The sequence below is a fragment of the Pelophylax lessonae genome, assembly GCF_965119305.1.
Source record: "Pelophylax lessonae genome assembly, contig: HAP1_SCAFFOLD_558, whole genome shotgun sequence".
In the NCBI taxonomy this organism is placed as follows: domain Eukaryota; kingdom Metazoa; phylum Chordata; class Amphibia; order Anura; family Ranidae; genus Pelophylax; species Pelophylax lessonae.
This window is the reverse complement of record NW_028119787.1, coordinates 1-67,500: the sequence shown is the minus strand read 5'-3', so window position 1 is coordinate 67,500 and position 67,500 is coordinate 1. Positions and strand designations below refer to the sequence as shown.

Below are 67,500 nucleotides of genomic sequence, written 5' to 3'. Positions count from 1 at the left end.
TGAGAGAGAGAGAAATATATATTTAGGGAAACAATTGAAACACACCTTTTGGGATTTGAGAAGTGAGATTGTGACGATTGACCAGATATGTAAGCCAACAATCTGACTCATCACTCATGAACATCCCTAAATTTGGCGTGGCAATTATATCAGGCGTTCTTATGTGCATTTTGGCTGGCGTTTTCCCAGGCGTTTTGACATGCATTTTTTGGGCAGGCATTGTTATATGAAATCACCTACAAAAGCCCCAAAAACAGACCACAAACACGTACATGTGAACGTAGCCCGTTTGGGGGCGTTTGAGGGGGATTTGTCCAGCTCAAGGATCAGCTCCCAAAACAGGCAAAAAATCCAATCCTATTCAGTTCAATGGCCCCTGTTCCCATGTGAGCATTTTGACGGCATGAGGAAAACACCCAACGCTCACTGAGAAATAGCACAATGATTAGGGAGTCTGCCTTCCTGCTGTAGGTTTGTAAGTTCGAATCCGGAAGGTGCCCTCTGTATGGGCAACACTTGGATATCTCCAATCCTCCAAATGTTGACATCATTAATTTTGTTCATGTTTGAAAAAGGCATGTGTATCAGCAAACTTTTAATCCAAAGACATGAACAAAATACAAAAGATGCCCCATAAAGTCAATATGTAGCAATATTGTGAGCTAAAGCTCTATTTGTTTGTTGGGCATACTTTGCTAATTAGCCAAGTATAAGGGATATATATATATATACCTTCAGTTAAATGTGTAGTAAAATGGTAACACTTGGCCATACCCATATGGAAGAAAAGGTAGTATTTGCAATATATTTCTAAAAACATTCTTTGGAAACACATAAAATATTGTCAAAATTGTGACATTTCCTTGATATGTGTGAAATGCTAATAATCTTTCTTTGAAATATGTTTTACATCTATTTTTTTTCTATCTGACGACCAATTCCCCAATGTAATATTTTGTGGGTTTTTTCAGAGAATGTGGAGGTTCTATATAAACACTGTAGATTTGACTGCTATGATTTCGGAGTTAGCAGGAAAGGTGTATGGAATGTGATGGTGTTTACTAAAGGATCCCTTGTTGGAAGTGTGCATGTTTTTCCAATTCCGCCGGTTTTTGCCATTTTCTATGGGCGAGACAGCGGATTTGCAAGCGGTATTCAAAAAAAAATTGACCCAAAATCGCGCTGGCGAAATTTTTTGAGCCAATTTGACGTTGCGCATGCGCACATTCGCGAGTTCGCAGCTCGCGGCTGGAGGAGCTGTTTAACCTTTCCACACTTTCGCAGATATCTCTCTTTCTAAGTCAGTTTTTGAGATTTTTTAAACGCAAGTCATCTCCAAATTGACTTCCACACCTTCCACAGTGATTTGGGATTTTTGGGGGTACAGGGGAAAATTTGGCTAAACTTTAGTCGAGCTTTTAGCTGGCGTGGTTTTAAGTCGCGCTCTGACCATATTGCATCTTAATGAATCTCACACTAGGCGCTATTTTCCGCCCGCCGTTCTTTGAATGCCAATTTCAGACTTAAATAATCGCCGCTTCGCAAAATCACGCCGAAACGCCAATTCGCCGTACTATGAATCAGGCCCATAGTCTAAGATTCTCTACCAGATAACTTTGCTTGAATCCATGAGACCTTCCCATAGACTACACTGTACTTAAACAAGGCAAACCGGTCTAGAACTAGCTCCAAATTTTGAATGGTTACTCAAAGGGAAACAAAAGTCCATTGTACTTGCCTCCCATCCATCGACACAATGTCTGGAAAGAGTCCAACTCTATTCCAGGTCGATTTGCCCGTTATCTGCACCAACAATCCTTACAAAAGGTGACAGAAAATCGAGGAAGCTTCAAACATGAAGTGGATGGCAGCACAATGTTATAAGATTGCTCCAAAAACTTTTATTAACCACTTGACCTCCAGAAGATCCCCTCCCCGCCATTCATGATGAGGCCATTCTTTGCTTTTTGGCACTGCAATACTTAAACCACTTCAGCCTCGGAAGGTTTTACCCCCTTAATGACCTGGCAATTTGTTTGCGATTCGGCACTGCATTATTTTAACTAACAATTGCACAGTCGTGCCATGCTGTACCCAAATACAATTGATGTCCATTTTTTCCCACAAATAGAGCTTACTTTTGGTCGGATTTGAAAACCTCAGTTTTTAGATTTTGCCCTATAAACAGAAAAAGAGTGACAATTAAAAAAAACAATGTTTTTCACATTCTGCTTTATATCATTCCCATAAAAAATTAAAAATCAAAATTTTTTTCACTTGTTATACGGCGTTGTACCCAAAAAAAAAATGTATGTCCTTTTTTTTCCACAAATATAGCTTTCTTTTGGTAGTATTTGATCACCTCTGCGGTTTTTAGATTTTGAGCTATGCACATAAAAAGAGCGACAATTCTGAAAAAAACAACATATTTTTTTTACTTTCTGCTATATAACATTCCCAGTAAAAAAAAATGTAAAAAAATCTAATTTTTTTTCAGTTTTGGCCAATTTGTATTCTGCTACATATTTCTACACAAATTTGACACTAAGGGCCTAATTCACTAAGCGTTTGGAGTAGAGCTGCAAAATTCTCCAAAACTAACTCCAACCTAAACTCATTAGCATTTTAATTAGGTGAAGCTGCTGGAGTTAAACCTTCAACTAGGTGCTTTAGTGAATTTGGGTTTGGAGTTAACCAAATTCTGTTTGCGTTTTTCATAAAAGGAAATTTGTCTATTCTGAATCACCAATACACAGCAATGTCATCTAATATGGTTTATTTTATTTTTTAGGTATAGTTATGTATCTTATGTGTTTTAACCTTTAGATTTACTAATAGCAGACTACAAAGCTGTCTAATTATCAATCTTCATTCTTTATTCATCTGAAACTTTCAGGCATGTCTGATTGTGTTCAGCACTTTGGTGTAGTGGTCAATGCTCATAGACAAAGATTGCTAGGTCATGAGTTCAAGGCCCAACCATGATAACACCCTGTGTGCTCACAGTTGTGTGTTATTATTTTTTGCCACATAGTAATACATTGGCTACATCACCTAAAATTGCATGTCAATGGCCATGTATGTTCAAGAAACAGACATGCATATGTGCAGGGTGCAATTATGCATTTGCCAAGTTTCAGTATTTATTTACAACTGTCTAAAATTTAAGGACGTGATGCCATACTTGGGATTTGAACTCATGCTCTCAGTGTTTATAGATAGGAACACTAACCACTAAACCATTGAGCTGAGCATGATTACCCATGGAAATATTTGGTCCCATGTTTCAATAGTGAACCACTTCCTTACAGGGCAGTTACACCCCTTCCTGCCCAGGCCAATTTTCAGCTTTTTATGCTGTTGCATTTTGAATGACAATTGCGCGGTCATGCAACCCTGTACCTAACACAAATGTATGACATTATTTTCACACAAATAGTGCTTTCTTTTGGTGGTAACCTGCAAGGTTTTTTTTTTATTGGCTAAAAGAAGACCTAGATGTTTGACCCCTAAAAAAATGTGTTTTTGTTTATGTAATAAAATTTGGCAAATCAATATGTTTTTTGTTGCACTGACGAGCATTGATGAGGCTGCACTGGCAGGCACTGAAGAGACACTAATATGCAGCACTGATGGACACTGATAGGTGGCACTGATATGCAGCATTGATGGGCATTGATAGGTGGCACTGATGGGCAATGATTGGCACTGGTGGGCAGCACTGATAGATGGTAATGATAGGCAGCACTGATGAGGAGGGCAATAACAGGCTCCCTGAGCACTGATTGGCATCAGTGGTGGCATAGTTGGGCATCCCTGGTGGCCATGGGTCAGCAATCCCCGGTGGCTCTAGTGGCATCCCCAAGGGTCTGCACTGGTAACGAATGCTCTGATTACAAGCACAGAACCCCCACCCTTACTTTGCATATGAATGCCATTTCTTTACAGCTGAAAGTGGCCCTCACCATGATTAGCCAGTTGATTGTGAATACTTTGGAGGCAATCAGACCCCTGAAGGACTGGACAAGCTACCATTAAATACAGGAGGATCTGAGGACTGAGAGGGACTGAGGCTGGAAAAACAGGGAGGGATTCAACCAGACCAACGACACAAAGATCAAAGAGCCTATATGACCTGCTGGCGCACTGTGGTTCCAAGGGCTGAAGGGTGCAGTTCCAGTGGCCACCAGCAGATGTTTCCTAGCAGCCTGCATTTCCCAATACGTTTGGGCGGTACCAGACGTGACATTACCACGCCCCCTGAGACACCGGCCTTTGTTTGTGAACGTGGGAAACCACAGTTTTACTGCATTCCACTGTACATGCTCCGCCTGTCTATTTTGGATGTCTTGTAAGTGTACTTACATTAAAGTTTTTAATATTATCATGCGGTATTAGGCTATGTGCCTTTTGTTTTTTTTGTTTTTTATTTAAAATTTTGCAGTTTAACAAAATAAAATATATAACAGGCATCGACAAGGATCGTACAATGAAATAACCAACATTGAATGGAGAGGCCGTGGGGGGATCCTGCCCTCGGCAGGGGGAGGGAAGGAAGGGGGGAGGGGAGAGGTGCAGCCAGAACTCAAGTCGAGTCTAGGAATGGCAGAGGTAGGATGGGTGAGGGGGTCACGTACAGTAAATGTAAAACCATCAAGGGGGGGGTTGTCCAAAGTTTTAGATAGATGCGTAAGAAAAACGTTCCACTTGGCTTGAAAGGTTTCGTTTGCAGAGGGGGACGTAGAGTCAGTGTTAAGGCGGTCGATGGAAAGGAGTGTGGTTAGCTCTGGCTGTAACATGGAGATGAGGGGAGGGGTGGTTGCAATCCAATTTTTCAAGATCATGAGTCTGGCAACTAGTAAAGTGGTTAGTATCCATAAACGAGGAGGCACGGCCGATGTGCTCGACCATTTCTGAAGACGTTTATCCCAGTAGCCGAATAGCAGAAGAAGGGGGTCTTTCGGTGCAGTTAACTTGGTGACGGATTCGATGTAGGCAAGGACCTTGTCCTAAAATGACGAAATAGGTGGACATTCCCAGAACTTGTAAAAAAGGGACGGGCATTCTGTAGAGCAGAGAGGACATTTGTGGGCATCCGGGATTGTCTTGTCAGATAGAAACGGGATATGCGCTTCTATGAAAGATTTTGAGCTGTGTTTCCTTCCAGACAGAGTTGGGGGTAAGTCCGAGGGTGGTCCAGAGACCGCTGACGATCTTGGGCAGAGTGTCTTCTCCAGGGAAGTCCTTGAGCCAGTTCCTAGCGGAGGACGTAAACAAAGCTGGTGGGCACGATTGCAAGAGAGGTTTATATATGTCCGAGATGGTATACTTGCCAGATTCTAGAAGAGTATCTATGAGTGAAAGTCGGAACCTCTGATCAGGTTTGGTAGAGGTGGTGCGAACAAAGTGGCGACATTGCGCCAAGTAGAAAGAGTCCGAAGCAGGCAAATCATATGTCCCGGAGATGTCCGGGATAGGGAGCAAGAGTCCTGTTTGGGTGTTGCAAAGGTGAGCAAAGGTGACCAGTCCTTTTTGTTCCCAACTATTATATACCATATGTTCCATACCAGGGGGGAAGGCCGGGTTGCCCAAGATCGGCACATATTTGGAGAAGTACAATGGTAGTTTCAAAAGCTTCCGCACCTCCCTCCACGCAATAACCGTGTCCTTTAGGAGCAGGTTATGACGCAGGTTGGGTGGAAGTTGGGCCCATCTGACATGGAGAAGGGCAGATAGTGCAAAAGGGTCGGACATCTGGGATTCCAACTCATAATTAGAGAATTGAGACGTTCGAGATATCCAGTCCAAAGCAACCCTCAATAAACAGGACAGATTGTACAGTCGCAGATCAGCAAAGTTAATACCAGCGTCTCGCCTGGGGAGGCACAGTTTTTTGGAGGAAATGCGAGGTCTCTTCCCTCTCCATAGAAAATGGGAGAAAGCTCTGGAGAGCTCCTGAACGTCTTTGTGTTTGATCAGTAACGGCAAGGTTTGCAAGAAGTACAATATGCGTGCAAAACTAACCATTTTTATCAGGTGGCATCTCCCCAAGAGAGACAGCGGCAGATCCCTCCAGTTTTCCAATTCCCCCTTAATTTTGGCAAATAGCGGGGGGTAATTAAGGGTGTAGATAGAGGCGGGGGTTCTTCCGATTTTTATACCGAGATAAGTGATAGATTGCGGTGCAATTTTAAAGGGGGAACCAAGTTCCCAAGCGCGCTGCGTGCCCTACCCCAGGGGGAGAAGCTCACTCTTGGAATAGTTTATTTTGAGGCCCGAGCATTTTCGAAAAGCATCAAAGGTAGAGACAATCGTGGGTATGTCGGCAGCGGGTCGAGAGGTGAAGAGGAGGACGTCATCTGCGAACAGGGAGATCCGCAGTTCCTGGTCTCCCAGACTAATAACGTGCAGGGGTGCTTTAGTGGAAAAGTAACGCGACAAGGGTTCCATCGCCAAATTGAATAGTAACGGGGATAGGGGGCACCCTTGACGCGTTCCTTTGTACAGTCTGAAATCATCCGTCATAGAACCTCCTACACATAGTCTGTCAGTCGGGGAGGCATACATGGAGGTAATCAGGTGAACAAACGGGCCTTGAAATCCCATGGCGTCCAGGACCCTGCGCAACCAGATGAAGTTTACGTTGTCGAATGCCTTTTCGGCATCCAACGTCACTATGGCCAGGTCCTTGTTGGGGTGAATGCGGGCTTGTTCAAGTACCAGTAGCACCTTCCGGATGTTTGCTGTGGCCGAACGTCCTTTGGTGAAACGGGATTGGGCCGGGTTTATCAGATGTGGCATGATAAGCGCCAAGCGTGAGGCAATAATTTTCGATAAAATTTTTACGTCAAGGTTGAGTAAAGATATAGGGCGATATGAACCCGGTTCTAGAGGATCTTTCCCTTTCTTTGCAAGCAATTTGATGATGGCTAGGGATGATCGAACTTTTGAAAAGTTTGGTTCGACCAGAACACCCGAACTTCACGAAAGTTCGGTTCGGATTTCAGAACCCCATTGAAATCAATGGGACCCGAACTTCTGTAATCAAAAAACACCATTTTTAAGCCCTAAAACCCAATAAATGCCCCTAAAAAGTGCCTAGGGTTCTGGGTCATGCCCCAGGGACTATTAATCACACAAAAAAAAGTTCTTAAAAATTGTCGTTTTTGATAGATAGCCAATTATTGAAAAAATTAAAAAAAAAAAAAAAAAAAGAGATTTCTTTGGATTTAGTGTCTGGGGGGTCTAAAAGTTGTACCTGTGAAGTTTCAGCTCTGTAGCATGTCCAGAACCAGAATTACAGCATACCAAACCTTCAAAAATGACTTTTTTGCTTAACCGCACCTTTCTTTTGCTCCTAATCAACGGCTCAGCCAATGTGTATGATGGGGACATAATGCAGTGCACTGGGAACAAGATTAGAGGTTTTTTTGGAAAAAGGTGCTGTCTCTTTAAATGTGCATATAATTAACGGGTGTATTTCCACAATGGGGCTTTTATTACCAAATGTTTCAAGAAGTCCAAAGATGTATGTAATTGCACTTTATTTCATGTAAAATGGTGTTTGGTGCACTTTAACTTGAAATCTCACAAGAAACAGACATATATGCATGGATACATTGAGGGTTAGGGGTAGGGGCCACAATGTAGTGCAGAGTGAACAAGATTAGAGATGTTTTGGATGAATAGTGTTGTCTCTTGACTTTGAATAGAAGTAAAGGATGCTTAAAAATTGGGCATTTGGTGGTGCGGACGATGCCTTGACACCATATCCCTATGAAAGTGCTGGTAATGAAAGCAATAATTGCCTTTGTAAGGAAAAAAATTACAATGATATGCATCTGTGTGACAGGTGCGCAAAAATTGTTGTTTGGGTGTTGGCGGAGCCATACCACTGTAAGCCCAAAGAGCTGGTGTTGAAGAAGGCGTAAAAATTATGAAGGTGTGCACCTGTGGAACAGGTGCGCAAACATGGTAGTTTTGGTGTTGGCGGAGCCTCCCCACCATAATCCCAAAGAGCTGGCTTTGAAGGAGGCCCAAAAATTGTAAAGGTGTGCACCTGTGGAACAGGTTCGCAAACATGGTAGTTTTTGTTTAGCATAGCCTCCCCACCTTAACCCCAAAGAGCTGGTGTTGAAGGAGGCCCAAAAATTGTAAAGGTGTGCACCTGTGGAACAGGTGCGCAAACATTGTCGTTTTTGTTTTAGCATAGCCTCCCCACCTTAACCCCAAAGAGCTGGTGTTGAAGGAGGCCCAAAAATTGTAAAGGTGTGCACCTGTGGAACAGGTTCGCAAACATGGTAGTTTTTGTTTAGCATAGCCTCCCCACCTTAACCCCAAAGAGCTGGTGTTGAAGGAGGCCCAAAAATTGTAAAGGTGTGCACCTGTGGAACAGGTTCGCAAACATGGTAGTTTTTGTTTAGCATAGCCTCCCCACCTTAACCCCAAAGAGCTGGTGTTGAAGGAGGCCCAAAAATTGTAAAGGTGTGCACCTGTGGAACAGGTTCGCAAACATGGTAGTTTTTGTTTAGCATAGCCTCCCCACCTTAACCCCAAAGAGCTGGTGTTGAAGGAGGCCCAAAAATTGTAAAGGTGTGCACCTGTGGAACAGGTTCGCAAACATGGTAGTTTTTGTTTAGCATAGCCTCCCCACCTTAACCCCAAAGAGCTGGTGTTGAAGGAGGCCCAAAAATTGTAAAGGTGTGCACCTGTGGAACAGGTGCGCAAACATTGTCGTTTTTGTGTTAGCATAGCCTCCCCACCTTAACCCCAAAGAGCTGGTGTTGAAGGAGGCCCAAAAATTGTAAAGGTGTGCACCTGTGGAACAGGTTCGCAAACATGGTAGTTTTTGTTTAGCATAGCCTCCCCACCTTAACCCCAAAGAGCTGGTGTTGAAGGAGGCCCAAAAATTGTAAAGGTGTGCACCTGTGGAACAGGTGCGCAAACATTGTCGTTTTTGTTTAGCATAGCCTCCCCACCTTAACCCCAAAGAGCTGGTGTTGAAGGAGGCCCAAAAATTGTAAAGGTGTGCACCTGTGGAACAGGTGCGCAAACATTGTCGTTTTTGTTTTAGCATAGCCTCCCCACCTTAACCCCAAAGAGCTGGTGTTGAAGGAGGCCCAAAAATTGTAAAGGTGTGCACCTGTGGAACAGGTGCGCAAACATTGTCGTTTTTGTTTTAGCATAGCCTCTTCACCTTAACCCCAAAGAGCTGGTGTTGAAGGAGGCCCAAAAATTGTAAAGGTGTGCACCTGTGGAACAGGTGCGCAAACATTGTCGTTTTTGTCATAACCAAAATGAGGTTCTGTGAACGTAAAGAGAATGAGAGGAGGGTTTGAGGGTGGCACCATGGTCCAGGCTTAAACTGAGGCTCAACTGCCACATCACAACGATAGCCTAGTCTACAAGGTCTGCATCAGGTGCATCAAAGCTTGATATCCACGACTGATTCATCTTAATGAATGTCAAACGGTCGACTGAGTCGGTGGAGAGTCTAGTTCGATGGTCTGTGACGAATCCTCCTGCTGCGCTGAATGCCCGTTCCGATAGGACACTGGAAGCAGGGCAGGCCAACAACTCCATGGCATACTGGGCCAGTTCTGGCCAGTGGTCTAATCTTAAGACCCAGTATGCCAGTGGATCGGATTCGTCACATGAAAAGCCCTCTGTGTCACTTTGTGCCCTCACGTAATCGTCCACCATGTGATGCAGACGCTGTCGATGCGATGTGGCAGCTGAGAGGCCTGGGCGGTGAGGACTAAAAAAAGACCGAAAGGCATCCGTCAACCGCACGCCTTCTCCAACGCTCCTCTCGTGACCACCAGTAGAATCCATGGTAGGTTGTCCCCGCCCCTGCACCCTACGGGAGTCGGGGAACATGTTCACCAGATTCCTCTTGAGACTGTCCTCAAGGGATTTGATCCTGTGGACTCTATGGGTGGATGGGAAAAGCTCCGAGACTTTACACTTGTACCGGGGGTCAAGTAGGGTGGCCAACCAATAGTGGTTAGTCTCTTTAATGGCCTTGATTCTGGGGTCCTTTCGCAGGCTCTGGAGCATGATGTTTCCCATGCGTCGCAAATTAGCGAAGGCCTGAGAAGCTGACTCCTCGGGGTCACTCATAACGACATTATCTTCAACGGGCTCCTCCTCCTCCCAGCCACGTACTACTCCAAAGTGTCCCGAGGGAGTCAAACTAGGCCTTGCAGATTGCCGCATGTCTTCCTCCTCCTCCTCCTCAAACCCTGCAAAAGTTCCCGCAGAATCGTCCTCCTCCTCCTCTTCCACCCCTGGATCCTGCTCGGGCCTCTGGGAGCTAGGCATAATGGGGTCAGGATTCTCAGGATAAAGGGGGCCTTGAGAGGCAAGGAAGTCCTCCTCTTCCTCCTGCTGCTCTGCCTCCAGTGCCCTGTCCATAATGCCAGGCAGAGTGTGCTCCAACAAAAACAGTACCGGTAGGGTGTCACTGATGCATGCGCTGTCCCGGCTGACCATCCTTGTGGCCTCCTCAAATGGCGAGAGGACAGCACATGCATCCTTAATCAAAAGCCACTGCCGTGGTGAAAAGAAGCCCAGGCGCGCAGAGCCAGTGCTGGTGCCGTACTCGCATAGGTATTCATTGAGGGCCCTCTGCTGCGTGTACAGGCGCTGCAGCATAGCCAAGGTGGAGTTCCAGCGGGTGGGCATGTCACAGATGAGGCGGTGTACCGGCAGGTGAAACTCGCGCTGCACTTCGGCCAAACGTGCAGTGGCACTGTACGACCGCCTGAAGTGACTGCACACCCTTCTTGCCATCCTTAGCACATCCTGCATTCCCGGGTACGAGTTCAAAAACCGCTGTACCACGAGATTCAGGACATGCGCCAGGCATGGCACATGGGTTAACTTTCCCTGACGAAGGGCGGCCAGGAGGTTTGACCCATTATCAGTAACCACCATCCCTGGCTGCAGCTGGCGTGGTGTCAACCACCTCTGGGCCTGTGCCTGCAGAGCCCCAAGAATCTGAGGGGCAGTGTGCTGCCTGTCCCCTAGACACACAAGCTGCAGCACTGCGTGACACCTTTTGGCCTGAGACATAGAATAGCCCTTTGAACGTTTACGTGGTATCTCATCATATTCAAAGGACCATTCTGCAGAGGAGGGCATGGAGGAGGTAGAGGAGGAGGAGCAGGAGGGGGTAGAAGTGATCGATCTACCCGGATCAGCGACACCACCAGCTGTTTGCAGACGTGGGGGCAACACTGGCTGCAGCACCGAGCCCTGGCTACAATCCCTTCCACTGGCAAGCAGTGTCACCCAGTGAGCAGTGACAGAAATGTACCGTCCCTGCCCATGTTTGCTTGACCAAGTGTCAGCCGTCAAGTGTATCTTACGGCTGACTGACTTGGCCAGGGATGACACTACATTGCCTTCCACATGTTGGTATAGGGATGGCAGGGCCTTACGGGAAAAGTAATGCCGACTTGGCACCTGCCACTGTGGAACTGCACATTTTGCGAAGTCACGGAAGGGAGCAGACTCTACCAGGTTAAATGGTAATAGTTGCAGAGCCAGTAGTTTAGCCAAACTACTGTTTAGACGCTGGGCATGTGGGTGGCGGGGAGTATACATTTTTTTTCGTTCCAGCATGTGTGGAATCGAAATTTGGCGTCTAGATGATACAGCTGGTGGTGTGCTGGAGGTAGATGCGACACTGCCTGCTATATCATCATCCCTGCCAGTGGAGGCTGCCAACAGGTGACGAGTGACTATAGCAGGGCCAGGAACAGACTGATGTGCAGGTGGAGCAGGTGGAGCAGATGGAGCATGAGGAGGAGCGCGAGGAGAACTAGGAGGCCGACTGACCAATCTTTGGCCCTTTTGTGGGTTCTTTAAATGCTCCTGCCAACGGGCCGAGTGGTGGGTTGTCAAATGCCTGTTTAGGCAGCTTGTACCCAGGTGGTTGACATTTTTGCCACGTTTTATACCCTTCTTACAAATCTTGCAGATCGCAACTGTTTTATCTGCATGGGATGTCTCAAAAAAGGCCCAGCAAGATGAGGTGTGTATAGTGGCCCGGGAGACAACAGGTGCGGCCTTAGATGGAGTAGGCCGTCTGCTCTCCCCTCTTGCTTGCTCTGCCTCCTCCTCAACCTCAGACCCAACATCTGACTCCATCAAAGACTGAGCATCAGGCCTGGCCTGGGAGACAACAGGTGCGGCCTTAGATGGAGCGGGCCGTCTGCTCTCCCCTCTTGTTTGCTCTGCCTCCTCCTCAACCTCAGACCCAACATCTGATTCTATCAAAGACTGAGCATCAGGCCTGGCCTGGGAGACAACAGGTGCGGCCTTAGATGGAGCGGGCCGTCTGCTCTCCCCTCTTGTTTGCTCTGCCTCCTCCTCAAACTCAGACCCAACATCAGACTCCATAAAGGACTGAGCATCAGGCTGGAGTAGATGGCCGACACTGTGGTCAAACAGCTCAGCTGACTCCTCTGCCATGTCTGAAATTGGGTCTAAGGGAGGACATGAGGTGGACATGGACTCATCTGTATTTGTTCTGACAACTGCAGAAGACTGACCACTTTTCTCTGCCTGGGTCACTGTAGTTGCAGATGATGCCGATGATGAGGGTTTGTTCATATAGTCCACCACCTCCTGTACATACTGTGGACGTATAGCTTGGCCACTGCCGGAGAACAATCCAAATGGTGGCCTGGCTGAGGACTGACCACCACGTCCACCCCTGCCTCTAGACACCCTAGAAGCTGTGCCCCTTTCCGCAGCAGGGCCACGTATGCCTTTTCTTGGTCTACCAGGCATATTTGTCACTGATGCGTTGGCAACTGTGTGCGGTGAAAAACGCACACTGCTATGCGACCCACAGTTGTCGCTGGATACAGCACAGCAGTTGCGGTTCACGCACAGTAGCAAAGCCTTTTGCACAGTGGACCTAACGCTTTGAACAACAGGCGTTAGGTTGTCACTGATGCGTTGGCAACTGTGTGCGGTGAAAAACGCACACTGCTATGCGACCCACAGTTGTCGCTGGATACAGCACAGCAGTTCCGTGTCACGCACAGTTGCAAAGGCTTTTGTACAGTGCACCTAACGCTTTGAACAACAGGCGTTAAGTTGTCACTGATGCGTTGGCAACTGTGTGCGGTGAAAAACGCACACTGCTATGCGACCCACAGTTGTCGCTGGATACAGCACAGCAGTTGCGGTTCACGCACAGTAGCAAAGCCTTTTGCACAGTGGACCTAACGCTTTGAACAACAGGCGTTAGGTTGTCACTGATGCGTTGGCAACTGTGTGCGGTGAAAAACGCACACTGCTATGCGACCCACAGTTGTCGCTGGATACAGCACAGCAGTTGCGGTTCACGCACAGTAGCAAAGCCTTTTGCACAGTGGACCTAACGCTTTGAACAACAGGCGTTAGGTTGTCACTGATGCGTTGGCAACTGTGTGCGGTGAAAAACGCACACTGCTATGCGACCCACAGTTGTCGCTGGATACAGCACAGCAGTTCCGTGTCACGCACAGTTGCAAAGGCTTTTGTACAGTGCACCTAACGCTTTGAACAACAGGCGTTAAGTTGTCACTGTATTTTGCTGCCTAGCAAGCACGTATACCTGCTGTGATACAGCAGCACTGTGCCACGTGCTCACTAAACAGAACCCTCACACTTTCCCTACAGAAACTAAATTTTCAAATCTAACTAATGTAGTACAAAGTTCCCTAACTACACTAGATATCCCTTTCCACTAAATAGAAAGCTCCATACAGCAGAAGACTGACACTGTCCCTTAAGTTTTTTTTTTTTTTTTTAACTCTAAGAACCAGCACAATCGCTGTATCTAACTACACTGGCTGTAAGCTAAATACAATTCTGCTATATGGAGCTTTAGAACCACTCGATATGTAGGAAATGTAGTGTAGCAAGCAGGAGTCAGACAGAACTGCTTCAACTCTCTTCAACAGGCTCTGGATAACTGTGCTAGGGGTTAGGCGGGGCCATCTTATATAGTGTGGGGCGTATTCACTCCTGATTGGCCTCTGGTCCCCGTAGTCACTCCAATCACGTTCCTAGGAGACTCCTGCCCCCTCATTGGCTTTTGCAGACGTTTCTGGGCCAATCACGGGCTTTTAAAGCCCAGTTCCTGTCCCAGTGCATTTTGGGCGGTTCTGGTGGCCGAATACCGAACTTTTGCCGCAAAAAGTTCGGTATTCGGCCGAATATCGAACATCCAATGTTCGGGTCGAACCGATGGTCGACCCGAACCGTTCGATCATCCCTAATGATGGCCTGATTACCCGTCGGCAAGTAGGGCCCACCGTCCCAGATATGGGAGTAGACCGCTACAAGTGTAGGAACCAGACTGGCCGTGATAGATTTGTAAAATTCCCCTGTGAGACCATCTGGTCCAGGTGATTTGTTGGCCACCAGGTGCTTTATTGTTTGCGCGACTTCTTCCGCCGATATCGGTGCGTTTAACATGTTCAACTGTGCAGGATCGATAAGAGGAAGTCCCGTGTCCGACAAAAACATGTTACCCGCCGCTTCCTCTACATCCTCCCGACCATATAATGTGGAGTAAAAGTCTCTCATGATGTGCTGCACGCCTTGGGGAGAGGAGTCGACCGCGCCTGAAGGATCTCGCAGATATCCAATATTTGTGGGAGATGGCCGGCCCTTGCACATCCTCGCCAACAGTTTGCCCGCCTTATTGCCGAACCTGCGCAAGGACGCGGCCAGGTAAGCCGTACGAATACGTTCCACTCTGTCTGCCCACTCATCAAAATTTTTCTTGGCTAGGAGCCAGGTTTCCGTGGCCGCTGGGGTATTTGTGAGAAGCAAATTCCTCTGCGCCGCACATAAACGTTCGCTCGCTGATTTATAACCGCCGTTGGCGTGCCTTTTGTATGTCGCCGCATACGAGATTATGCTGCCTCTTAGGAAGGCCTTGCCCGCTTCCCAGAACAAATGGGGGGAGGATGAATGCGCCGCGTTAGATTCCGAGTAACCCTGCCATTTGCGTTCAAGGTACGACTGGAAGTCAGCATTTTTGGCTAGGAAGGAGGGGAACCGCCAGATAATGGGGGCTGTCGGGGAGCCAGTGAGATCAAGGGTCAGGGATAGAGGAGAGTGGTCAGAAATTGCCATGTCCTGAATGACTGCGTCCTGTAACAGAGGGAGGAGAGAGTCTGAGCAGAAGAAATAGTCAATTCTTGTGAAAGTCTTGTGAGGGTGGGAATAGAAAGTAAATTTGCGGTCAGTCGGATGTAAATGTCGCCATGTGTCAGTCAATGAGAGAGAGTCTATGAGCGTGGCTAGGGGAGTGGGGGTGCCGATCGTACGAGGGCATGACGCCGGGGGGGACAGGGACTTGTCTAGATCCACGTCCATAACAGCGTTGAAGTCGCCCACTAGCAGACGCGGAACATGCGGTAGGGTCAGGGCTCGCGTTGATAGCGACGAATAGAAGGATTGGTCGAAGATGTTAGGGGCATACACGTTAGAGATGACAAATTCCTTGCTATTGATACGGATGTGAGCCGAAACATAACGGCCCTCCGCATCTGTATCTACCGAGAGGATCTCCACTGGGAGACGTTTGTGGAATAGGATGAGGACACCGGCCTTGCGCCCTATCGCTGCCGAACCTATCACCTTACCCCCCCAAAGCTTTTCCATACGTGCCATGTCTTCTGCTGGAAGGTGTGATTCCTGGATAAGAGCGATATCAGCCTGGAGGCGTTTGAGGTGCCGTAGGACTTTCATCCTCTTAGCAGGGGATCTGAGACCTTTAACATTCCAGGATATCAGCGTCATAACTTATAAATAATGGAAAATAATACGCCAAGTATATTCGGCAACCCAAGGGAGTTCGGCCTCCGGGGGGAGTAGGCCAGGAAGACAGGGAATAGGAAAACTGGGTGGAAGAAGAACCATAAATCAAATAAACATAACAATATAGTCGCATTGACTTCACTTTTTTCCGCATGCGTATGCGATGGAGCACAGCTCCCCAAGTGTGACTTCAGAGACGTCACGGGGCGAATGAGACCCTGATAAAAGTCGTGTCTGCAGAGACCTGGGTCGTGACCAAGGACTGAGCATGGTGCAGCCATGGCATAAGATGCAGTTCAGAGAGAGGAGTACATAAAACATCAGAACAAGAGAAAACAGTATTAGCTATGTAATAATCACTTTAACGATCTCCATTAGTGGAGGACAAGCTTATGGTATCCGCCGTACAGGCGGCAGGTGTCATCCGGGAGCATATCACGGAGGAAACCATTCCTATGCCCCACTAAGTAGAAGGAGGCACTGAAAGGACATGAGGTGAATCAGCGAGGGGGTCCAGAGCTAACCACATCCGCGTAGCGTTGCCTTTTCGGGGATTCCTTCCTGGGGCTGTGTTGGAGGTCCGGTCTGGGAAAGGAGGACGTTTTGGGTGCAGTAGAATGGCCCGAGTCGCCATGGTTTAGAGAGCTGACAAATTTCTCTGCTTCTGAGGGGTCCTAAAAGGACAGCTGGTTGCCGTTCGGGGCACGAAGGCGTAGCGTCGCCGGATAGGCCAGGGTAAACTTCAGACGTTCGTGGTGCAGTTGTGAGCAAACGGTCTGAAAAGCTTTTCGTCTTTTTGCGACGTCGACTGAATAGTCTGCAAAAATAAGCACTTTCATACCTTCTATTTGGAAGTGGGGAGTTTGGCGGAACTTCTGCAAGATGGCGGATTTGTCCCCGTAGTTAAGATACTTCGCAATGATGGGGCGAGGGGTCTTTCGTTCTTCTGAATAGAGCCCCATTCTGTGAGCCCGTTCCACTACGCAAATCCCTTGCAGGCCCAGGGCAGCTGGTATTTTGCGCACGCACAGTTCAGGGATAGCTGGAGGTGCAACGGTTTTCCGGGATCCCTATGAACCGGAGGTTACTCCGCCTGGATCTATTCTCTAAATCCTCAAGTTTGTCCATAATTACCCCGTTGAGCTTGTCCTGAGATTGTTCAGTGCCCTGCATTTGATAAAGTTCATCCTCCACACTGGAAATCCTACTTTCTGCCTTCATTTAAGCGGTGTGAGTGAGACTCCAGTTCCTTCCTGATGCAGGCCATGCCTGCAGCCACAGCCTGTTCCACCGAAGCTGTGATGGTGGGAGTAAGCAGGGCAACCACCGCTTTGGCAATCCGGTCTGTATAGGGGTCTGGTGCCGAAGGGTGTGTAGCAGAAGGTGGCTGGGGGTCCTCCTCAGGCAGCCTGGAAGTATCCATGGCCGCTGGTTCGGGGCGCCTTTCCGGAGTAGGCCGCGACCGCGGCCTCGATTTGCGCCGTACCCGGCGGAGGCCGCGCCGCCGGTTTTTCTAAGAACCGCTCCATGGCGGAGCAAAGGATGGATCTGCGCCGGGTCCGGGGAGGTTCGGAGGGCAGACAAGTGGCCGAGGCAGCAGGATGGAGGTGTCGGGCGGGCTTTTCCATGCCGTTTTTTAGGGTCACACCGCGGGAGCCGTGGAGTGCTCAGCTACTCCATGCGGCGCCGTAACCGGAAGTTGTGTGCCTTTTCATTTCCCTTTCACATCCGTGAACTGCCATCCCTGGAGTTGGATATGAGAAGCCATTGCTGATACATGTATTGTATCTACACCTTCCATTATATCTTTATGATCCACTGGTGCCCGATAGGAGGATTGAACAGTGCGGTTATACCATACTTATATCCTAAGCGCACGTGGCCTATCCATTTATTTGGGGGCCCCTTATCTTTGGTAAGCAGCCAATTTACATACCTTCCACGGTGCATCTCTGGCTCACATTTCCTTGGGAAAAAGGTCTCCTATCTACCACCATCTATGCTGGGACTTGTTGTCCATTACTGTGTTGCACGTTTTAATACCTGATGAACTTTATTCCTTTCATTTTTTTCATCATTTTTTCTTGATATGGACATATTATTGAAATGAATTTCCATATATATGACCACTTTGTAATGAATTAACCACTTTACCACTGGAGGATTTTGCTGTCTTCCGTCCAGACCACTTTTTGTGCTTCGGCACTGTGCGACTTTAACTGACAATTGTGCGGTCATGCAATGTGGTACCCAAACGAAATTTACGTCCTTTTTTTCCCACAAACAGAGCTTTCTTTTGGTGGTATTTGATCACCTCTGCGCTTTTTATTTTTTGCGATATTAATAAAAAAAGAGCGAAAATTTTGCAAAAAAATGACATTTTCAACTTTGTCTTTTAAAAAATATCCAATATACTCAATTTATGTCATTTTTTTTGCGCAAAAGTTATAGCGTCTACAAACTATGGTGTAAATACTGAAATTTTACGCAGCTTTAATTTCTGACTGCCTATCTCAATTCATGAAGTGCTAAAATGGCAGGGCAGTACAAGACCCTCCCAAATTACCACTTTTTGGAAAGTAGACATCCTAAGGAATGTTCTGAGAGGCATGTTGAGATCATTGAATATTTAATTTTTTTTGTCACAGGTGTTTGAAAAATGACTAAAAAAAAAAATTTTTTTTTTTTTTTAACACAAAGTTGTCACTAAAAGATACATTTCTCACACATGCCATGGGTATATGTGTAATTACACTCCAAAATATATTCTGCTGCTTCTCCTGAGTACAGGGATACCACATATGTGAGACTTTTTGGGAGCCTAGCTGTGTACGGGACCCCGAAAATCAATCTCCATCTTTAGGTTTTCTAATGGCGTAAATTTTTGATTTTACTCCTCACTACCCATCACAGTTTCAGAGGCCCTGAAATTTCAAGATAGCACAAAACCCCCCAAATGACCCCATTTTGCAAAGTAGACACCCCAAGCTATTTGCTGAGAGGCATGGTGAGTCCATGGAATATTTTATATTTTGCCACAAGTTTTGGGAAAATTACAATTTATTTTATTTTTTTTTAACACAAAGTTGTCACTAAAAGATAAATTTCTCACACATGACATGGGTATATGTGGAATGACACCCCAAAATACATTCTGCCGCTTCTCCTGAGTATGGGGATACCCCATGTGTGAGACTTTTTGGGAGCCTATCTGTTTACGGGACCCCGAAAATGAATCTCCATCTTTAGGTTTTCTAATTGCGTAAATTGTTGATTTCACTCCTGACTACCCATCACAGTTTCGGAGGCCCTGAAATTTCAAGATAGCACAAACCCCCCCCCAAATGACCCCATTTTGCAAAGTAGACACCCCAAGCTATTTGCTGAGAGGCATGGTGAGTCCATGCAATATTTTATATTTTGCCACAAGTTCCGGGAAATATATTATTATTTTTTTTTTTTGTTTTTTTACACAAAGTTGTCACTAAATGATATATTGCTCACACATGCCATGGATATATGTGAAATGACACCCCAAAATACATTCTGCTGCTTCTCCTGAGTACAGGGATACCACATGTGTGAGACTTTTTTGCAGTCTAGCCGAGTACAGGTCCTCGAAAGTCAACCCCCACTTTCAGGCTTTCCAAGGGCGTAAATTGTTGATTTCACTCCTGACTACCTATCACAGTTTCGGAGGCCATGAAATGCCAAGACAGCACAACCCCCCCCCCCCCCCCCAAATGACCCCTTTTCGGAAAGTAGACACCCTAAGCTATTTGCAGAGAGGCATGTTGAGTGTTTTGCAGATCTCACTTTTTGTCACATCGTTTTGGAAATTGAAAAAAGAGGAAAAAAAATGCATTTTCCTGTTTTTTCTTCATTTTCCAAAAAAAATGAGAGATGCAAAATACTCACCATGCCTCTCAGCAAATAGATTGGAGTGTCTACTTTGCAAAATGGGGTCATTTGGGGGGGTTTTGTGCCATCTTGGCATTTCATGGCCTTCAAAAGTGTGATAGGTAGTAAGGAGTGAGATCAACAATTTACGCCCTTAGAAAGCCTGAAGGTGGGGAGTGGTTTTCCGGGTCCTGTACACGGCTAGACTGCAAAAAAGTCTCACACATGGGGTATCCTTGTACTCAGGAGAAGCAGCAGAATGTATTTTGGGGTGTCATTTCACATATACCCATGGCATGTGTGAGCATTATATCATTTAATGACAACTTTGTGTAAAAAAAAAAAAAATAATAATAATTTTCCTGAAACTTGTGGCAAAATATAAAATATTCCATGGACTCATCATGCCTCTCATCTAATAGCTTGGAGTGTCTACTTTGCAAAATGGGGTCATTTGGGGGGGTTTTGTGCCATTTTGGCATTTCATGGCCTTCAAAAGTGTGATAGGTAGTAAGGAGTGAGATCAACAATTTACGCCCTTAGGGGAAATATGGCAATAATACATTAAGATGTGATAGCATGAGAAATTGTATGATTTAATAGTACTTATACAAAGGAAGGGGGAGGGAGGGGGAGAGTTACAAAGGAATCAACTGTTCTTCGCTGGCCGCTACACATATTGAGTGAAAGAGAATTACTCACTAGAAAGGAGAGGAGAACTGGGAGGGATCCTAGAGGTAGTGGGTGATTAGAATCAATATAAATTGAAGAAGTATGGAGGGGGGGGTGTGGGGGAACAGCGGAGAGTCACGCCGGGGTAGTCCCCTATTTAGGAAATCCACACAAAGTGCACTCTATAGCACAGTGTGAGATAAGGATAGGCTTACTATCCAAATTGGAGAGGAGAGGAGCCGGAACTTCAGAGAACCGGAATCTTCTCGTCTCCAATTGGGGAGGGGTTGTTTTTTTTTTTTTTTTTTGGGGGGGTTTGTTTGGCTGTTTATAAACTGAACAGAGATGGAGGATCTAAAAATGATGTTGCATAATGTCAGGGGACTAAATGTTCCAGAAAAAAGACGGGTATTATTAAATGACTTAAAAAAACGAAGAATTAGTATTGCATTTATACAAGAGACGCATTTCAGGACAGATAAAATACCTTATCTTAAAAATAGTTTCTTCCCATATACATACCATTCCACGAATATGCAAGCAAAATCGAGAGGGGTATCTATATTGATAGCAAAAAGCGTCCCATGGATTCTGCAAGACAGTAAACAGGACCCAGAGGGAAGGTTCCTATTTGTGAAGGGATTAATAGGAGAATCACGGGTAACACTAGCAACATTATACGCGCCTAATAATGGGCAGGATAGGTTTATATCAAAAACTCTGGCTAATCTCGAGAGTTTCTCAGAGGGTCAGCTGATTTTGGGAGGGGATTTTAATGCCCCTCTGATACCTGCAGTAGATACCTCATCCGGGACCACAGCAGTTTCTTCCGGAATGAATAGACGTATATTGAAAACATTGTACAAATCTCAGCTGATAGATGTATGGCGCCTACAACACCCCTCTGAGAAAGGATACACGTTCTTTTCAGCGCCACATAAGAATTATTCTAGAATTGATTACTTCGCGATACCTCACGCTCAGCTTCAGGCAGTGAAAAAAACGGATATTGATAATATCACATGGTCAGACCATGCATCTATAACAATGGTGTATGGCCTTACAGGGAATTCACTAAGGAATAAGCAATGCTGGAGGCTGAACGAGAGCTTATTGCAAAGAGAAGAAGTGTTAAAAGAGGTTGCACAAGAATTAAAAACCTTTTTTGAGATTAATGATCAAGCGGACTGCCGGATGGGCACCCTTTGGGAAGCACATAAGGCAGTAATAAGAGGGATTTTTATTAAGAACGGGGCACGTCTCAAAAAAGAGAGAAATGAACAAATGACACAGTTGTTAGATAAACTTAAAGAGCTAGAGACAAAACATAAACAGTTAGCGTCAGATAGAATACTGATGGAGTTAACAGCGATTAGGAAGCAGATCACGGACCTGCTACAATATAAGGCCAAAGCAGATTTACAAAGATGCCGCAAATTAAATTATGAGACAGGAAATAAATGTGGAAAATTATTGGCTAGGACTGTCAGGGAACAGAGATTGAGGTCATACATACCGCATATAGTAACAACCGAGGGGAATAAAAGGACCTTACCAACACAAATAACGGAGGTATTCGAGAAATATTATGCCTCATTGTATAACTTAAAAGGAGAGCCTCCCATACAAAGAGAAATTGAAAAATATTTAAACCAGTCACAATTACCTAAGTTATCAGAGGAAGAAAGGGACTCCCTAGAAGCAGAAATAACCATAGAAGAGGTACAGCAAGCAATGAACTTAATGAAGCCAGGGAAAGCGCCAGGGCCAGATGGCCTAACGGCACAATATTATCAGTCACTGTTTCATATTCTGGGCCCATACCTGGTAAAGTTATTTAACGCAACAGAACTAGACGGGACGTTAACTAGAGATACACTGACGGCACATATTTCATTAATCTTAAAAGAAGGTAAGGATCCAGCGGCTTGTAGCAGCTATAGGCCAATATCTCTATTAAATGTGGACTTGAAGATATTCACAAAGGTACTGGCAGATAGGATGGCAAGAATATTACCAAAATGAATACACCTAGACCAGGTAGGCTTTATGACATCAAGAGAAGCAAAAGATAATACAACAAGAATACTCAACTTGATACAAATAGTAAAGGAAGAGAAGACCCCGTGCGTAGTGTTGAGCGCGGACGCAGAGAAGGCCTTTGACCGGGTGGGGTGGCCTTTCTTGTTTTCCGTGCTCAAATATATTGGGTTGGGTAACTTAATGATAGACAGAATAACTAGAGTCTACACAAATCCAATTGCTAGGGTGAAAGCCAATGGGATACTATCAAAGACATTCCCAATAAAAAATGGCACAAGGCAAGGGTGCCCGTTATCACCCCTCTTGTTTGCCCTTACATTAGAGCCTTTCCTCTGTAAAGTCAGAGGGAATTCAGATATAGAAGGAATAAGAGTAAAGGGGAAACAATACAAGATAGCTGCTTACGCGAATGACATGTTATTTTCTTTAACTAACCGGAGTATCTCATTGCCGAATTTGATACAAGAACTTAAGGTATATGGGGCCTTATCAAATTTAAAAATCAACTTTGGGAAATCAGAGGCAATGGGGGTAGAGATGCCCACGGCCCAGGTGCAATTATTAAAAAATAGCTTCGGATTCAAGTGGAATGAGACGGCAGTGAGATACTTGGGAACATATATACCGGCGAAAATAGAACGGGTGTATGACCTCAATTTCTTGCCTATGATAGCAACAACTAAGAGTTTTTTAGAAAAATGGCATGGGGGAATGCAGTCGTGGTTTGGTAAATGTAATTTATTGAAGATGATAATATTGCCAAAATTTGTATATCTGTTTCGAGTGCTACCGGTGAAGATACCAGGTAGATTCTTCAAGGTAATACACTCATTATTTGTAAAATATATCTGGTCACATAAAAAGTCACGAATAGCACGGAAGATTTTGACTCTACCCAAAAAAAAGGGGGGCCTAGCCTTGCCAGATGTACGAGCATATTACCAGGCGGCTCACATAAGTAGGATTTTGGATTGGTGGCACCACTCAGAGACTAAACTCTGGGTGATGCTGGAACAAGCACAAGCAGAGGTAGACTTGAAAAGAGCGATATGGTGCTATCAGGACCTGCCGAAAAGACTAAAACAGCATTTAATAATTGGAAATACTTTACGGATCTGTATGAGACCAAATGTATTCCATAAATTGACGACAGATAGATCCCCCTTGTTTCCAATATTAGGTAATCCCCGTTTCCCTCCAGGACTAGATCATAGACAATTTACAATGTTAAGGGAAAGGGAGCAGGAACAGGCGTCATCTTTTTTAACACAAAAAAAATGGCCTTCGATGATCAGATTGACTGAAAGGGAAGGGCCATATAAGGTGCCATTTTGGCAAGCTGCTCAACTACATCATTATCTAGTCTCCATATCGGGCCCAGAGGATTATCACAGATCACTAACGAGATTCGAGCAAGCCTGCGTAAAGCCAGGAAATCTCTCACGCACTTTATCAATTGCATATGGCTTACTGACAAATCCGGAGGAACAACCTGAATTACCATGGGTAAGGAGGTGGGAGGAGGACTTGAATTGTAATTTTACAGGGGAGCAGATTCGGAGGATATTGAGGTTTGCCCTAGGGTCATCTAGATGTACCAGAGTACAAGAGATGAGCTATAAGCTGGTAACAAGATGGTATGTTACGCCTGAGAAATTACATAGATGGTTCCCAAATGAATCTAATCTTTGTTGGAGATGTGGAAAGGAAAGGGGCACTCTGTACCATATCTTCTGGACCTGCTCTAAAATAAAAACCTTTTGGATAGGGGTGAAGGATATAGTCCAGAAATTTGTAGAACCCGTCCTTCTTTCTATTAAACTTATCAGAGATACCAGCAAACAAATATGAAAGATCTATAATTCCCCATTTGATAAATGCGGCAAAGGCATGCATTCCAGGGGCCTGGAAAAAAACTCAACCTCCCTTAGTGTCCGAGTGGATACGAAGGATAGAAGATAACAGGAGATTGGAGGAACTGATTGCCGCGGCACAAACTAGACAGGAGAAACATAGGAAAACCTGGGAATTGTGGAACCATTTTATATGTTCTGAAGAAGGGAAACCATATTTTACAAAATAAAATGAGAAGAAAAGTGAGATAGCGAAAGAGAGAGCGTATTTCCCCATCTCTGCTCATGAGAATAATAAATTTTTTTTTTTTTTCTGTGTTGGGTGAAAGGGTGGGTGGGGAGGGAGGGATGGGAGGAAGGGGGGAAACATATAATTTGGGAAAACAGCAGATAGAGATGTTATATATCATAATATATTATGAAGAAGATGTATATGATGTTGGAAATATTATGTATAACCTTGTGAATTCCTAAATAAAAAAGAGATAAATTGGAAAAAAAAAAACAATTTACGCCCTTAGAAAGCCAGAAGGTGCGGATTGATTTTCGGGGTCCTGTACCCGGCTAGACTGACAAAAAGTCTCACACATGTGGTATCCCTGTACTCAGGAGAAGCAGCAGAATGTATTTTGGGGTGTCATTTCACATATACCCATGGCATGCGTGAGTAATAGATTATTTAGTGACAACTCTGTGTAAAAAAAAAAAAAAACAAATTGTCATTTTCCTGAAACTTAGGGCAAAATATAAAATACTCCATGGACTCAATATGCCTCTCAGCAAATAGCTTTGGGTGTCTACTTTCCAAAAAGGGGTCATTTGGGGGGTGTTTGAACAGTCCTGGCATTTTATGCTCAATTTTAGCAACACATCACCCACTCTTCTAACTACTTGAAAACCAAGCCTTTTCTGTGAGTTTTTGTTTACATGAAAAAATATTTTTTTTTCACAAGAAAATTACTTTGAACCCCCAAACATTATATATTTTTTTTAAAGCAGAGGCCCTACAGAACAAAATGGTGGATGTTGCAATTTTTTTTGTTACACGGTATTTGCGCACACATTTTCCAAACGCAATTTTTGCGTAAAAAAACACTTTTTTTATATTTAATGCAGAAATACACTATATATTTCCAAATTGTTTGGTAAAATTTAAAAGATGATCTTATGCCGAGTTCATAGACACCTAACATGACATACTTTAAAAATTGCGCACGCCCGTGCCGCGGCAACAAACTACGTACGGTTTTAAAAGCCTTTAAAAGTCTTTACAGGTTACCACTTTGGACTTACAGAGGAGGTCTACCGCAAGAATTACTGCCCTCGACCTGGCATTCACGGCGATACCTCACATGCATGCTGAAATTGCGGTTTACATATGACACTAGACCAACGCTTGTGCGCGCATTTGCGCGCAAGCACGGGGGGACAGGGGGGCTTGATTTTTTTTTTTTTATTTGCTTTCTTATGTTATTTTGACACCTTTTCTTTCATTTTTTTTTTCTTTAATCATTTTTATTGTTATCACGGTGAATTTAAATTTCCCCTATGATAGCAATCTGTAGTGACAGGTATTCTTTTTAAAAAAAATTGGGGTCTTTTAGACTCTAGATCTTTCCTCTGACCTTAACGCATCTGACCATACCAAAATTGGTGTGATAAAATACTTTCCCAATTTCCCAATGGCGCTGTTTATTTCTGGCGAAACAGAAGTCATGAAATGCTCGTAGCCTCCGGCATCTTAGGCCATAGAGATGATTGGAGCCATTCTCATCTCCAATCAGCTCTATGGTTAGATAATTGAACCACCGGCTGCACTCTCGGGTTAACCGGTGGGACAGGAGAGCCCGAGAAAAACCACGGAAGGCTGCGGAAGGCGGCGGTGGGGGGGGAGTCCCCTCCCACTGCATGTAAAAGCAGTCTAGCGGCCAATTACCTGCTAGGATTGCTTTTACATGTAAGCCAACCGCTTGCTGTAAAAAACGATACCAAGATGATGCCTAAATCTGCAGGCATCATCCTGGTATAACCACTCAAAGTCCAGCAATGTACCAGTACATTGCTGGTCTTTGTTTGGCATATAGGTTTTTTTTTTTTTTCATGCACCCTGTGGGCTGAACGAAAAAAAAGAGAACCTATCAGAAATCAGCACAGGAATAATGCGTAGTATTACTCATCATTAACCGCCCAAACAACCACCCACTGAATTTAATGATGGGTATACACGACACTATCCACGTATACCAAAATAGGATTTTAACTGCAGTGCTGAAATCAGAAAATCACCACAGCTGCTATCAGCAAAGGTATCCATATATGCTGAGCGCAAACACTGTTTGTGTCAGAATATATAAAATCAATGCGTGGTAGCCGACGAGTACCTGCAAGAGAAACAGGTCACAAAAGAATGAATAACATACAAAGGACATTAAAAGTACATAGGAAGTGCAGAAGAACATAAAAAATGACTGAGACGACAACTATTTTTTGCTTTTATGTTTTTTTTTTTTTTCTTCAAACGTCGAGTTCCAGGTTCCAGGTTCGGGTCTCTCAAAATGACGATAGCCATCGAACATCTTTTGAGACCCTGTGTAAATGTGCCCTAAACTGTGCCATGCTGTACCCTACACTAAAAATCTAGTAGTGTGTGGTAGCGACGGAAACAGTCACCGTGGCAAAGACCAGGTTGGTCAGGACAGTCGGGACAATAATTCCGGGTGTCACGCCTAAATCAGCGCTTGCTGCAGACACGGCATCTTTTTTGGGGGTATCGTTGGGTATGGGTACTCGGGAGGAATTTCGGAAAATGCCTCTCATGCAGCCGGCTCACTGCATCTGGTTGGTGAATTGGGGCAGGAGCACCAGCTGGATACAGAAGGGCTCTGATTATCTCTTCTTGGAATTGAAAGAAGGATAATGTTCCGGCAGACGCTTTGTATAACACAAAAGCGTTTTAAACAGCCAACTGAAATAGGTACACACCCCCATACACACACCCCCCACATACACACACCCACCATACACACACACACCCCCATACACACACACACACACCCCATACACACACCCCCCCATACACACCCCCCCATACACACCCCCCCCCATACACACACACCCCATACACACACACACCCCCATACACACACCCCCCCCATACACACACACACACCCCATACACACACACCCTCATACACACACCCCCCATACACACACACACCCATACACACACCCCCCACATACACACACCCCCCATACACACACCCCCATACACACACACACCCCATACACACCCCCCCATACACACACCCCCATACACACCCCCCCCATACACACACACCCCATACACACACACACCCCCATACACACCCCCCCCCCCATACACACACACACACCCCATACACACACACCCTCATACACACCCCCCCCATACACACACACACCCCATACACACCCCCCCATACACACACACACACCCCATACACACACACCCTCATACACACCCCCCCCCCCCATACACACACACACCCCATACACACCCCCCCATACACACACTCCTTACACACACACCCTCATACACACACACCCCATACACCCCCCCCATACACACCCCCCCCATACACACACACACCCCCATACACACCCCCCCCATACACACACACACACCCCATACACACACACCCTCATACACACACCCCCCATACACACACACACCCCATACACACCCCCCCATACACACACTCCTTACACACACACCCTCATACACACACACCCCATACACCCCCCCATACACACCCCCCCATACACACACACACACCCATACACACACACACCCCATACACACACACCCCCATACACACCCCCCCATACACACACCCCCCATACACCCCCCCCATACACCCCCCCCCATACACACACCCCCATACACACACACCCCATACACACACACACCCCATACACACACACACCCCATACACACACACCCTCATACACACACCCCCCATACACACACACACCCCATACACCCCCCCCATACACACCCCCCCTACACACACACCCCATACACACACACACACCCCATACACACACACACTCATACACACACCCCCCATACACACACACACACACACACACCCTATACACCCCCCCCATACACACACCCCATACACACACACACACAAACAAACACCCCATACACACACACACACACCATACACACACCATACACACACCATACACCCCCCCCCATACACACACCCCATACACACACACCCTCATACACACACCCCCCATACACACACACACACTTATACACACACCCCCCATACACACACACACACACACACACACCCCATACACCCCCCCCCCATACACACACCCCATACACCCCCCCCCCCCATACACACACCCCATACACACACACACACAAACAAACACCCCATACACACACACACACACCATACACACACACACCATACACACACACACACCCATACACACATCCTCATACACATACCCCCATACACACATTGCTGGAGTACAGGGACGGATCCATACACCTGCTGCTGTACAGGGAGAAACCATACACTTGCCGCTTTCCAGGGACGGTGCCATACACCTGCCGCTGTACAGGGATGGAGCCATACACATGTTCATACTGTACTGGCATTGCACACACACCAAAAATACAAGAAATGGATTACATTTAAAAGACACAAAAGATATCTGAATTATATCTAGACAAATAAGAAGAAAAGAAAACAAAAAAAACAGGAGCTGTGTACAAATGAATAAGCTTTATTGAACATGTATAAAACATCAGTAATCACTCAAGCAGGAATGTGAAATGTAAAATGTGAAATACCCACCACCCAAAAAAAAAAACCCAAATCAAGTAATCTTTATTCAAATTACAGTGCAAAGATACAACATATGATGAATAGATAGAGCTTACAATATCCAACGGTCAAGCAAAATAAGTTGTAGACACCTTAGAATTAACCACTTGCCGACCGCTGCAAGTACATATACTGCGGCGGTCAGCCCCGTGCAGGCAAAGTGACGTACCGGTACGTCACTCACCTGCGAGCCAATAGGGGGCGAGTTCCCACCCCCGCTCGTTCACTGGGATCCCCGCACGTGTGGCCGGCGGACCCAATGTCCGCCGGTCACTCGTGATCGTCGGTTACAGAGGGAGAAAGGCAGGCGGCTAATGTAAACAAAGCCGCCTGTCATTCTCCCCTGTGTAACAGCAGAGATCATACGGTCCTGCTATGTAGGACCGTAGATCTCTGCTGTTACATGAAAAGCCACGCCCCTTTACAGTTAGAAGCACGCCCCTAGGGACACACTTAACCCCTCCTTCTCCAATAAAGTTAACCCCTTCCCTGCCAGTGTCATTTTTACAGTAACAGTGCATATATATAGCACTGATTACTGCAGTAATGTCACTGGTACCCCCAAAAGTGTCGAAAATGTCAGTCAAGGGTCCGATCTGTATGCCGCAATGTCGCAGTCCCGCAAAAAAAAAATCGCAGATCACCGCCATTACTAGTTAAAAAAAATAAAATAAAAATGACAAAAATCTTTCCCTTTGTTAGTAAACGCAATAACTTTTGCGCAAACCAATCAAAATACGCTTATTGCGATTTTTTTACCAAAAATATGTAGCAGAAAACAAATTGGCCTAAGATGTTAAAAAATTTTGATTTTTACATTTTTTTTGGGGAATTTCATGTGAAAAAATTTGAAAAATATTGTTATTTTTTGCAAAATTGTCGCTCTTTTTTTGTTTATAGCGCATGATCAAAAAATCGCACAGGTGATCAAATACCACCAAAAGAAAGCTCTGTTTGTGGGAAAAAAAGGACGTCAAATTAATTTGGGTACAGCGTCGCACATCCGCGCAATTGTCCGTTAAATTCACGCAGTGCCGAATCGCAAAATAGGCCCTGGTCAGGAAGGGGGTAAAATCTTTCGGGGCTTAAGTGGTTAAGCATAAAACAAACCCAACATACTTTTATGGTTATTGTTTGCATGAAACTACCTTTCCATTTTAAATACCATAAAATCACTAGAACATACACAGAGGCATATATATATATATATATATATATATATATATATATATATTTTATAATTTTTTCGTTTTGTTTTCTTTCCATATATATATATATATATATATTTATATATATATATATATATATATGCCAAAAAAATCAAACACACACATTTATATAGTTTAATGTGGTTCTATATAGGAAACAACACAAATATTGTTCCCCACTCAACCAACAAATATATTCCTATATCAAAAAAAAAATTGAAAATTTGAAAACTGTTTGAGCATGGGCAGCTGAAACCAGAACTCTTTCTTGAACAACTATATATTGATTTTTAAGTATTTTTGGTTTGTTTAAGAAAGAAGTCTACCCCCATCACAAATGCTTTCAAATATATCATGAGCACCAGGCGGCTAAATGGTTAGCAAATCTGCCGTGCAACAGTGTATTTGGGGTTTCAAATCCCTGAACTACCTACAACTGTCTCTGTTGTTCTATGTGACGAACAACAATAATATGCCCCCCCCCCCCCCCCAAAATAAAACATTGTATAATATATTGTTTCTTGCATATGCATATATATATATATATATATATATATATATATATATATATATATATATATATATATATATATATATATATATGCAAAAACCCCAATATATCAATATAATATTGTTACTTCCTATATCTAACCAACCCCAAAATATATTAATTTCACACATATACAATGTTTTATTTTTTGGGGGGAGCCACATACATACACATATAATTATTTGGTTTTGCATCTATACATATATACTATATATATAGATATGTGTGTGTGTGTATGTATGTATGTATGTATGTATGTATGTATGTATGTATATATATATATATATATATATATATATATATATATATATATATATATATATATATATATATATATATATATATATACAGTATATATGTGTGTGTGTATATATACTGTATATAGTTACATAGTTACATAGTTAGTGAGGTTAAAAAAAGACATTCGTCCATCCAGTTCAACCTATGATGTGTGTGTGTGTTTGCTGTTAACTGTACATTGTATACCCCTGTATGTTGTACATTGTATACCCCTGTATGTTGTACATTGTATACCCCTGTATGTTGTGGTCTCTAAGGTGCCCATCTAATAGTTTTTTGAAACTATCGATGCTCCCTGCTGATAAGACTGCTTGTGGAAGAGAATTCCACATCCTTACTGCACTGACAGTGAAGAACCCCTTACGTATTTTAAGGTTAAACCGTTTCTCCTCTAGTTTTAGTGAGTGGCCACGTGTCTTATTGTATTCCCTTTCTCTGAATAGTTTGTTCCTTATGCTAGGGTCACAAGTACAGTATTTGTACATTGATATCATATCCCCCCTCAATCGTCTCTTCTCCAGAGATAATAGGTTCAGTGCTTGTAGTCTTTCCTCATAGCTGATGTCCTCCATTCCCCTAATTATTTTTGTTGCCCTCCTCTGGACTCTCTCCAGTTCCAGCACATCCTTCCTGAAGACCGGTGCCCAGAACTGAACAGCATACTCCAGATGTGGCCGGACCAGAGTCTTGTAGAGTGGGAGAATAATCTCTTTACTTCTGGAGTGAATCCCCTTTTTTATACATCCCAGTATTCTGTTGGCTTTGCTTCCAGCGGCTTGGCATTGCATGCCACTGCCAAGCCTGTTGTCTACCAGTACCCCCAGGTCCTTTTCCATCCTAGACTCACCCAGAGGTTCCCCCCCTAGTGAGTAGCTTGCTTTCTGGTTTCTGGCCCCCAAGTGCATTACTTTACATTTTTCAACATTAAACCTCATCTGCCATGTAGTTGCCCACCCCGTTATTTTGTTCAGGTCCGCTTGTAAGGTTTCCACATCCTGCATAGAAGATATTGGCATGCTTACTATAGTATTATCTGCAAATACCAAGATTGTACTAGATATCCCCTCCTCTAGATCATTTATGAATAAATTAAACAGGATTGGCCCCAGGACAGAACCTTGGGGGACCCCACTTTCCACACCCACCCAATCCGAGTACTCCCCATTAATCACCACCCTTTGCACTCTCCCCTGGAGCCAGTTCTCTATCCAGGTACTCACCTTATGGTCCATACCTACCTTCCTTAGTTTGAACAGTAAGCGTTTGTGGGGAACGGTGTCAAAGGCCTTTGCAAAGTCCAGATACACCACATCCACAGGCTTTCCTTTATCTAGGTGGCAGCTCACTTAATCGTAGAAGGTTAATAGATTAGTTTGGCAAGAACGATTTTTCATAAATCCATGCTGATTACTACTAATAATACTGTTTTCATTACTAAAGTCTTATATGTGGTCCCTTAATATCCCCTCCAAAATCTTGCAGACTACTGATGTTAGGGTGACCGGCCTATAGTTAGCCGGGATATATCTCTGACCTTTTTTAAATATTGGTACCACGTTGGCTTTTTTCCAGTCAGCTGGCACCATACCCGTCTGTAAACTATCCTTAAAGATCAAGAATAATGGTCTGGCAACAGTGGTGGCCGGTGTACTGAGGGCACAGGGGCACCACCCCCCCATCCATGCATCTGGCCCCCTAATCTGCATGCAGGGGCGCCGGACGCATGGAGTTTAATGGGAATTTTTTTTTTCATCACTTGATTAGAGCCAGAGGCTCTAATAGGGCGATGCAAAGGGTGGACCCGGGGCACAGAGCAGTGCGTCCCGGGCCCGCCCATTGTGTGACAATAGCGAATGAAAATTCGCTATTGTCACACCCATTCTCCTCCTGGACAATCAGGAAGCGCGTCCGATACGCGCTTCCTGATTGGCCGCAAGGCAAACCCCATGCCATTGGCCAAGGAGGAGGCGGGAGCAGAAGGACTGGAGGAGATGCGCCGCCAGTCACCGGGACTGAGGGGAAGCCGCCCGGTGCCGCTGCTGCTCCAGGTAAGTAAGGGGGCACGCATGCTGATCTCTGCATTGGGGGCATGTATGCTGGTCACTACATTGGGGGCACGCACGCTGATCTCTGCATTGGTGGAATGTATGCTGGTCACTACATTGGGGGCATGTATGCTGGTCACTCCATTGGTGTGCATGTATGCTGGTCACTGCATTGGGGGCATGCACGCTGATCTCTGCATTGGGGGCATGTATGCTGCTCACTACATTGGGGGCATGTATGCTGGTCACTACATTGGGGGCATGTATGCTGGTCACTGTATTGGGGACATGTATGCTGGTCACTGCATTGGGGGCATGTACACTGGTCACTGCATTGGGGGCATGTAAACTGGTCACTGCATTGGGGGCATGTACACAGGTCACTGCATTGGGGGCATGTACGCTGGTCACTGCATTGGGGGCATGTACGCTGGTCACTGCATTTGGGGATGTATGCTGATCACTGCATTGGGGGAATGTATGCTGGTCACTGCATTGGGGGCATGTACGCTGGTCACTGCATTGGGGGCATGCATGCTGGTCACTGCATTGGGGGCATGTATGCTGGTCACTGCATTGAAGGGGGCATGTACGCTGGTCACTGCATTGAAGGGGGCATGTACACTGGTCACTGCATTGAAGGGGGCATGTACACTGGTCACTGCACTGAAAGGGGGCACGCTGGTCACTCTGCTTTGAAATGGGGCACGCTGGTCAATGTGCATTGAAAGGGGGCATGCTGGTCACTGTGCATTGAAAGGGAGCACGCTGGTCACTGTGCATTAATAGGGGGCACGCTGGTCACTGTGCATTGAAAGGGGGCACGCTGGTCACTCTGCATTGAAAGGGGGCATGCTGGTCTCTCTGCATTGAAAAGGGGCACGCTGGTCTCTCTGCATTGAAAGGGGGCACACTATACCTTAATTACTGAAGGCCCCTTTCACACTTTTGCAACCTCAAAGTCACGCAATTTTTTACAGCGTTTTTTGCCGCAAAGCAATGCCTATCACATTTTTCTGTTTGCGCCTCCCCCAAAAAAAAAAAAAATATTTTGAGCACCAGCCGCCACTCTCTGGCAATCACCTGGCTGAGCTCTTTAAGAACCCTCGGGTGCAAGCCATCCGGTCCCGGTGATTTATTTATGTTAAGTTTCTCTAGTTTGGTTCTAAGTCTATCTTCTGTTAGCCATGGCTGTACTTCCTGAGGTGTATTATTTAGTTTGGCCTTACAAGCTGGGTTCGTGTAGCCCCCCAATTCTTTTGTGAAGACTGAAGAGAAGAAATTATTTAACACTTCCGCCTTTTCTCTGTCCTCAGTGGCCAGATTTCCTTTGTCATCTTTTATGGGGCCAATGTGTTCTGACCTCGCTTTCTTACTGTTTATATACTTAAAGAATTTTTTTGGGGTTCTTTTTACTCTCCTCCGCTATATGTCTCTCGTGTTTTATTTTAGCCGCCTTGATTTCGTCTTTACATTTCTTATTACACTCTTTGTAAAGCTTGAATGCTGCCAATGACCCCTCGGTATTGTACTTTTGAAGGCCTTTTCTTTAGCATTAATAGGCATTTTTATGTTGGAGTTTAGCCACCCAGGGTTTAGTTTTGCTTTTGTCTAATGACAATAGATTTACTAAATATAAACAATATTATTAATAATAAATAAATTATAATTGTGTACAATACGAGGTGCCAGGTGCTCTATTAATTCAGTCCCCTTAAAGTGATTTGTGCATAACACAGTGCTACTAAATTGAATGTAGCAATCAATAAATTGATAAATTAATAAATGCATCAAAATACCAAATATTTCAAAAGGTCTCAATTTCTACCACTAGAGGGAGTGCCTCCCTTGGGTATGCACCCATATGTAGAATACTATGTTTGTTTGTAGATTAAAATAGTGACAAGTGCTTATAAAATACCTACAGTTCTAAAATGACAAATAGTATTACTCAGTCCTAAAATGTTTATGAAAAATCAAAATCAAAATATTAATAGAAAATGAAAATAAATGTCAGTCTGTGTGTTAGAAGGTTCTTCTAGGTTGCTATCAATATTAACCTCCCTGGTGGTATGATTCTTTCCGATTTTAGGTGCTGAAAGCAGTATTATTATTTTGCATGCAATTCTTAAGGACGAGCAGCCCAAACCAACTATTTACACATGATTTTTTTTTTTTTTTTACTGTGCGTTCTTCTTTATAAATAAAATTCAAGAAAATTTCCGCGCTAATGTAATGAAATAAAAAAATGATAAATGTCAGCAGCCAACACAAAATCAACCAACAATGACTCAAATTAATATTAAACCATAAAAGTGTAGCGCTAGAAATAAAAAATGATCACAACAAATGAAAAATAGTGTCCAAATGAATGAAAAACTGATGATCACAATAAAGTGAATTAGGAAAGAAAGGGGGAGGGTAGTGTCCAAATGAATGAGTCCCAAAGGAAAATGATGTGAAATCAAATCATAAATCCACATGCACAATAATCCAAGGGGGAGGGTTTCTTCCCGTGACACCAAGGGTATGTGAAGGAAGGGGAGCACCTCTGTGATGGGGTAAGTACAGCAGCTTACCAGATTTCCATGGCTGATCAACTTAAAGTGGAGTTCCACCCTATTTTTATACTTACCTCCATCTTCTCGCTCCGGGTCACCTGAAAAAGAAATGGATAATCGCATATTTTTTTTTTTTTACTTACCTCGTAGCGAAGAAAAAATACTTACCTTACTTCCTTCTTCCTCCTTCCTCGGCCGCGGCCCGTCGTCACTTCCTGGCTCTGCAATGATTCCTGGGAGCTGGACGTCATAGCTCCCAGGAATCATTGCGGCTGCACCGGCCCCGACGTCAGTTCCGGGTCGCGCGCGTCATCCCCTTCTAAACAGCTTCTGGGCATGCCCAGAAGCTGTAGAGGGATGACGCGCGCGACCCGGAAGTGACGTCGGGGCTGGCGCAGAGCATCGTGGGACCAAAGAAGGCGGAAGAAGACGCCGAAGAGGATCTCGCTGGCTTCAAGCTGCCCACATCTGAGATGGCAGCGTTGGACAAGACGTTTGCAAGGTAAGTATTTGTCCTAACAGGTAAGTGCAACCCGGGACAGATCAGAGGCTAGCCATTGTGGAATGCACTAGCCCTGACTGTCCCGGGGGTATTAAAAAAAAAAAAAAATCCAGGGTGGAACTCCGCTTTAATGAATCAGCCTCTCCCAGCTATTTAATCAAGACCACTGAAGATCTGATGTTACGTGGATGCTTATTCAGAAATGGACCACTTCTCAAGATACGCGAAGGGATCAGTGCAGGAAAAACACTCCTCAATATTTCTCATCGATCATAAATGAATATGTAAGGAAAAAGAAAGCGAGGCCCATAGCTTGATCCCGTTTAAAAATTACAATCTTATTTATTAAAAAAGGTACTCACAATGTAGCATAAATAATCAGGCTTGTCAAATGGTTGTACAAGGGATGGAAGTGCGGCGTCCCGCAGACTATCCCAGGCAACAAGATAGTAGAGGCCGGCGAAAGATTCAAGGGGCATGTGGACGTTGCGTCTGGAGTCGCCAACGTTTAGTCTCAATAGACTTCGTCTGGGCGTTCTTCTTTATAACATCTCGGGTATGATAAAGTTTGAAACACAAAATCATAAATTATAATATAATAAATAACTATAAATAAGTTAAAGTGTGTGCATGTGTTTATATATACATATACATATACATATGTATACGTATATATATATACATATACATATACATATACGTATATGTATATGTATATACATATACATATACATATATATATATATATATATATATATACTATTCACACACACACACATATGTATATATATGTACAGTAAAACTGCAGAAAAGGGCACTGGGGGCAAACTAATGTCAATTTCTTTCTTTTTGTAATGTAATCCAATAGGATTACAATATATCAGTGTGTTTGTGTTTTACTTTTCAAATTTGCCTCCGGTTCCAACCCCCTGCGACGTGACGCTCGCAGGAGAAGGAAGCCAGGGCACACAGCATCAAGCGGAAGATACGGCCACCGTACACTGCCAGAATACATTGTGGGATCCCTGGGACAAGGTAAGTAACCTCTTCCAGGATCCAGCGATGCTCCCTGGAGGTACCCCGAGTGTGGCTCGGGGTTACCGCTAATGGCACTGAAATTTCACCCCGAGCCACACTCGGGAATACCGCCAAGTGCTCAAAGTGACTTGTGCATATCACAGTGCTACTAAATTAAATGGAATATTCAATGGCTGCAGACAATAAATTAATTAATTGATTGATGAAAATGCCAAATATTCAATATGCTTAAAACAATCCAACATAGTTACATAGTTAGTCAGGTTGAAAAAAGACACAAGTCCATCTGGCTCAACCAATAAAAAAGAAAAAAAAAAAAAAAAGAAAACCCAACCTTACAATCCAATATACACAATCCTATACCCGCAGTTGATCCAGAGGAAGGCGAAAAAAAACCCAGCAAAGCATGGTCCAATTTGTTCCAGCATGGGAAAAAAATCCTTCCTGATCCCCCGAGAGGCAATCTGATATTCCCTGGATCAACTTACCTATAAATATTAATATCAACTTATATTAAGTACACCCAGGAAAGAATCCAGGCCTTTTTTAAAGCAATCTAGTGAGCTAGCCAGAACCACCTCTGGAGGGAGTCTATTCCACATTTTCACAGTTCTTACGGTGAAGAACCCTTTCCGTATTTGGAGGCGAAATCTGTTTTTCTCTAGACGTAAAGAGACATAAACATTTGATAGGTTCATATGTCATTAAACAACCATACATAAATAAACATGGCAAATTAACCCTTTCCTCAAAACCCAGGCTTGACCTCTCACAGAGACACACTGAGTATTCGTGTGCCCATGTGCATATCAGAGGGCAAGGTTTATTCCGACGCATTTCACCTTTAAAGCTTCCTCAGTGGTATTGGGCGAAGAGGGTTCACAATGTCAGATTAATATCATTATGATTGTGAGTGGAGTAGTCTAGCACCAAGAAAGTCCTGTTTTCTCTCTAAATTTTTTTTATATAAACCTTTATTGGGGTGATGGTGCTTGACATGATTGGTCAGGAGTAATATATTTCTCAAAGTGGTTAAAATATTGACAAGGTTTTTACCCGACGCGTTCCGCCTTTAAAGCTTCCTCAGGGGTATTGGACGAAGAGGGTTCACAATGTCAGATTAATATGATTGTGATTGGGGTGGGTCTAGCACCGAGAAAGCCCCATTTTCTCTCTACATTTTTTTATACAAACCTTTGGTGGGGTGATAGTGCTTGACATGATTGGTCAGGACTAATATATTTCTCACAGTGGTTACAATATCGACAAGGTTTATCCTGACGAGTTTCGCCTTTAAAGCTTCCTCAGGGGTATTGGGCGAGGAGGGTTCACAATGTCAGATTAATATGATTGTGATTGTGAGTGGAGTAGTCTAGCACCAAGAAAGCCCCGTTTTCTCTCTACATTTTTTTTATACAAACCTTTATTGGGGTGATGGTGCTTGACATGATTGGTCAGGACTAATATATTTCTGAAAGTGGTTAAAATACTGACAAGGTTTTACCCTACATGTTTCACCTTTAAAGCTTCCTCAGGGGTTTTGGGCGAAGAGGGTTCACAATGTCAGATTAATATGATTGTGAGTGGGGTAGTCTAGCACAGAAAAAGCCCCATTTTCTATCTACATTTTTTTTATACAATCCTTTATTGGGGTGATGGTGCTTGACATGATTGGTCAGGACTAATATATTTCTCACAGTGTTTAAAATATTGACAAGGTTTTTACCTGACGCGTTTCACCTTTAAAGCTTCCCCAGGGGTATTGGGCTAAGAGGGTTCACAATGTCAGATTTAATATGATTGTGATTGTGAGTGGAGTAGTCTAGCACCAAGAGAGCCCCGTTTTCTCTCTACATTTTTTTATACAAACCTTTATTGGGGTGATGGTGCTTGACATGATTGGTCAGGACTAATATATTTCTCAAAGTGGTTAAAATATTGACAAACAAGACAGGTAATGATGTTACAGGTGCCCAATTTTATTACAAAATGTAAAATAATATTTAAAAAAAAGCCAGTTGTGTCCAAAAGTGGCTATGGTACAGGTCACTGTATACAAATAGGACATTCAGCCAGTCACCCTGCTTATATCACCACACAAAACAGACGACACAAAACATAAACTGGGTTGTGCACACAAAGACATAAAAAGAAAAAACAAAAAATCCCTATGCAGCGTCCGGACGCAGTGGAAAGCGTGCAAAAAAGCAGTCGACATGGTGAGCAATAAAAAATTGCAATAACAACGTCTTTCAAGTAAGGGCCAGATTTATATTGCACTTAACCCAAGCTTGGTCCATCATTAGCTGGTAAAAAAAATGCCTATGAATGATGGCAGATCAAATGAGGTAGATATGATGTGAGTTCATCTGTAGTTTTACAACACAAGAAAATAAGGGCTCCTTTCCACTGAGTGGTACGGTACGGTTCGGTACCGTACGCAATTTTTGCCGTTTCCATTGTCAAAAGTTGTGAATGGCACCCTAATTCCGAACCGTACCATACCACTTTTTTGGGACCAAGCACAATAGTACCGTACCAACAGGGTGGAGCTACACTGTTGAGGTACTGCTGAATTGAGGTACTGTTGGCAGTGGAAACGCAAGCCTGATCAAAGTGTACCATTCCAAACCGTACTGAACTGTACCAAACCGAACCATACCGCTCAGTGGAAACGAGGCATAAAAGTCTGTGGTGAACTGGTTTACTTCAATAGCAACAGATACTCCGACCTATGTCTGAGTACTCTGCATGTAAAGGGCAGGGGAGCAATAGTGAACCAGCCGAGGAGGTAGGTTTCGAAAATAATGGCAAGCAACATGTAGTATAATAATAACTCCCAAGTGAATCGGAACTCCATCAGACAGTTTGCTTGCAGAGTGCGGGTAAATCTCCCCCACCCACAACCCACTGCCACTGATGTATAACATACTGTATGTTGGTGGCAATAAAAGGGTTCAAGAAGGTTTCATAAGCTCCTTAGGGAGAAAAAGGGGGGCATGGAACTTTTAGGCTCCTAATAGCAAATTAGATTTATATATACATACTGTAGATGATAAAAGTTACAAATATTATTTAACCACTTAGCACCAGCCCACCGTCAAATGACAAGGCACCAGAACAGCCTCTCTCACGCACCCGCGGGGGGCGCGCAGTGCGGTGATCATGGCCTAGCAACACGGCGCAACCCCGATCTTGGTAAACAACTAATGACTTGGCTCTTTAACCATGTGATCTGCTGTGTCCAATCACAGCCGGTCACATGTAAATGAGGAAGTGCCATTTATCAGCTCTCCTCGCCTCACATTCTCAGTGTGTGGCGAGGAGAGCCGATCAGCAGCTCCTCCTCAAGGGGAACCTAGAAAAGGTAATCAGGGCACTGTTCATCAGTGCCCTGATTAAAGAAAAGCTAAAAAACTGTGCCCACAGTGCCTACCATCAGTGCCCACAGTGCCCATCATCAGTGCCAACAGTGCCCACAATAAGTCCCCATAGTGTTGCCAGTCAGTGCCTGCTCATCTGTGCTGCCCATCAGTGTCCATCAGTGCTGCCTGTCACTGCCCATCAGTGCCCATCAGTGCCACCTCTCAGTGCCCATCAGTGCTGCCTATCAGAGCTCATCAGTGTGGCATATTAGTACCTCTTCATCAGTGCCACCTCATCAGTGTCCATCAGTGCAGCCTATTAGTGCCCATCAGTGCCACCTCATCAGCGCACATCAGTGAAGGAGAAAAAATACTTGTTTTCAAAATTTACTCACAGAAAAAAAGAAAAACTTTTTTTTTTTCAAAATTTTCTGTCTTTTTTATTTTTTGTTGTAAGAAATAAAAAACCTAGTGGTGATTAAATACCACCAAAATAAAGCTCTATTTGTGTGAAAAAAATTATAACAATTTCATATGGCTAAAGTGTAGCATGACCGCGCAATTGTCATTCAAAGTGTGACAGTGCTGAAAGCTGAAAATTTGCCTGGGCAGGAAGAGGGTGAAAGTGCACTGTATTGAATCCCAACATGTTTCAACTTGCGGATAGTGTATGTCTTTCTCAGGGGGTTTATTCTCTATGATGATTTCTGCAATACATATACATATCAATATTTATCATCATGGAAAAACTCAAAAAATAAAACAAAATACCTCAAAGGATACATAAAAATAACAGCAGGCAATACTCCAAGACATAAGAAACTCACATCAGTCCTATACATCAAGAAACACATGAGAGATTAGGTGTCTTTAGCGAATGCTCGCCAATACGCCCACAGAAAGCAGAAGGGCACTCAATCTCTCATGAGTTTCTTGATGTATAGGACTGATGTGAATTGCCTATGTCTTGGCGTATTGCTTGCTGTTGTTTTTATGGACCTTTTCAGGTATTTTGTTTTCTTTTTGTGAGTTTTTCCATGATGATATACATTGAAATGTATATGTATTGCTGAAATCATCATAGAGAATATACCCCCTGAAGAAGACATACGCTATCCCCAAGTTGAAAGAAACACGTTTGGGGTCTTTGATTATGCATGTGATATTCTCTCTATATGAAACATTAAATTTAATGGTTCCAATATTCCATCATATATAAATTATTTTTGATGCTTTTGTAATGTATGCACAAACCATATTGGTTTTTAGTGTTTTGTTATTGAATAACATTTGTATCTTTTATCACTGATGGGGGAAAGGGAGATGCCATTTTAGTTATAAACAAAATATATATTTTATATAAAATATATTTGTAATGAAGCCGATTGTCCAACATCCTGTATTTCTTGTTGACTGCCTGAGACCATCAGTTTCACACCAGTTGCCCAGCCCTTCATTTGCAAGATTGCTATCTCAGCCTTTAAAGACCTGTTCAGCTAACGAGCCTTGAAAGTGACAAGCCTATGTGAATGACCATCCGCATATCAAAGAATGTCACCAAAGACTCAAATGGGACTTCAAAAGAATTTAGTTAGCTAGGTGCCACCCACTTCAGCATGTATAAATTGTAATACAAGTCCTTAGGCAGATAGAGCAATTGTTTTCAAACCAACAGAATGTAATGTGACTGAAAAGCTCTCCAAACATATCTTTCTACCTACATGTTTGTAAAATAAACATTTTTCAACCTGGCTTCCAAAGTCAAAATGTTACTAAAACCCATACGTTTTTTGGGGTTTCCCCTGCAATCACCTAGGTATAGATAAAGCCATTGCGTTATTAGGAGCCTAAAAGTCCTGTGTCCCTCCCCCTCCATCATTTTCTTTTTCTATATGTGCATTTGAGTAATTGTAGGATTTGACTCTGCTGGCATTTTGGTTGGGTACAGGAATAAGTAAGGTTTCATAATGTCCACTTCTACTGTACATAATCCTTATTCCTTGCTGATTATTATATTCACTTCAAACCAATAAGATAAAAAATATATTATTTATTTTAATCAAACAACCAAGTTGACACTGAGTGGCATATAAATAAAAAATGGCAATCTAGTTAAGCCACAGTAGCCTTGTCTACACTTGATTGCATGTATAACGATCTGCACCATGGATTTGTCCATCTGCAATCAAAGCAATTCTTAGCATTTCCTGTGCTATATGTATGTGTGTGTGTGTGTGTGTGTGTGTATATATATATATATATATATATATATATATATATATATATATATATATATATATATCACACTACAGGTAGGTGCTAGGTAAGTGTACAGTGGGCCTTGTCTGCCTAACAGCAGGGCTGTGATTTATATAGTTAGGGTGTCAGGGCTTCCAGATGTGCCTGCTGAGGGGAGAAGAATCCCCACTGGCTCTTGTGAGAGGCTTCTCATAGGGCAGTGTGGGTAGCCCAATCAGGGTACACATCCAAGCTTGTAACTACCCCAGAAGGCAGATTATGCTGCAGAGGATTCTGGGAGTGGGTATAAGTTTGGGGGGAAGTGTGGGACAGGGTGTTGTGTCCCAGGAGGGAGAGTGTGGCTGTCTCTCGTCCTGTCTGAGGAGGTGGATGTCTCGGGGTGTCGCCTGAGGATCCAGAGAGTGTTGAGCTGAGCTGAGGGGATCCGGTGTGCTAAGAGCCTGTGGAGCGTGAGAGGGGTCCAGTCCCAGGAAAGCCTTCACAGGTCGTGAGTACTGAGGATTGCCCCTGGGGGTCTGCCAGAGTCAGAGGGGACCACTGGGATCTGGGATCCAGTGCCAGCTAGCTGAAAGGGGGTACCTAGGTTGAGGACCCAAAGTTACAGAGGGGGGTACATAGTCAGTGAACCCCGAAGAGTTCAAGGTTAAAGGGGGCACCTGCATATGGGCCCTGAATTGGACAGAGTGTGACAGTTGAGAGTTGCAGCTTTACAGAAATCTACAGTGTACTACCTCAAGCCAGAGCAAGGCGGGAGGGGAGTATTCAGTGACTTTCCAGTACAGCAGTGTCAGTAATTCTACAATTCACAGTCTTGGGTCTTCTGGACTTATTGTCGAGGATCCAGCACTTCTATCAAGCTACAGTGTGTTATTAGTGTTAAAAAGCGTTGGAGTCAAGGAAGCACCAACGGGCATTTTTCTAGGATTAAGTCTCAAGTGTAATTAGTTAAGCCTAAAGGAGTATCCCACTCATTCCCTTCTCCCATCACCTTTTCTACAATAAAAACCACACAAGATTCCGGAGTCGTCCATGTCTCAGTTCTCACACCCAGGGTCGCAGCTCACATGGGCTGGAGAGGTAACCGGTAACAATGGCAGACCCACATCCGGCCACAGGCCTGGAAAACCTGCTATTATATATATATATATATATATATATATATATATATATATAGCAGGTTTTACTTAGGCCAGGACTTCCCACTGAAGAATGTGCTCTAATCCTCATGAAAACACACCACTGATTGTTAATGAGGACATATAAATGAAAGCATCAAGTCTACCTCATTTTTAATAATGACCTTTTGGGGGTGGAGATTTTCAGGTTCACGGTGGCAAGAGGTCATCTGCCAAACATCAAGAACTGTGACTGGTAGCTTAAAGAACATAGCCCTCATCAAAGTGTCCAGCTGTAATGATAACCAGTCACTTCCATGGTCGAACCGGTAGCCAGTGTTGGCCGATTTGATGAGGATCTTTGTTTCGGGGCTGCGCTCTAACAGCCGAGCTACTGCTTCTCGAATGAGATGTAACCTATGGATATACACTCCAACAGGGTAAGTAAGGAAGTGGCTCCAGATTGTTAACACGATGATCATCCCTTTCCGGTTGCCCAATCTATCCAACTCTGAAGCAATGTAGCGTAGTTCTTGTATTCCAGTACGTTCCATGCGTAAAGGTTTCTGGTGGGCTCTCCACTGGACCAAATAATTAAATCCTGCATCTGTGGCTAGAAGTGGACCTGGATTGTGAGTCACATGAAGCTTGATCTCCTTCAGAGCTAAAATTTTGGAAAAAATGCAAGGTAAAATTAAAGTGAATCAAAATTATCTTAATAGCTATAGTGTATCTCTAGGCAAACATTTATTTTTTTGCTGTTGTTGTTTGTTGCCCTTGTAGGCAGGCGCAGTTAGCTAATTTGCCACTAGGTAGCTCTGTACAAGAATAGTGTCTGGTTACAGCAGACTTTGTCATTGAGTGCTAGATCCCTTTTAGCTAGAGTCCTCCTGCAGTGATGTCAGGGGTGAGTCAATGTCCATATATGAGCTAGGTAGGGAGGAGCACACACACTTGGGGCATGGAAGCTAAACATTCCATGCCTATGTGGATGTAGCCAGCACATGTGGGCCCTGGACATGCAGGGGGCCAGGAGGAGTGCACCTGCACACAGGAAGCGCCAGCTGTAAACTTTCTGTTTCTTATGGAGGTGGGGGCTAGGGTAGATAGCAAAAGGTCTTTCAGGCCAAGTCAAAAGTTCCTTGAGTGAGGCTTCTTCCCTGGAGGGTCCCGGGACAGGTGTACCTAAGGAGGAGGTGACTGCAGAGAGTGCAGTCCTGTGAGTACTAATGACCCCAGGTGGAAGGAGAGACTGTTAAAGGGGGATGGCTGATAAATGTGCTGCATATGCTTTCACATGTGACTACTGTGGACTGTTCACTAAATGTGATTGACTTTGTAATGTCCAGTGACTCCAGATTGAACTCCATCAGTAAAGTACAGCAAACTACTTTATGTGTGGACATCCTTTCCTTTGTGAATGTAAGGGTCAACGGCCAGGGATGTCATGTGGAGGCAGAGGAGGACAGTGTTCTAGCAGAAAAGGAGCGTGGGTAGGGACTTGCACTCTTGCCACCAATTCTAGCCAACTATTAAGCCCCTCTTACATCCTGTTTGTCAAATTTTTTACCACTGCCAACAAGGACAGGAAGTAATGGTAAATCTCTCAGACAGGCACGCAACTGAAATAAAAAGACATAGCTTGTAGTGTAAAGAAAGGTTTGACCCAACATTAACTTTTCTTTGATAAATGTGTCCCCATTGGAGATTTGACATTATTTTCTTCCACAGTGAAAACGTTGTCACTAGGACAGAAGTTCTGCCGAAAACTCCAACTTGCTCAGATCTCCAATGACGTTACTTCTGGTGACTGTACACCAGGAATAATTGGAGATTTCGACCACTTGGTGTTTTCACACAACACCGGCAGCCTATACACTCTGGTGAATGCTATAATTAGTGCAGATTGTTAGTCCGCCTGCTAGTTGTCGCCGCCTTGGAGGCGTTTATGTTTTTGGTTACTAGTGGCTGAACTAACAATCTGCACTAATTATAGCATCTACCGGAGTGTAAAGGCTGCGGTGTTGTGTGAAAACACCAAGTGGTCAAAATCTCCAATTATTCCTGGTGTACACTCACCGGAAATAACGTCGTTGGAGATCTAGGCAAGTCGGAGTCTTCGGCAGAACACAGGCAGCAAATCGTCCCAACAGGACACCAAAAACAATAAAAACCTGATAGGGGTTCTACCTATTCCCTGTTATTCAACATACTTGGTATGAAATCCACAAGGTATTCCCACCACTGTCGCAGTGTAGAGTCTCCAAACATGTAGACCATCTTCCCAGCAAGGCATTTTGCTGCCGTAGTATGATGATCAAAATGTTTATTGGAGCAGACCAGAGACTTCCAGACATCTTGGTAATAGAATCCTGAAGGGTTTGGATTCTTTAGCCCAGCCATACATGCAACATTTTTACCTAGAGAAAAAACATAAAAATCACCCTTCTCATAACATCAGTTATTTATTTAAAATTTTGAATGATTATTTATTATTTTTTTTTTTTTTTTAATGATTATTACCCTTAACCACTTCAATACAGGACAATGTCACCCCCATCCTGCCCATCTCATACCCGACACTGTATTAACCAGCTTCTGAATGTGCAACTCATGAAGCCAGCTAACTGTAACCAACTGGATATAAATTCAAAATAATTACCACCTTGGTCTAATAGGAGCACCTCAATGGCCAATAGGGGTGCTGCTACTGTACTGGTAGAGGGTGGGAGTATTGGGCTTAGACTGCAAGTCAGTAAAGTCAAGGCTTTAGAATGTGAACATCAGTGCAGAGAGGAGAGGAAATATGGGCTTCTGTCTACTTAAGGTAAAACCAGGCACCCAATGTTGTCTGTGCCAAGGCTGATAGATTTTTAGAAAAAAAAACAAAAAACTTAGGGGTGAGGTTGGGTTCACATTAGTGTGAATTGGCTGTGGCTTTCCCTGCACCAAATTCTCATGGCGGGAGAGTGCCCTGGTTCACACATCTACGGGGCGGCTGCAGAGCGGATTGCCCAAGGGGTCGCGTGCAACTTCGACTCCATTTCAGGTCCGAATTCAGACAAAAATTTGGGCTTGATTCGTCCCTGAAATGGAGAACAGGGACACCCTGGGCGGCACCAGACCGCACCAGACACCTGCTGTGAGACACATCTATATTAAGTGTGAACCCAGCCTAAGAATTCTGTTTTTACAATGTTAAAAGGTGCTTTTCTTTTTTTTTTTTTAACTCCTTTACGCCGACGGAATGCAATCATGCAACCTCAGCTTCAGGGGGTTGTACCAGCTGTACCTGCAGCTAGAGGCATCACCCCGGTACCATTGTTTAGAGCCGACAGTCGGCTTTCTTGGAATGACAACCAATGCGGCCGAGCAGCCGCTCGGTTGTCATTACAAGGAGCAGGAGCGGTGATTAAATACCACCAAAAATAGGCTCTGGTTGTGTGAAAAAATTATAAAAATGTCATATGGTTACAGTGCTGCATGACCACGCAGTTACATACTTGATTGAATTTGGAAATATCTCTTAAGCACATAATTCAGCAATTACGTAAAAAAAAAGAAGAAGATAATGTTTTAATGATGATTTGGCACATGGTTCAAACTAGGGATCGACCGATTATCGGCAAAGCCGATATATCGAGAGCCGATATGCACTTTTCCCGATATATCGGAATCGTCCCCAGAGGTTACCAATATTGACGATATTTTGGGAAAGTACTTGTACCAGAGTGATACCTGCAGCTAGAGGCATCACCCCGGTACTGGCGTCCATAGCCGACGGTCGGCTGTCTTGTAATGACAACTGATGCGGCTTAGAAGACTCTAAGGCACAAAAATTGATTCCAGATGATTGGTGCCTCAAATTGCCATCATCCCAAAAATTTGATACATAAAATTAACACTATACAGTGTTGATCTCCTCTGAGAAAAGGGGGGGATTTTTAAGGCAATAATGCATGGAAAAACAATATAAATAAAATATAGAAAATTTATTGATTAAAAACAGCATTTCATATCATAAATACATAGATATAACAATTTCCCTGGCCGAATGTGGAAAACCACAGCAGGCCATGGATCACAAAAACATGTGACATATATCTGACTGTACAGAAATGGAAATCACAATTGTGAAAATGTGTAAGAAAGCAGGGGATATAGTACCTCTCCTACACCAGGGTGCAACCCTAGGTGAAGGAGAGCATCAATCCTAGGGTTGCACCCTGGTGTAGGAGAGGTACTATATCCCCTGCTTTCTTACACATTTCCACAATTGTGATTTCCATTTCTGTACAGTCAGATATATGTCACATGTTTTTGTGATCCATGGCCTGCTGTGGTTTTCCACATTCGGCCAGGGAAATTGTTATATCTATGTATTTATGATATGAAATGCTGTTTTTAATCAATAAATTTTCTATATTTTATTTATATTGTTTTTCCATGCATTATTGCCTTAAAAATCCCCCCCTTTTCTCAGAGGAGATCAACACTGTATAGTGTTAATTTTATGTATAGAAAACTCTAAGGCTGTCATTACAAGGAGCGGGAGGGGACGTCCCCCCCCCCCCGCCTCCCGAAACCTTCCGCGGCTCTCCTGGGTCTCCCGTCCCACCGGGAGACCCAGACAACCAGCCTGCAAGGCCGCTGAAGACCCGATCAAAGCCGCATTCGGCTCTGATCGGGTCTCCATGCAAAAACCCGGAAGTGATGTCTTGGCATCACTTCCGGATACTGGTGCCAGATTCAAAAAAATAACAGCAGTCAAAACAGCCAAACTTGGCATTTTGAATGCTCTTAATTGCAGAGGACCCCCAGATCCCTCCACAAGACTATCGGTCAAGTTAAAAAAAAAAAAAAATTAAATGTACGAAAATATCGGGCCATATTGGCCAATTCCGATACGTGATGACCAAAATATCGGTATCGGCAATGAAAAAACGATATCGGTCGATCACTAGTTCAAACAGGTGTACTCTGGAAAGTCTGAGATCACCAGCCAGCCACTTATAAAAGAAGAAAACAGGCTTTATTGGACTCTCAAAACAAACAATAGAACAGCTTTCTTCAGCAAAAATAAGGCAGTCATTATCCTGGTATGATCAAGAAGAGAACATAACAGCTCACTGCCAATATACCAGTCCCACACTTGGGTTTAGGGTACATGAAAAGCTTCAGGATCTCAGCAAAACGAAGTCTAAGCCTTCAGATAATGCACACTTTTTCACAGCTGTGAACCACTCCATACTGCCTCATGGACACGTTCTAACCCCCTCCCTCTGCTTTTCAAGCCTCCCTTGCAGGTGGGTTCACCCTTTCAGGACCAAAGTCCCTGTAATCAGTTTAGAGGCTCTTTTCAATGCAAAGTCTATCCAAGCCTCTGAATTTTGGGTTCCCAACGAGGATTTATTAATCTAGAGCAGGGGTCTTAAAAAACTTTCTAAACAAAGGGACAGTTTACTGTCCTTCAGACTTTAGGGGACAAGACTGTGGCCATTGGAAGTAGAGAATGTTTTGGCATCAGTGAGGGGAAATAATGCCCCATCTTTGGTGTCAGTGAGAGGAATAGTGCCCCATTTTTGGTGTCATTTGGTAAGAAGAATTATGCCGCATCATTGGTGTCAGTGAGAGAAATAGTGGCCCATTGCTGGTGTCCTGGAAAGGAATTGTGCCCCTTCATTAGTGTCAGTGGGGGGAAGGGATTATGTCCCAATGTTGGATGTTGTAGGATGAAATATTACTCTGAGGGCCAGATTTAAGCAAGCAAAGGGACACATCTGGCCCCCGGGTCTCAGTTTGGAGACCACTGATATAGAGAGTACTGCCTTGCATGGGTGGGAACCCCTACATACTAAAAATGTCTGTTGAACTCTCTGTTAAATGGTCCACAATCCAAATAGTGGGGAAATACATACAGAGACTTCCTGTCCAGGACCCATCCCTGGCATCCTGAACACAAGTTAGACATAAGTTGCATTCAATGACCAAAAAGTATTTTTTTTTCTGAACTTAAAAACACCTACCACTTGTGACATTCTTCAGAGGTAAGACATTAAGTGATCCAAGGTTTGATGGGATTTCTTGGTCAATCAGTGACCTGGCAAAGCCAAAGAAAAAAAATTACTTAAAAGCTGAAATGCTTGTATTTATTTTTTATTAAAGCTTTTCCTTATTAAAGCTTTTTATTTTTACTTATTTATTTATTGTTAAAGAAAAACGCCATCTTTTCACGCACTTTACATACTTTCATTTGTTAGAGCCAAGCTGGCCCGAAGGAACTATGTCCCTCACTTACCTGGGAGGCCGCTGAATGCGTGGTATGAACTGTATGTAGCTGCGGCTCCATACGGCATACTGCACTGTGTTCCAGGTGCAAGCCGAGACATTCCTGTCTCATACCCGGAACACAGAAGAATCTACTGCAGCGGGGCTTGGCCGCTTAGAGCCAGTAATGTATTCTATCAATGAATACAAAGCTTCCTCTGATTGGCTGAGTCAGAGAGGTTTTGGCTGACATGTGGGGAGTTGTGTCTGGAGCCTCTCAGGGCAGTGGCTGCCACTCCAGCGGGGATTCCTCTTCTTCTCTGTCATGCCAGCGTGACACTTTGAGGAACCCATTGGTCACGTTGGGTGCATATAACACCCCCCATTCAGTTTCAGTTTGTCCTCTTGGCAGCACATTCTGTGTACACTGCACATTCAATTTTGGATCATGACTCTTTGTAGCACTATAAGGCAGCCTTTTTCAACCAGGGTTCCCAGGCACCCTGGGGTGCCCTGAGGTTTCTTCAGGGGCGCCTTGGAAAAATACCTTAAAATTGCCCAAAAATTGTATACAACCCAGTGTGTTGATGAAGGCTGCCTTTTTACTTACACTAAAGGGCCATAGACACTATAAGATTTTCTGAAGACTTTTTCCTTTAGATTTACCAAAACCAGATAATATGAGGTCAAACCTAAACACTTTCAATTTCTATGCAATCTGGCCCTTGCACTACATAGAAAAGGTAAATCTGAAGGAAAAAGTCTTCAGAAAATCTTATAGTGTGTATGGCCCATTAGTCACAGGTTTTCCAATGTGCACCATTCTAACCTTCTAGCTGTTGGCGTCCTAACCATCAATGGCATCATCAGTTGATAAGGAGGATGTCAGTCGCCTGCATATCATCCTTGTTTGACCCTCACCTGCCCCTCCCCATCAGCGTTGGGGGTCACATTAGTTAGGTGATGGAGAAAAACTGAGGGAGAAAAGAAACATTGAAATACTAGTCAGTACCAGTTGGTAGAATAAATCACCTTGAATGTTGGGTGTTCTACTTGGACTTGTGGATGTTGCTCCACAATGTAAAATTACTAGAATAGCTTTTACATTTTAGAATGGGTTGCCTCTAGACTGTCCATGATATTTAAAGGGTGCTTTGAGATTGCTCATCATTTTTAAAGGATGCCTCGAGATTGTCTATAATTTTTAAATGGTGCAGCGAGATTGTCCATACTTTTTAAAGGGTGCTTCGAGACTGTCCATAATTTTTAAAGGGTGCCTCGAGTCTGTCCATATGTGCTCCTGGCATTTATACAGTATCCCAGCATGCACCTGTAACGCGCCTGCGTTTTACGTATGATGTGGATTTTCAGCTGCAGAAATATTCCACTTCAGTAGTCATGTAGAGAAACGCTGAGACACCATTCCCAACTCTCAATGACTCATCATGTGTGGATGATCTCAATTCAGCAAGTAAATACACACACTCAATAAGATGTTTCCTAGAGTGACTTATGTATATAGTAACACAGTGATGATAGGCTGAAGAGACAGGTTGGGTAGAGATGGTAGATGACAGACACTTGAAAGGAAATGTTCTTGAAAGTAAGATAGTAGCAGATGGGATGCAGATAGGTTTAGCAATCATGTATGGTAGTAGATGACAGAGTAGTAGGTGGACATACAAGAGAGATCAACCCAGTGCAAGAACAGGTGGTAGTAGGCTCAAGAGCTAGCAATCTTAGATAATGCAGATGTAGTAATAGTCCTTAGTATGCAGAGCTAGATAGTGTAAGCTTTAGTATAAAGGTTATAGAGGTTTCCCCTGTGGGGTACTTATCACTAATAGCAATGTAGCAGAGGAGAGGTTCGGCAAGAGCGGATGATCCGGTAGCGGGATACAGGGATCAGGGCAGCGTGGTTCCGACAGCGAGGTATGCTTGCAAGCATGTGAGCTTCAAGACAGGTTAGCATCAAGGCAAAAAGCAGTTTGAACGAACACATGTGAGTGAGAGCCGGCGATCTAAATAGCCATCCAGTCCGGCGCTCAGTGATGACAGCATCAGTCTTAAACGTGTATGCGCACCTTACCAAAAGAGAATGGTGGGGCGCATACACTTATGAAAGGGTAATTAGGGTACCCAAAGGTACCAGAACATTACAGCACCGAGGCACTTTCCTCTGTCAAATCACAAGGGCTGTACTAAATGCCTGTGCACTCACTTGTCAAGTTTCCTCCCACTGTCCAATATGCCTCCCTATTGGACCAGTGTGAAACCCTCTGCATACGGAACGAGTTGCACCTGAGCACAATGAGCAGACCTCACTAACAGATCCTGCTCTCTGGTAGGCAGAGAACAATATAGATTTACCTGCAGTCCTGGTAAGCAGACAATGCTAAAAATAAGGTGCTTTGGCCTGTCTCTCTCCTGGCCGATCAGTTGGTGCTGGTGGGCATCCATCGGCCAGCACCCGCTGAACAGCTTGAGCTATGTCAAACACGCACGCCCCCTACCAGATCACATCACATATTAGGTATGAAATCTGGCACAGAAAAGCTGCTCTGCTGCCATACGTTATGAAGTCGGAAAGGGTTAATCATTCATGTAGGGGAATGGAATCTTTATTTTTGATGTTCATAAGTGTCTATGAGATCATTAACAGTGCTTATGCATTCCTCCATTTTTTTTTCCCACATAGTGCACTCTGTTGTCAATACGTTTAATATCTTGTGTGCATTTTTGGACCAAGGAGGATAGATTGGTCATGAGGGAGGATTGTAGTAACAGCCTCATCTCTTTTAGTGTTGAGTCTATTACTGGTTGGCCCGTAGTAGTAAATGCAGCTATTGTATGGTAGTGGAATTTCTGCGCTAATAAAAATGAATTAATGAAATATTAAGGGAAAAGGAACAAGCTGCTGCACATAAGGAATCATAGAAAAAACCTTAGATGAAAATGGAATCAAGAATGTGCTGCGCTATAAATAGTGATTGTGATATCACCAAATTAAACCATTAGTGTTCAATAAATACAGGAATAATAAATTCATATAAATATAAAGCAAACAATCCGTGAAAAAATAAATAAAAAAAGAGGATTTTTAAATCCAAAAAAAGTCCACAGTGAAATGGTGTGTAAATAAGAAGATCAGCCACAAGTCCCAGTGATCATTAAATCCACACGACACTTGAAAGATGAAAAAAACACCAATGTGCAAATCACCAAGTGATTAAATAAGATGGCAGCTTACTGGAGTAAAAGGTTCACTCAAATCAATGAGTAGACCTATATGACCTATTTAGTTGTAATACCAGGACTGGCCACAGAGTGTCACCTCACCGACTCAAACCAGATATCCACATGATAGAAACAGGGAAAAATGTAGACAGGGACATAGCGTAACTCCGCATATAAAAACGATTTATTATATTAAAAAGCAGGTATCACAGTCACATTTATGCTGAATGTCACAAGCATGTAGAACAAAAGTAAACCGCATCAGGAATGAGCAAACATCTCCCACGGTGTAATGAAAAACTTGGAAGCCGGCTGTTGGGGGCGTGGTTGCGTCACGTCTGACTCACCCGACCGGTTTCGTCATATGCTTGACATCATCAGGGGCGTATTATTCCTGTATTTATTGAACACTAATGGTTTAATTTGGTGATATCACAATCACTATTTATAGCGCAGCACATTCTTGATTCCAAATGCAGCTATTGGGGACATGATGGAAGTGTCCGCTGTCAGGGGGCTAAGATCACTGCTGGCAGTTGCGGCCTGGTGGATGGGTGAATCCATCCGCATCCTAGCTTTAGCTGGGCTGCCCGAGGTTGGGGAAGAGGATGTGGGGTCCCCGCCGGGTGATGTAGGGGGTCCCCCTCTCTAAGCCGTTGGTCTGAGTCAGGGAGGTCAGTGTAGTGGGCGGATGGCTGCCCTTTACCTCTATCGGTGGCGCCATCTTGGGAGGCCTCATGCAGCGCCGGTCTGAGGAAGAAGGCCATCAGTTTCTTCGGCCGGTATTCCTCCTTGCGCTTCCTGGAGGACATTGTGGCGGTCGGCGGAGGATCCGGGTGCTGGCTGGCGATGTCGGAGGCTTGATGTCCGGTTGATACGAGCAGATTCCCTGGTCCTCGGCTTGGAGCTCAGAGTCAGACGTCCATCTCTGATCCAAACCACGCCCCCCCCCCCCGGAATCTTTTTTTTTAAAGGGGGTTTCCAGATTTGATTAAGCTCTCCTGCCTCAGACCCCACGACCACTGGGCCAGCATTGTGAGGAGGGGCCCTTGTCCACATTAACAGCAGTTAAAATGGCAGCAAATAACAAAAAAAAAAAAAAAAACACCCTGGAACTCTTCAAAGGTACCCAAAATAAATAGTGGACTGCTACATATTTTAGAAGAACCTTTGGATGGGTCTGTGAGCTGTTTTTTTTTTTTTTTTAAGAAGCTTGTCAAAAAATATTATTTAAAGGAAATTTTTTTTTTTTTAATTTAGAAATGTCAGTGCTTAAGACACTCACTGCTCCCAGGCTGAATTTAATAAAAAAAAAAAAAAAAAGCTCAACCTAGAAGATGGTCAGCATTGGATCCTCGAGTAGTGAGTCTGCAGGGGACAGTGTCAGAGATATTATTTTTGTGTTCAAATGTACGCTGTGCATTAAAAATTAGCTGGAACTGGTTGGGCTTTAACCTCCCTGGCGGTATGATTATGTCAGGAATTATGTACCAAAAGCGGTACAATTTTTTGATATTTATAATATATATATATATATATATATATATATATATATATATATATATATATATATATATATATATATATATATATATATATATATATATATATATATATATATATATATATATTATAAAATATAAATATATTATAAAATATAAAATATATTATAAAAAATAAATATTATAATATATACAGTATATTATATATATAATATATATAATATATATTAATAATATAATTTATAATTTACAATTTATAATATTTGATATTTTTCTGATACTAAGGTGATACAGTGTAATTCTCTCAGATTACATTGTATCACCTCCTTTTTATGTGTTTGTGTTTTGTGCAACTTTTGAATTTCCCTCCCAGTTCTGCTCCCATGCACCATTGCTGCTGCAGGGAACGGAACCAGGAAGTCATCAGGGCGACGGACGAGCGGCGGGGATCTCTGCGGCGATCACAGCAATGGGAGATCATCGCTGGATCGCCAGGAGAAGGTAAGGAACCCTGCTGCAGGCTCTGCACATCTACCCCGAGCGTGACTCGGGGATACCGATCCTAGCATGAAAAAACCCCCCCGAGCGTGACTCGGGGTTACCGCTAAGGGAGTTAACTAAACCTTACTAGATGGAGGATAAAAAACACTCCTCAATTCAAGAGCATTGATGCAGTACAAAGCGAACATAGAAAGAACAAAAAGCAAAATTACATTGAGAAGAACGGTTTCTCCTCTTGGCTTTGGATTTTGCGGTTTCCTCCGGATGAATGGTCCCGGTATGAGTCACAAGGGAGCTTTTTTGGCCGTTGACACACCCACTTTTCCTGATTCTGCTGATCATAATATTCACAGACGTCCTGCCCAGGTAGATCGAAATTGCACTCAACCACTTCCCAAGTTCCATTTTTTTCAAAGTAGCCTTTAAAGAACACCTGTAATCAAAAACGAAACACATTCAGTTCTAACAAACTGTTAATGAGGATTTCTAGGAAAGATGGAAGAATTGCTATCTGACTGTTGTCTATCCTTGTAGCAAAATAAAGTTATCCCTACCTTCTACAACTCCCCAAAAAAGAAAAGTGAAGCTCCCATTCTGTTGTTGCATACACCGGCCAGCCAAAACGTTATACCCACCCACCTAAAATTGAGTAGGTTCCCATTTTTGCCATCAAAACAGCCCTGACCCATTAAGGCATGGATGCTATTACTATTATTGTTATTATACAGGATTTATATAGCGCCAACAGTTTGCGCACCACTTTACAGTGTGAGGGAAGACAATACATTTACAATACAGTTCAGAACAGGAGGAACTAGAGGGCCCTGCTCGTTAGAGCTTACAATCTAGAAGGGAGGGTCAAGTGAAACAAAAGGCAATAACCGTGGGGGATGGTTTGATGGAGAAAATGGAGGTACATTTGTTAGGTGTTGGTAGGATAGGCTTCTCTGAAGAGGAGGGTTTTTAGAGATCGCCTAAAAGCTTATAGAGTAGGAGATAATCGGACAGATAAGGGTAAGGAGTTCCATAGGATTGGAGAGGCTCTGGAAAAGTCCAGGAGGTGAGCATGGGAGGAGGTGACGAGGGAGCTAGAGAGCAGGAGGTTTTGAGAGGAACGAAGAGAGCGATTTGGTTGGTATTTTGAGACGAGGCTGGTGATGTAGCTGGGGGCTAAGCTGTGGATTGCTTTGTAAGATGTTGTAAGTATTTTGAATTTAATTTGTTGGGTGAGCGTAAGCCAGTGGAGGGCTTGACAGAGAGGAGCATTAGACCTCTGATGGTATGCTGTGGTATCTGGCACCAAGCCATCAGTAGCAGATCCTTTAGGTCCTGTAAGTTGCGAGGTGGGACCTCCATGAGTCAAATTTGTTTTTTCCATCACATCCCAAAGATGCTCAATGGATTGAAATCGGAAGAATTTGGAGGCTAAGTCAACATCTCAAACTTGCTGTGTTCCTCAAACCATTTTTAGATCAATTTTGCAGTGTGGCAGGGGGCATTATCCCACTGAAAGGGACCTCTTCCATCATGGAATGCCGTTTTCATGAAGGGGTGTACTTGGTCATCAATGATGTTTAGGTAGGTGAAGTAAACTTTAAAAATGGCTATGTCTCTAGCCACTTAAGCCCCAGCCCTATTTCGGACACTTTTTGTTTACAAGTTACAATCAGTATTTTTTCCTAGAAAACTACTTAGAACCCCCAAACATTATATATATATATATATATATATATATATATATATATTTTTTTTTAGCAAAGACTCTGGAGAATCAAATGGCGGTCATTGCAATATTTTTTGTCACGCGGTATTTGCGCAGCGGTCTTTAAAACGCCATTTTTTTGGGAAAAATTACGAAAAATCACATTTCACTGCATTTAAAAAAAACTAAACATTAAAGTTAGCCCATTTTTTTTGTATATTGTGAAAGATGATGTCACACCAAATAAATACATACCCAACATGTTACGGTTTAAAATTGCGACAAACTACGTTCAATAGAGATCTCAATAGGCGACGCTTTAACATTTTTTTAACGGTTACCAGTTTAGAGTTAGAGTGTAGCTCTTTTTTTTTAATTATTGCGCAAGGTCTGGCGATCGTGGCGATACCTCACATGTGTGGTTTGAACAGCGATTTCATTCGCGGCTCGACTTCCGTATACGTTTTCTTTCGTGCGCGAGCTAACAGTGACGGGGGCGGCTAAAAATTTTTATTTTTTTTTTCTATTTATTTATTTATTTTTTTTACTTTATCACAGGTTTTTTTTTTTAAAAAAAAATCTGATCACTTTTATTGCTGTCACAAGCAATGTAAACATCCCTTGTGACAGCAAAAATGCAGTGAAAGGTACTCTTTATGGAGGGATCGGGGGTCTAGACCCCTCCACTACACTTTGATGTATGCAAAACGCCAAAAACGGCATTTTTGCATACAGTCGTTTTTTAAATCTGCCGCCTTTTGCAGCAGAGTAACCCGGACGTGACGTCATGGACGCCGCCTCTGGGTTACGTCATCGGAGACCCGATCAAAGCCGCTTCCGGCTTAGATCGGGACTCCATCCAGCTGGTGGCTCGGGTCACCCGGAACGCGGCAGGAGGGTGGGGCTTCTTTCAGGTGTTTTTTTGCAGGTGTTTGGAGGCAGGCATTGACATCTAACAAAAATGCCTGTAATCTGCCAAAAAAGAAGCTCATGTACTTTTTTGAGCTTCAGGTGTTTCACTTCAGGCGACAAAACACTCATATGTGAACAGGGGCCATTGAAATGAATGGGATTTTGCTTGTTGGGTGTTTTGAGACTTTAGAGATGAGCGTTTTACGAGCTGAAAAACGCTCAGGTGCGAACAGGGCCTTAGGTGGGTTTGAAGAGATGCCTGTTAATATATATATATATATATATATATATATATATATATATATATATATATATATATATATACATACATACACAGTGCCGGGACAAAGCCATCCAGCCCCAGGGCAAAGATGCAAAACTGTGCCCCCCCTTCCCTTTGCATTAGATTCAGGGTGCCCCAATCCCTGAAAAAAACTATTGCACCCAGGGCAACAGTCCCTGCTACCCACCCCTTGTCCCGGCCCTGGATGCCCCCAAATCTCACAGGATACCACAGTGCCCAGGGCAGCTGACCATCCTGCCCACCCCTTGTCCCGGCCCTTGTCCCGGCCCTTGATGCCCCCAAACCTCACTTGATACCACAGTGCCCAGGGCAGCTCCCCTCCTGCCCACCCCTTGTCCCGGCCCTTGATGCCGGCCCTTGATGCCCCCCCAAACCTCATATGATACCACAGTGCCCAGGGCAGCTTTCCCTCCTGCCCACCCCTTGTCCCGGCCCTTGATGCCCCCAAACCTCACATAATACCACAGTGCCCAGGGCAGCCGCCCCTCCTGCCCACCCATTGTCCCAGCCCTGTATATGTGTGTATATATATATATATATATATATACACAATTATTGGGTGAGTTATTCCTCTTGTTACTGTGTAGATTCTAGGAGAGGTGTCATGGTGGGCTCCCAATTTCCCACCAAATTCCAATAAAAGAAGAAAGGGGACTCGATCTCCAATTCAAAGTTTACTGAGTGTCAGTTCTCCATACAAAATAGTGAACAAAGCGACTGTACAGTTCTAAGCGCCCCTGCTCTTCATCAAGCTGTATGTGACCTTTATACTAGTGATCAACCAATATTGTTTTTTTTGTTGCCGATACCGATACTGATATTTTGGCCAATGCATATCGGTCATGACATAACTTCCGGGTTTTTGCATGGAGACCCGATCAGAGCTGAATGTGGCTTTGATCGGGTCCTCGGCGGCCGTGCAGGTTTGTTGCCTGGGTCTCCTGGTGGGACGGGAGATCCGGGCGAGCCATGGAAGGCGGCGGGAGGGGGGGTGTCCCCTTAAGCTTCTTGTAATGACAGTCTATCGGCTTCTCAGCCGCATCTGTTGTCATTACAAGACAGCCGACCATCGGCTATGGACGCCGGTACCGGGGTGATGCCTCTAGCTGCAGGCATCACTCTGATACAAGCACTTTCCTGAAATATCGGCAATATCGGTAACCTCCGGGGCCGATTACAATATATCGGGGAAAGTGCATATCGGCCCTCGATATATCGGAGGTGCCGATAATCGGTCGATCCCTACTTTATACAACACATTCCGACCTATATACGTACAAGAAAGGGTGTAACCACACAGGTGAATCCCCAACAGCCACTCCTACCTAAATGAACCCCTTCGTTTTGGGAAAAAAAAAAAAACCCTTCAGTGTACTATACAAGAATTACTACTCACAATAGTTCCTTTGATAGGTTTCAAAAACGTGATAATCCTAATCTTTCAAAATGACCGAGATACATATCAATCATATACAATTATCCCTACATATACTGGGCGTGCGATAATCTTCATGAGTCATTCATTACATTATCTCACGTATGTTCCTTCTTCACACGAGAGCACAGCACTTAGTCAAAATGTATCCATATTCTCGCAGCATCATTGTTTTTACTCACAAAAATAAATAAAGTCATAGGGGTCAATTTACTAAGATTTATGGCATGCGGTAAGGGTATCATGTTACTTATTTGCATAAAATATTGCATGTGGTAAATAAAGTACAATATATTAAAAAATAAATAAAAATAAATAAATAAATATTTTGCGGTAAACAATGAAAAAGAAAAATTGTCAGTAAATATCACAAAAAAAGTAATCTGTTAAGTCCAATTCACAAACAAAACAGGACTAAAAAAAAGGTGCGATATTTAACACCACCCTTTTGGTGGCGGTAACCAGTCCGGAACCGGAAAGAGGGGCCTATTCAAACCCTCAGAAAGGGGCATTCCACCCACTGAGAGCCTAATTCAACCCACAGAACACCCATAGAAAGGGGCCTAATTCCACCCACAGAGAACCCACAGAAAAAGGCCTAATTCCACCCACAGAGCACTCACAGAAAGGGGCCTAATTCCATCCACAGAGCACCCAAAAGAAAGGGGCCCAATTCCACCCACAGAGCACCCATAGAAAGGGGCCTAATTCCACCCACAGAGCACCCACAAAAAGGGGCCTAATTCAACCCACAGAGAACCCACAGAAAGGGGCCTAAATCAACCCACAGAAGACGAAAAGAAAGGAGCCTAATTCCACCCAGACAGAACCCACAGAAAGGGGCCTAATTCCACTCACAGAGAACACACAGAAAAGGGCCTAATTTCACCCACAGAACACCAACAGGAAGGGGCCTAATTCCACCCACAGGAAGGGGCCTTATTCCACCCACAGAACACCCACAGAAAGGGCCCTAATTTCACCCACAGAACACCCACAGGAATGGGCCTAATTCCACCCACAGATTGTGGCCTAATTCCACCCACAGAGCACCCATAGAAAGGGGCCTAATTCCACCCACAGAGCACCCATAGAAAGGAGCCTAATTCCACCCAGACAGAACCCACAGAAAGGGGCCTAATTCCACTCACAGAGAAAACACAGAAAAGGGCCTAAATTCACCCACAGAACACCAACAGGAAGGGGCCTAATTCCACCCACAGAACACCCACAGGAAGGGGCCTTATTCCACCCACAGAACACCCACAGAAAGGGCCCTAATTTCACCCACAGAACACCCACAGGAATGGGCCTAATACCACCCACAGATTGGGGCCTAATTCCACCCACAGAACACCCACAGAAAGGGGCCTAATTCACCCACAGAAAGGGGCCTAATTCCACCCACAGAGAGGGGCCTAATTCCACCCACAGAGAACCCACAGAAAGGGGCTTAATTCCACCCACAGAACACCCACAGAATGGGCCTAATTCCACCCACAGAGAACACACAGAAAGGGTCCTAATTTCACCCACAGAACACCCATAGAAAGGGGCCTAATTGCACCCACAGAGCACCCATAGAAAGGGACCTAATTCCACCCACATAGCACCCATAGAAATAGGCCTAATTCCACCCACAGAATGCCCACAGAAAGTGGCCTAATTCCACCCACAGAGAACCCACTGAAAGGGGCCTAATTCCACCCACAGACCCCCCACAGGAAGGGGTTTTATTCCACCCACAGAATACCCACAGAAAGGGGCATAATTCAACACACAGAACACCCACAGGAAAAGGGTACTATTCCAACCACAGAACACCCACAGAAAGGATCCTAAATCCACCCACAAAACACCAACAGAAAGGGGCATAATTCCACCCACAGACCCCCCAGAGGAAAGGCGTACTGTTCCACCTACAAAAAGGGTCCTAATTCCACCAACAGAACACCCACAGAAAGGGGCCTAATTCCACCAACAGACTCCCCACAGGAAGTGGTACTATTCCACCCATAGAAAGGGGTCTAACTCCACCAACCGAGGACCTACAGAAAGTTGATATTATTCCACCCGTAGTGGAAACACAAAAATGTGGCATTATACATCGCGAGTACACAAGTACGCGTTGTTCCGACACTGCCAATTCCCATGACAGGAGAGGGTGACCTTCTCATAATGGAGCCACTTCACACAGCTCCGGTACGGCCACGGTCCGAATTGTAGAAGGGTTCTGTATAGCCCCGTACACACGCATCGAAAATCGGCCGGGAATTTTCGTCCAACGACCAATCTGCCGATTTTCGGCTTGTTAGTATGATGCTTCCAACAACCGACTCCGACTTTTCGGCCGAAAAAAATCTGGTGTGCAGACTATAAAATTTTTATCTGCCATCAAAACACGGCCGATTTTCGTGCAGTCAGTACAGATTTCGACAGGGAAAAATCTAATGAGCAAGTCTGGGCATGCTCAGAGAAGAAAGAACACAAAGAAAGCAAACCAACACATGACATCACTTCTGAAGTAGAATTTTGTCGGGCGAGAAAATTTGTGTGCAGTCTAGGCACATTCCAACCAACGGACACCACTCTGGACAAAAGACGGACGATCAGTCGGCCGATAATTGTTGTGTGTGTACTAGGCTTATGTCTTCTGGTCCGTTTCAGGTGCAAATTCAGCTGAACATTCAGACCTGATTCACACCTGAAACGGTGAACAGACAATCACCGGACCTCCTATTGTGAGCCGCAGCCTGCAGCTAGTGCGAACCCAACCTCAGTAAAGGAGCGCAACACAGCTTAACATAAGGGGACCAGATTTTCAAAATTAAATCAGGGGACTTTTTTTTTTTTATTGGCAAACGGCACAGGACTGCATAATACACAGAGCACTGGGGACAGGGCTACATAATACACAGAGCGCTGGGGCATAGGACTACATAATACACAGAGTGCTTGGCACAGGACTGCATAATAAACAGAGCACTGGGAACAGGGCTTCATAATACACAGAGCGCTGGGCACATGACTACATAATACACAGAGCACTGGGCACAGGGCTAAATAATACACAGAGCACTGGGCACAGGACTACATAATACACAGATCACTGGGCACAGGACTACATATTATACAGAGCACTGGGCACAGGGCTACATAATACACAGAGCACTGGGCACAGGACTACATATTATACAGAGCACTGGACACAGGGCTACATAATACACAGAGCACTTGGCACAGGACTACATATTATACAGAGCGCTGGGCACAGGGCTGCATAATACACAGAGCACTGGGCACAGGGCTACATAATACACAGAGCACTGGGCACAGGACTGCATAATACACAGGGTTCTGGGCACAGGACTACATAATACAAAGAGCACTGGGCACAGGACTACATAATACACAGAGCACTGGGCACAGGACTGCATAATACACAGAGCACTGGGCACAGGACTGCATAATATACAGAACACTGGGCACAGGACTGCATAATACACAGAGCTCTGGGCACAGGACTACATAATACACAGAGCACTGGGCACAGGACTGCATAATACACAGAGTGCTGGGCACAGGACTGCATAATACACAGAGCACTGGGCACAGGACTACATAATATACAGGAAGGTGTTAGGCATAGAGTACAGGGTTCAGAGGTTTTCTATGCATAGAGGACACTTCTGACTAGGGTTGCCATCTCATCCCTTTAAACCAGGACACATATGAATTACACAGGTTCTGAGGCTGATATAATGCACATAAGGCACTAAGTGAGTTTAATTACCACCCTAATCACCCACGGAACCTGTGTAATTATTGTGTGTCCTGGTTTAAAGGGATGAGGTGGCAACCCTACTTCTGACCCACATCCATAACTCACCTCTGCACCCTTCTCTCACAGATTATCTCTGCAGCCACCTCTTAGCCCTTCCCCCACAACAGCTAAACTCTGCATCTCTCCATGCAGGTAATCAGCTCTGACCCCCGCTCCCCCACTGCCCTCACTTGTGTACAAACACCCCACCCCCATCTGCTCACTCTCCTGTCTCAGCCCTCCACACAGTCAATTTTTTGCTCTGCCTCTCCTCCACTGAACAGCAGCAGGAGCGGCATTGAGATCATCCAGCAGGGGGCGCCATAATTTTATGCTCAAAATGAACCCTTTAATCACCCCTAGGTTATCCCCCTTCCCTGCCAGTGTCATTATTACAGTAACAGTGCATATTTGTAGCACTGATTACTGTAGTAATGTCACTGGTTCCCCCCAAAAGTGTCAAAAATGGCAGTTAGGGGTCCGATCTGTCCGCCGCAATTTTGCAGTCCTGCTGAAAATCGCAGATCGCCGACATTACTAGTAAAAAAAAAAAAATTAAAATGAAATAAATCCTTCCCGTAGCTTGTAGACCCGATAACTTTTGCACAAACCAATCAAAATATTATTGCATTTTTTTATTTATTTTTTAACCAAAAATATGTAGCATAAAACAAATTGGCCTAAAATTATGAAAAATTTTTATGGGACAAAATCTGTCTTATCAGTGCTCCATTACTGCAGCCTCATCAGTGTCCTATCAGTGCAGCCTTTATCAGTGTCCCATCAGTGCGGCCTCATCAATGCCCCATCACTGAAGCCTCATCAGTGTCCAATCAGTGTGGCCTCTTCAGTGTCCAATCACTACAACCTCATCAGTGCCCCATCACTACAAGCTCATCAGTGCCCCATCACTACAGCCTCATCAGTGCCCCATCACTACAGCCTCATCAGTGCCCCATCACTGCAGCCTCATCAGTGCCCCATCACTGCTGTCTCATCAGTGTCCCATCACTTCAGCCTCATCAGTGTCCCATTACTGCAGCCTCATCAGTGTCCCATCAGTGTTCCATCACTGCACCCTTACTAGTGTTCCATCAATGTCCCATCACTGCATCTTTATCAGTGTCCCAATAGTGCAGCCCCATCAGTGTCCCATCAGTGCAGCCTCATCAGTGCCACATCAGTGTAGCCTCATCAGTGTCCCATCACTGCACCCTTACTAGTGTCCCATCAGTTTCCCATCACTGCATCTTTATCAGTGTCCCATTAGTGCCCATCACTGCAGTCTCATCAGTGCCCCATCACTGCAGTCCCATAAGTGCCCCTTCACTGAAGCCTCATCAGTGTCCCCTCAGTGTGGTCTCATCAGTGCCCTATCAGTGCAGCTTCATTGGTGTCCCATCAGTGCAGCCTCCTCAGTGCCCCCTAGGTGTAGCCTCATCACTGCCCATTAGTTCAGCTTCATCAGTGTCCCATCACTGCAGTCTCATCAGTGCCCCATCACTGCAGCCTCCTCAGGGCACTATCACTAAAGCCTCATCAGTGCCCTATCAGTGAAGCCTCCTCAGTGTCCCATCAGTGCAGCCTCATCAGTGTCCGATCATTGTAGCCCCATCAGTGTTCCATCAGTGCACCCTCATTAGTGCCCCAGCAGCACAAACTTGTCAGTGTCCTATCAATGCAGCTTCATCAGTGCAGCCTTAACAGTGTCCCATCAGTGAAGCCTCATGATTGCCCTATCAGTGCAGCCTCATCAGTGTCCCATCCGTGCAGCCTCATCCATGTCCCATCACTGCAGCCTCATCAGTGTCCCATCACTGCAGCCTCATCAGTGTCCCATCACTGCAGCCTCATTAGTGCCACATCAGTGTAGCCCCATCAGTGCACACTTATCATTGCCCTATCAATGCAGCTTCATCAGTGCAGCCTTATCAGTGTCCCATCAGTGAAGCATCATTAGTGCCCTATCAGTGCAGCCTCATCAGTGTCCCATCAGGGCAGCCTCATCTGTGTCCCATCAGTGCAGCCTTATCTGTGTCCCATCAGTGCAGCCTCATCCATGTCCCATCACTGCAGCCTCATCCATGTCCCATCACTGCAGCCTCATCTGTGTCCCATCACTGCAGCCTCATCAGTTCCCTATCACTGCAGCCTCATCAGTGCAGTCTCATTACTGCACATTAATGAAGAGACAAAATTACTTATTTGCAAAATGTGTTAAAAAAATGGAAAAAAAACTCTTCATTTATGTTAACAACATTTCATATATTTAGGTAAAAAATAAAAACTCAGTGGTGATTAAATACCAACAGAAGAAAGCTCTGTCTCAAAAAAAAAGTCTAAAAATGTCATATGGGTAAAGTGTTGCATGACAATTGTCATTTAAAGTGCAACAGCGCTGAAAGCAGAAAATTGGCCTGGGCAGGTGAAAGTGACCTGTAGACAAAAGGTAAAAAAAAGAAAAACTAACTTTTTTTTAGCTGGCTCCTAGACTCAAAGCAAATGTGTCACGTCCTGATGTACTCATGACTGATGACTCATGAAGATTATCACACGCCCAGACTATCTAGGGATAATTGTATTGATCTGTATCTCTGTAATTTTGAAATAATAGGATTATGACAGCAACGTTTTTAAACTAATTAAAGGAACTATTGTGAGTAGTAATTCTTATATAGTACATTAATGGGGTTAATTTATGTCAACGTGGCTGTTGAGGATTAACCTGTGTGGTTACACCCATCCTTCTAGGTATATAGGTAGGAAAGTGTTGTATAAGTCCTCATGCACATGGGATGTTGTTACAACAGCTGTTTTTGGCATTAGACATTTTTGTTTTTTTTTACAGCCAATAAACTCCCCAGCATGTCGTCCTATGTCCCCCCAGCATGTCGTCCTATGTCCCCCCAGCATGTCGTCCTATGTCCCCCCAGCATGTCGGCCTATGTCCCCCCAGCATGTCGTCCTATGTCCCCCCAGTCGTCCTATGTCCCCCCAGCATGTTCTCCTATGTCCCTCCAGCATGTTCTCCTATGTCTCCCCAGCATGTCCTCCCATGTCTCCCCAGCATGTTTCCCTATGTCTCCCCAGCATGTTCTCCTATGTCTCCCCAGCATGTCCTCCCATGTCTCCCCAGCATGTTCTCCTATGTCTCCCCAGCATGTCCTCCTATGTCTCCCCAGCATTTTCTCCTATATCTCCCCAGCATGCTCTCCTATGTCTCCCCAGCATGTTCTCCTATGTCTCCCCAGCATATTCTCCTATGTCTCCCCAGCATTTTCTCCTATGTCTCCCCAGCATGTTCTCCTATGTCTCCCCAGCATTTTCTCCTATGTCTCCCCCAGCATGTTCTCCTATGTCTCCCCAGCGTGTTCTCCTATGTCTCCCCAGCATGTCCTCCTATGTCTCCCCAGCATATTCTCCTATGTCTCCCCAGCATGTTCTCCTATGTCTCCCCAGCATATTCTCCTATGTCTCCCCAGCGTGTTCTCCTATGTCTCCCCAGCGTGTTCTCCTATGTCTCCCCAGCATGTCCTCCTATGTCTCCCCAGCATGTTCTGGGGGAAGGGGGTTGGGACTTTAAATGAGACTCCTGACCACCGGAGTCTCCATCCCTGTTTGCATGAAAGCAAAAAAGCAGAAGCAAAGTTGGGACTTTACATGAGGTGGGACCAGAC

General features: G+C 44.2%; 1 protein-coding gene across 1 annotated transcript; it reads right to left on the bottom strand.

Moving 5' to 3' along the window:
* Positions 1–44,195: 44,195 nt before the first annotated feature.
* Positions 44,196–56,080, bottom strand: LOC309543965 (NXPE family member 3-like; the record flags this gene model as incomplete). Its single annotated transcript, XM_082276371.1, has 4 exons — positions 44,196–44,804; positions 46,354–46,560; positions 50,167–50,240; positions 55,860–56,080. Coding segments are annotated over 4 exons (1,035 nt in total), but the record flags the coding sequence as incomplete, so codon positions are not given.
* Between the last annotated feature and the right edge of the window lie 11,420 nt (positions 56,081–67,500).